The following is a 72,089-nucleotide window of genomic DNA, read 5'->3' as shown; positions in this document are numbered from 1 at the left end:
CCAAGTTACAGTTGATTTAACTTTTTTTTTTAGTAAGCATGATTTCCATCTGATAGAAATATTTATCAGTTATTTCCTCTTCATAGCTATTCTTCATGATACCCTTTCAACATAGCTGAAAATTCAAATGAAAAATTTTGTTAAACTTATTCCCTGCATTTTGTTTTGATAGCCCACCAACCAATCACTTGCCATCAAGTTGACTCTGACTCATGTCAATCCCATGTGTGTCAGAGTAAAACTGTGTTTCACAGGGTTTTTAATGGCTGATTCCTCAGAAGTAGATCCCCAGGCCTTTATCAGAGATCACATGGTAGAATTTCACAAGACCAACGACTTCTTCATTGCAAATACTTTGTTTCAACAACATAAACAGTTATTATACAAATGGATGTTATCGGATGGAATACACAGGAAACAAATCGACTACATCTATGGAAAGAGACAATGGAGAACCTCAGTATCATCAGTAGAACAGGGCAAGGGACCGATTGTGGAACAGACCATCAATTGCTCATATGCAAGGTTGAATTGAAACTGAAGAAAATTAGAACAAGTACACAAGAGCCAAAATATGACCTGGATTTATATTTAAAGACTGTCTTAAGAACAGATTTGATGCATTGAACACTAATGACCAAAGACCAGACAAGTTGCGGAATGACATCAAGGACATCACACATGAAGAAAGCAAAAGGTCTTTAAAAGAGAGGAAAGAAAGAAAAGACCAAGATGGTTGTCAGAAGAGACTCTGAAACTTGTCCTTAAATGGTGAGTAGCTAAAGCAAACAGAAGAAATGATAAAGTGAAAGCTGAACAGAAGATTTCAAAGGGCAGCTCAAGAAGACAAAGTATTACAATGAAATATGCAAAGACCTAGAGTTAGAAAACCAAAAGGGAAGAACACATATGGCATTTCTCAAGCTGAAAGAACTGAAGAAAAATTCAAGCTTCCAGTTCTTGGCGGCACTGGGCTTGGTTTGGTTTGTTTTGGTTGCAGTATTGAAGAATTCTATGGGGAAAATGTTGAATGACACAGGAAGCATCAAAAGAAGATGGAAGGAATACACAGAGTTGCTCTACCAAAAAGAATTGGTCAACGTTCAAACATTTCAGGAGGTAGCATATGATCAAGAACTGATGGCACTAAAGGAAGAAGTCCAAGCTTCACTGAAGGAATTGGAGACAAACAAGTCTCCAGGAACTGACAGAATACCAATTGAAGATGTTTCAACAAACGAACGCAGCACTGAAGGTGCTTACTTGTCTATGTCAAGAAATTTGGAAGACAGCTACCTGGCCAACCCACTGGAAGAGATCCATATTTGTGCCCCATTCCAAAGAAAAGTGATCCAACAAAATGTGGAAATTGTCAAACAATATAATTAATATCACACACAAGTAAAATTTTGCAGAAGATCATTCAAAAGCAGTTGTAGCAGTACATCAACAGAGAATTGCCAGAAGTTCAAGACAGATTCAGAAGAGGATGTGGAATGAAGGATATCATTGCTGATGTCAGACAGGCCTTGACTGAAAGTAAAGAATACCAGAAAAATGTTTACCTGTGTTTTATTGACTATGCAAAGGCATTTGACTATGTGGATCACAAAAAATTATGGATAACATTGTGAAGAATGGGAATTTCAGAACACTTAATTGTGCTTATGAGGAACCTGTACATAGACCAAGAGGCAGTAATTCAAACAGAACAAGGGAATACTGTGTGGTTTAAAGTCAGAAAACGTGTGTGTCAGGGTGGTATCATTTTACCGTACTGATTCAATCTGTATGCTGAGCAAATAATTGGAGAAGCTGGACTATATGAAGAAGAAGGCAGCATTAACATTGGAGGAAGACTCATTAACAACCTGCAATATGCAGATGATGCAATCTTGCTTCCTGAAAGTGAAGAGGACTTGAAGCACTTACTGATGAAGATCAAAGACAGTGTTCAGTATTTTTTGCACCTCAACATTAAGAAAACAAAAATCCTCACAACTGGACCAATGAGCAACATCATGATAAAAGACTGAAGTTGTCAAAGATTTCATTTTACTTAGATCCACAATCAATGACCATGGAAGCAGCAGTCAGGAAATCAAAGGATTTATTGTGTTGGGCCAATCTGCTGCAAAAGACCACTTTTAAGTGTTAAAAAGCAAAGATGTCACTTTGGAGACTATGGTATGGCTGACTGAAGCCATGGTATTTTCAATCACTTCATATGCACGGGAAACTTGGACAATGAATAAACAAGACTGAAGAGGAATTGACAACTTTGAATTATGGTGTTCGCAAAGATTATTGAATATACTATGAACTACCAGAAGAACGAACAAATCTGTCTTGGAGGAAGAACAGCCAGAAAGCTCCTTGGAAGCAAGGATGACCAGATTTCATCTCACTTTGGATATGCTATCATGAGGGATCAGTCCCTGGAGAAGAACATCATGCTTGGTAAAGTAGAGGGTCAGTGAAATTGAGGAAGACCTTCAATGAGATGGATTGACACAGTGGCTGTAACAATGAGCTCAAGAATAATAATGATTGTGAGGATAGCACAGAACCGGTCAGTGTTTTGTTCTGTTGTACATAGGGTCACTATGAGTTGGAACCATCTCAACAACACCTAGCAACAACAACATATATATGTATAGATAGAGAGAGAGAGATCAAGGAAATGGCCCGTGTGGTTGTAGAGGCTGGCAAGTTCCAAGTCTGTGGGTCAGGCGTCAGGCTGGCGGTTTCTCCTGACTCACGTAGCTGCAGGGGCTGACAACCCCAAGATTGGCGAGTCGGACAACAGACTGCTAGCTCATGGGCTGCAGAGGCTGATCAATCCTAAGATCAGCAGGCAATATTGCAGGCTTATGTCCCAGAGACCAGAGGTGAGATTATGATGCGCCAGATGCAGGATCTAGAGCAAGTAAGTGAGCTTTGCCACAACATCCATATATATATTGGATGCAAGCTACTCCACTGAGGAAACTCACCTTGCAACTAACTGGCTGATCATATCAGATCATATTACGGAGGATGATTACATCTTCACATAACTGCCAAACCGCTGAGAATGATGGCCCAGCAAGTTGACACACAACCATAACCATCACAGTGCGGGAATTGGGAAGGAGGGGTATTAAACATGTCAGTTCAAATTGCTACCTTTAAATATCATTGTCCATTTTGCCCTTGGTTTTGGTCAATCTTATTTACTGAGATATGCACCAAGGATTTGATTATGTTTGGAGGAGTGAATATATCCTTTTGGATTCTGTGGCTAAGAGAGGTGCCGAGCATTATTTATTGTGGTGACTCTTAGTCCTGGCTTGTCTTAGAACCACCTGGGTGGGCTTTTACAAAATGCTGATGTCCGGGGAGCATTCCTCAGCGATTATAGTTTGATTGACCTGTGATAAGACCTAGTCATCAGTTTTCACAAAAGCCACTTGGGTGTTTTGGTACACGAAGTGCTGAGGACCATAGATCTTAGAGTAATGAAGGCATGTGGTGCTCTTGAAATGGGGAAAAAAGGGAAAAAGGAAACAGTAGCAGGAGGAAGGACGACATCATAGTGGAGAGGAATAAAGCATTGACTTTAGTGCCTGTGTTGGATTCCTAGCTCCACAACTGAAGGTCTATGTAAACTTAAGTTACTCTTTGAGCACCTATTTCATTCTCAGTAAAATAGCAAAAATGATATCTACCTCATGGTGTTAGGTGCAAGCTAAAATTAGGTGTCTGTGAAAGCAAGTGTTTGTTCTTATTTTTAAAGACAGGAAAAACAGGAATTGTTAGAAAAAGGAGGAATGACATGAAAGAAAAGAGAAATTCATAAGATTAAGAACAATGCTCCCCCCCCCCATCGGCTGCCTGTCCTTGGCCATGAATCTAAATCAAGAATCATCAATTATTTAATGATGAAGAATTGCAAGAGTGGAAGGGAGTCAAGAGGAGGCAAAATGTGGGTCCCAGATCTTTGAACGCTTTTTTAGTTCTAGCAGCACTGACAGGCCTAGCGGTCATCTCACAGATTCCACCCTCATTGTATGTTATCCATATTTCCTGCCCATCCTCCAAAAAGACCACCTCCACTGTAAACTCAAGATTGATGGGCAGATGGAGTAAGTCCTGAAGAATCTTACAATCTCTTTTATGAGGTTCACACAAAGATCTCATTTGTAACCAGAGGCAAAAGTGATCTTCATCATGAGGCAACCATTAACTTCTCTACTTTCCGTTCTTAGGTTGAGTCCATGAAAAGGATTAATTAGCATGTTTTCAGCCCTATTAGTTTTTGTGGGAAAACCAGGATCCTGCTTCTTCTTTCCCTTTCCCTTCGTAGTGTGTTGAATTGTGTTCCTCCAAAAGATGTGTCCAAGTCCTAATCCCTGTACCTGTGAAAATGAGTTTATTTGAAAATAGGGTCTTTGCAGATGTAATTAAGTTAAGGATCTTGAGAGGATATCATCTTGGATTTAGGGTGGGCACTAGACCCAATAATAAATGTCCTTAGGGAAGGAGTGGCAGACACACAGGGAAGAAGGCCATGTGAAGACAGAGGCAGAGATTGGGATTATGCAGCCATAAACCAAGCAATGACTAGAGCCACCAGAATCTGGAAGAAGCAGGGAAGAATTCTTTGCTAGAGGCTTTGGAGGAAGTGTGGCCTTGCTAACACTTTGATTTCAGACTTCTGGCCTCCAGAAATATGAGAAAATAAATTTCAGTTGTTTTAAGCTGCCACATTTGTGGTAATTTGCTCTGGCAACTTTAGGAAACAAATACGTTGTTGTTATTAGATGCCGTTGAGTCAGTTCCGACTCATAACAACCCTATGTACAACAGAATGAAACAGTGCCCGGTCCTGTGACGTCCTTACAATCATTGTTATGCTTGAGCTCGTTCTTGTGGCCGCTGTGTCAATCCTTCTCATTGAGGGTCTTCCTCATTTTCACTGACCCTCTACTTTATCAAACATGATGTCCTTCTCCAGGGGCTGACCTCTCTTGATAACATGTCCAAAGTATGTGAGGTGAAGTCTCATCATCCTTGCTTTCAAGAAGTATTCTGGCTGTACTTCTTCAAAGACAGGTTTGTTCTTTCTTTTGGCAGTCCATGGTATATTCGATATTCTTCACCAACACCATAATTCAAAGACATTGATTCTTTCTGGTCTTCCTTATTCATTGTCTAGCTTTCACATGCATATGAGCTGATTGAAAACACCATGGCTTGGGTCAGGTGAAACCTTAGTCCTCAAAGTGACATCTTTGTTTTTTTAACACTTCAGAAGAGATTTTTTGCACCTTATTTGCCCAGTGAAAAGAGTCTTTTGATTTCTTGACTGCTGCTTCCATAAGTATTGATTGTAGATCCAAGGAAAATGAAATCCTTGACCACTTCAGTCTTTTCCCCATTTATCATGATATTGCTTATTGTTCCAGTTGTGAGGCTTTTGTTTTCTCAATGTTGAGGTGTAATCCATACTGAATGCTGTAGTTTTTGATCTTCATTGGTAAGTGCTTCAAGACCTCTTCACTTTCAGCAAGCAATGTTGTGTCATCTGCATATTGTAGGTTGTTAATAAGTCTTCCTCCAAGCCTGATGCCCTGTTCTTCTGCATATAGTCCAGCTTCTCAGATTATTTGCTCAGCATACAGATTGGATAGGTATGGTGAAAGAATACAACCCTGACACACACCTTTTCTGATTTTAAACCACACAGTATCTCCTTGTTCTGCTCAAACTACTACCTTTTGGTCTATGTACAGTTTCCTCATGAGCACAATTAAGTGTTCTGGAATTCCCATTCTTTGCAATGTTATCCCTAATTTCATATGATTCACAAAGTTCAATGCCTTTGTATAGTCAGTAAAACAAACATGAACATTTTTCTGGTATTCTTTACTTTCACCCAAGATCCATCTAACATCAGCAATGATGTCCTTTATCCCCGGTCCTCTTCTGAATCTGGCTTGCACTTCTCTCAGTTCCCTGTCAATGTACTGTTGCAATCACTTTTGAATGCTCTTCAGCAAAATTTTACTTGCATGTGATATTGATGATATTGTTTGATAATCTCTGCCTTCTGTTTTTTTGTTGTTGTTGGGCCACATTTATTTCGAATAGGCATAAGTATGGATCTCTTCCTGCCAGTTCACCAGGTAGCTGTCTTCCAATTTTCTTGGCATGGATGAGTGAGCACTTCCAGTGCTGCATCTGTTTGTTGAAACATCTTCAATTGGTATTCTGTCAATTTCTGGAGCCTTGTTTTTTGCCAGTGTCCTCAGTGCAGCTTGGACTTCTTCCTTCAGTACCATTGGTTCTTGATCATATACTACCTTCTGAAATGATCGAAAGTCGACCAATTCTTTTTGGTACAGTGACTCTGTGTATTCCCTCCATCCTCTTTTGATGCTTCTTGGGTCATTCAGTATTTTGCCCATAAAAAAAAAACATAGAATCCTTCAAAATTGCAACTGGCTTGAATATTTTCTTCAGCTCTTTCAGCTTGAAAAATGCTGAGTATGTTCTTCCTTTTTGGTTTTCTAACTCCAGGTCTTTGCATATGTTTTTATAATACTTTACTTTGTCATCTCAAGCTGCTCTTTGAACTCTTCTATTCAGCTCTTTTACGTCATCATTTCTTCCTTTTACTTTAGCTACTCAACATTCAAGAGCAACTTTCAGTCTCTTCTGACATCCATTTTGGTCTTTTCTTTCTTTCTTTCTTCTCTTTTTAATAACCTTTTGCTTTCTTCATGTATGATGTCCTTGATGTCATTCTACAACTCATCTGGTCTTTGGTCATTAGTATTCAATGCGTCAAATCTATTCTTAAGATGGTCTCTGAATTTAGGTGGGATATACTCAAGGTCATACTTTGACTCTGGTGGATTTGTTCTAATTTTCTTCAGTTTCAACTTGAACTTGCATATGACCAATTGATGGTCTGTTCTGCAGTTGGCCCTGGCCTTGTTCTGACTGATGATATTGAGCTTTTCCATCGTCTCCACAGATGTAGTCAGTTTGATTCCTGCATGTTCTGTCCAGTGAGGTCCACATGTACAGTTCTCATTTACAATGTTGAAAAAAGGTATTTGCACTGAAGAAGTTGTTGGTCTTGCAAAATTCTATCATTCAATCGCCTACATCGTTTCTATCACCAAGGCCTTATTTTCCAACTACTGATCCTTTTTTTTTTCCAGCTTTCGCATTCCAGTCACCAGTAATTATCAATGCATTCTGACAACATGTTTGATCAACTTCAGACTACAGAAGTTGTTAAAAATCTTCAATTTCTTCATCTTTGGCTTCAGTGGTTGGTGCATAAATTTGAATAATATAGTCATATTAACTGGTCTTCCTTCTAGGCGTACGAATATTATCCTATTACTGACAGCATTGTACTTCAGGATAGATTTTGAAATGTTCTTTTTGACGATGAATGCAATGTCATTCCTCCTTAATTTGTCATTCCTGGCATGGTAGACCATGTGATTATCTGATTCAAAATGGCCAATATCAGTCCCTTTCAGCTCACTAATGCCTAGGATATCAATTTTTATTTATTCCATTTCATTTTTGATGATTTCCAATTTTTCTATATTCGTACTTTGTACATTCCACATTCCGATTATTAATGAATGTTTGCAGCTGTTTCTTCTCATTTTGAGTCATGCCCCACCAGCAAATGAAGATCTGGAAAGCTTGACTCCATCCACCTCATTAAGGTTGACTCTGCTTTGAGGAGGCAGCTCTTCCCCAGTTGTCTGTTGAGTGCCTTCCAATCTGAAGGACCCATCTTCTGGTACTATATCAGACAATGTTCCGCTGCTTTTCGTAAGGTTTTCTCTGGCTAATTTTTTTCAGAAGTTGACTGCCAGGTCCCTCTTCCTAGTCTGTCTTAGTCTGGAAGCTCAGCTGAAACCTGTCCATCAGGGGTGACCCTCCTGGTATTTAAATACCTGTGGCATAGCTTCTATCATCATGGCAACACCCAAACCCCCACAGTGTGACAAAGGGACAGATGCACAGGGGAGGGAACAAATATACCCTCGAATAATTTTTGTTTATGGACTCTCACAACCTAGCCTAAATGAATGGAGTCAGTAAGGTGCTCGACTTTTTGACAGTTTGGAAATCTTAGCGGCCAGAATGCTCCTTAGAGGCAAGGATGGCAAGACTGCGTCTTACATACTTTGGACATGTTGTCAGGAGGAATCAGTCCCTGGAGAAGGACATCATGCTTGGCAGAGTACAGCATCAGCGGAAAAGAGGAAGACCCTCAACAAGGTGGATTGACACATTGGCTGCAACAACGAGCTCGAGCATAACAATGATTTTAAGGATGGCGCAGGACCGGGCAGTGTTTCGTTCTGTTGTGCATAGGGTCGCTATGAGTCGGAACTGACTCGACAGCACCTAACAACAACAACAACAACAGCTATTAGGTAGTGCGTTGAGCCAGTTTTATAAGGCCAAAGGTTCCAGTGCCCTGGGTTCTTTGCTACTAACAAGCTGTGTGACACCAGACAACTCTGTCTTCTTATCTGTAAAGAGGGAGTGGGATAGCATTAGGTAATCTCAGAGGTCCCTTTCAGCTCGATGGTGAGAACTGAGGTTTGTACACAGTCCTACTCGGTAGGTTAGGCAACAGTATTTATTGGGCATGCTCTCTGAATTGAAGAGCATGAGTAACTGAGATCTTTTTCTATGCATTTCCAGTGTAGACATGTACTTTCCGAGGCTAGTTTAAAAAGAGATGAAAGCATCATGTGTCTGGAAGGGACCCTGGGAAATGACTTTGTTCAAGAGCAACACCATCTGCAGGTATGCTGATGCCTTTGTCAGTAGATAGCTTCACAATTATATCCAAAAGCACCACCAAAGGATCACGTGGGACTACTGAGGCCTAGTAACTACCATTATTTTGTAGTGGTGGTAAGAGTAAACGGTATTTCAAGACACTACCAGAAACTGCAATGTAATTATGAAAATATCTGGGTGTTCTTTGGTGACCACGTCACAGGTACTACAAATACTCTGTGGTTCATTGCCTGCGTTTGTAATGGAATGAAACTCCACATTTCAGCTGAAGAATGGCAAATGAAGGGTGCCTGGCTTAGAGGGAAAGGAAGGAGGAATGCCATCTTGAATGGTGCCCGTGAGTGTGAAGTCGGACTTGCAGGGAGGCAAGGGAGGGCTGGGCAGGGATTTTGTAAGGACCCAGCTTGCTCAGAAGGTGAACCCTCACCTGGCTTTCTGAGGTGCTGCTGCTTGCAGGAGCTGCTCTGGGAGAAAGCAGGCACAGCAAATTGGACAGGGTGTCAGGTTGACTATGAAATATGACAGATTAACAGTGGAGGCTGATGGTGTGACCTGCTTACAGACACTTCATTTAGAAGTTATCATATTGTTGGATGCTTCCTATAATTTGTGATGGTACTGATTGTGATAAATTGCGAGTTGCTGGCAAACTTCGTCAGCCTGCTCCCAGGGCTGAACAGAGAAAATGTGTAATTCTATGGGAACATTCGTGCCACGAATGAGAGAGGAGATCTGGCCGTAACAACAGAATGCTCAGTCAGTGAACAAAGTAATTAAATCAAGCTAATTAAATCACAATAAAAATAATTTTAATTTAATTAATTTCTCTGCACTGATTGAACATTATGTCGCAACCATGAGGCTTTCTGAACACTAATAGAATTTAGGAGTCAGGGCAGCAAAGTTGTGGTCACTGGTGTGGTACCTGGGTTATTGCTGAGGGAATTAAATTTAATACATTTAATAAGATGCTGAAATGTTGGCGGAATCAAGAATATTGTTCTGGAATCGAGATAATGGGGGTTCTTCTTTTCTTGGTAAGGTTTCTGGGCTAACCGGGCCAATAAATGTTGAATCTTTCCCTTGAAAATTTGGTAATGATTTAAAAGGCTAGATAACGAGTCAGAATCAACTCGATGGCAACGGGTTTGGTTTCGGTTTTTAGACAAAGCAGAGGGCTCAAGATCACTTCTCTGTGTTGGAGTTGGTGGGAAACCTTAGCCAGTAGCACCAAAGTCCTAGGGACATTTGCCTATTGTCAGCTTTCCCCCTAGCCCCTGTAGTTGTTGGTACGGGCTATTGAGTCCATTTTGGCTTATAGCAACCCCCAAAGGGTTTTCTTGGACATAATTTTCAAGGAAGCAGATTGCCAGGTCTTTCTCAAAAAAAATTTTTTTTTTTCTCTACAGAGCCGCTGGGTGGGTTGGAACTGCAGTCAGGCACTTAACTGTTTGTGCTACAAGGGCTCCTTACCTCCAGCTAACCCAACTAACCGAAAAGGTCAGCAATTTGAACCCACCAGCTGCTCCTTGGAAACTCTATGGGGCAGTTCTACTCTGTCCTACAGGGTCGCTATGAGTTGGAATCAGCTTGATGGCCACGGATATACTAGCTTGTACTTGAATGATGGTTATTAGATTAAATTATTGAAGTCTCTTAAGGATTTTCTTCCCTCAGGGCTTGAAAATTAGGGCAGATGCTTTCCTTCCAGGCTTGTTTGGACATCGTTCAGTTCCTAAGCAGGAGGATGCACACTAGACAACCTCTCAAGGTCACCTCTCTGGAATAATTTTGTCACATAAGCAACATGCTGGAATTCTGTGTGTCTGTTAGCCAGTGCCCAAATAATTGCCAACTATGATTTTAGGGGTGGCCTGTCCTTCGGATCCCAATATTATTTATCACGTAGGCTATGTTAATTAGTATTTTGTGTGCGTGCCAACATTTGAACCAGACTTCATTAAGACTAGTCAGGGCACTGCATTGTTTGTTGAGTACAATTGTTTTCTGGGATGCAAGTGGTTCCGCTCCGCAGCAGCCAGGATGGCAACCTGACTGAAAAGCCAACATTTGCAAAAGCCTCTGTTGCCGCAAAGGTGGGAACAGTCTTCTTCCCCAGACAGCTAATCAGCAGAGTCATTTTTCCCACCTAGTGTGGGCTTCGGGTGCGCAACGAAACATGGGAATAAAGGAAACTGGGGTGATGTTTGGAAACCCTGGTGGCTAAATGCTGTGGCTGCCAACCAAAAGGTTGGCAGTTTGAATCCACCAGGTGCTCCTAGGAAACTCTATGGGGCAGTTTGATTCTGTCCTATAGGGTCGCTATGAGTCGGAATTGACTCGACGGCAGCAGGTTTGGTTTTTTTTTTTGTTTGGGGTGGTGTTTGTGGTACCTCAGGAACTAAGGGTGTCCTTGTACCTTTGATAAGTCAATGGGCAATTCTTCTGTTGTCTGTTGTTACATAATGGTGCCCAAACCAAAAAATCAAACCCACTATTGTCAAGTCGATTCTGACTCATGGCAACCCCATGTGTTACAGAGAACTGTGCTCCATTGGGCTTTCTTGACTGTAATCTTTAGGAAAGCTGGCCTTTCTTTTGAGGCTTTGCTGGGTGGGTCCAAACTGCCAACCTTTAGGCTCGTAGTTGACGGCAAACCGTTTGTGCTGCCAGAGAAAATCCACAGCAGTCACATACCACCCAGCCTAGCAGGTCAGTTGGCCTCTGCCCACACAGTATCAGTAGACCTCCTACTCCCATAGTGCTGTGCCTGGCAGGACAGTGGGTGAGACAGGTGAGTAGGACATGTGGGTGGGGCTCGTGGGCGGGACGGGTGAGTGGGGTGCGTGGGCAGCACGCATGGGTGGGACACGTGGGCAGGAGAGCTTCTTGTCACCAAAGCTGCCTCCAGGGATGTTATAACAGGGCACTTTACCTGTTTTGGAAAAGAGGACTCCCAGTTCAACCTGCATTCCAGTCCCTTCATTCCCTAACTCTTTCTATGAAGCCCCAGCCCTGCCTGCACCCCTCCATCACTCCCAATGCAAATGTCCATCCTTCCCAGTGGGAAGGGACCTGCAGATGCCCCCAGAGAAGTCTCCTTCCATCCGAGGACATTTTTCCCATTCTAGTACCTGATTTGAGGATGAGTTACCCACCAATGTGAAGCTTCTTGTACTTAATAATGAGAATGAAAATTTCTGGACCTAAAATTAGGTTTAAACCCTTTCTTCACTCTGGTAGGGTCATAAGATCTAATTCTATTCCTATGAATTTTTTTATATTTGGCTTCAAATAATTTTTGGGGTCAAATATGTCCCCAGCAATGTGCCAAGCACTTTACCTGCATCATTGCCTTTAAATTCTCACAGAAACTCTCTGAGATCGACACTACCGTTATTTCCTTCTTATAAATGTGGAAATGGTGACTTGGAGAAGCTAAAGAACTTACCACAGGTCACAGCTAGTAAGTGGCAGAGAAGCTACTGGCATCAAGCCTGTCTCCTTCCAAAATTCTTACTCTTAACCACCATTGTTGTTGTTAGCTGCCATCAAGGACTCATGGTGACCCCATGCAAAACACAGTGGAACTCCACCTGGCTGCCATATCTCCATTATGGGTTAAGGATCATACAGTTGTGATCCATAGGGTTTTCACTGGCTGATTTTTGGGAGCAGATTGCCAGGCCTTTCTTCTTATCTTAGTCTGGAAGCTCCACTGAAACCTGTTCAGCATCATAGCAACACACAAGCCTGAGATGGTACGAATGAGGTGCATTGGCCAAGACTTGAACCCAGGTCTCCCATGAAGAAGGCGAGAATTCTACCAGTTGACCACCACTGTCCCTTTTAGCTACTATGCTGCCTCTGGAACTATTCAGCAATAGAGATATACATGTGGTCTCCAACTTAGGATGTATGAGAATTACAATGAACTGCACTTAAGACTGTCTTTTTTTTTTTTTTTGTACATTTTGTACGTTTTATCATTAGTAATATGTACTACATACGTTGCAGCTCATAATTTGCTGTTATCATTCTTATGCAAACCCCAAAGACACTGATAATAAAAGACAATAATAATGAAAACTTAAAAAAAAATTCTACTTACTCACTTGACTGCTAACTGAAAGATTAGTGGTTTGAACCCACCGCCTGTGTCATGGGAGAAAGATATGGCAGACTACTTCCATAAAGATTACAGCCTTGGAAACCCTATGAGGCAGTTCTACCCTGCCCTACAGGGTCACTATGAGTTGGAATTGACTTGACGGCAATGGGTTTGGTTTTGGGTAAGAATGTTAGGGCTTTTTTTTTTTTTTTTTTCTTGTATAAAGTAAATTAACTATATGTTGTGCATCTGTGTTGGTCAAAGATTCCATCACTGGAGGAGATCTCTTTAAAGGTTCCACTCGGGGACCAAGGAAATTCAGAATACTGGCCTGTAAAGCCGCTGTGCATGTGAGATCCCCAGGTTCTCTGTGGGTGGCTCAGAGCCTTAGAGGTAACCCTTTCCATCCACAGGCATTGGACCCCCACAGTCCATCAGCTCATAGGGAGCCACCTTGATCTCTACTGTTCTCCCTCCCTTTGATCCCTTTCTCTCTGCTCATTTTTTTCTCTCTTTCTCTCCGAATTTGACTTTGTCAACTTTTATCCCTTCGCTTTCCTGTCATCTTGAACCTGCAGTTGGCTCCGTGCTATGATTGTTTAGGTAGCCTTTGCCTGCTTCCTAATCCTCTGCTGAAAAATAATAATAAAATATAAGATATTTACCAGGTCTGAAAAGGCTTGAATTAAGGAAGTAATGTTTGGGGGCATTTAGATTGAATCCATGTAATTGTAGGTTGCAACATGTAATAACATTAGCTCATGCAGGGATATCATTTTGTGCTATTTGACTCTCAGGTTTTTGTTAATCTGATGGGTTTGTTGGAATTAGAGGATTGCTGTGAAGAAGAAGAAGAAAAAAAATGCCGCAGCAACCTGCTGGTGAGAGAACAGCCTTGTCAAACTAGCAGGTAGCGTCACGTTTAGCCTTTATCCAGTGTACAATAAGGGCAATCACCAGGGCCCATAGAAACAGTATCGAACTGTCGATGCAGGACATTTTTGTTGAAAATAGTCCTTTTGATTTCATCTTCCCAGCCTAATGTAATAAAAACTGACATTATGGAACACAGTCTTCTCAGTTTGGTAGGAACCGTCCTGAATACCCAGCAACCTGTGCGGTCACAAAGGTTAGCCAATTGCCGTAAGTGACTTGGAAGACAGTTGTAGACCTGAAGGTTGTGAACACCTCATCATGGAGAAGGAAGCAAAACTCTCACTGAAGCAGGTCAGCGTGGAAATCAAGCGTGCCTGCTGTTTTTATCAGGAGAATATTTCACTTTTAAAAGAGCCTAACTTTCAGCCACAAGCCCTTTTTCTCTAATTAGCAAAACCTTGAATGGTTTTCTCAAACAAAGGAAGAAAGTGAACGAATCTTTAACTTACTGTTGTTGATCTGATGGTTGTTTCTATGGAGACAAATAGAGGCAGGAACCAGGCCTTAGCACCAGGGTCAGGGGCCTGGTTCATGTCAGTTTCTCCCACTTTCTATATTCCTGAATTCCATGCTCTTTGGCTCTGTGAGTTTATGACCCCAGTGTTACCAGCTGAAAAGAAAAGAGCTTCACATAACTTGAAAATTTAGGAGATTTCCCCGAACAAAAACCTCACAGAAGTAAGACCAACTGGCATTTGGGAGGATTCAAAATTCCTAAACCTTCCAATTTCTTTAACTACTTGAAGAATTCCAAGTTTGCTGTACATGGTAAACATGACTCTAATATTATTTGTGTGGTTGCTAGGGCTCCATGTTCCGTGCACTGGCTGAAGTGCCCTGAAAGGAACTGCTTCTTCTCATAAATTACATCCTGCCATGAGTCTGTAGGTAACATTTTTCCCGTGTTAGAATAACAGGTGAGTAATTAAAGACCAAATGTGAAACAGAGTAAATAAATATAACTTCTCAAACGGAAAAAAAAGCAAGACCTGACATTTCTTTTAAACTCGAAAAGGGTATTTTTCATTGTTCTGTTACTGCTGAATTCATTGTATTTTATACTATTCAGTTGTTCATGCGTTCTCTCAGTAAACTGCCTTTGAGCACCTACTGCGTGCCAGGATTCCTGTACTGGATTCTGGGAATTCACAGACAAAAGACACAGTCCCCGTCCTCAGGCAACTTATAGTCCAGGCATTTCTAAGACAGGCAAAAAACCTGTTGCCATTGATTCTGACTCACGGTGACAGCATGTGTGTCAGAATAGAACTGTGCTCCATAGGGTTTTCAATGGCTGCTTTTTTTGGAAGTAGTTCATGAGGGCTTCTTCTGAGGCACCTCTGGGTGGACTCAAACGACTAACCTTTTGGTTAGCAGTAAGCACGATAAGTTTGCACCACCCAGGGACTACCCAAGACAAGGTGGTTGGCTACAGTATAGCATGGTAAGTACCGTGATGGAGAACACGTCCAGGCAATAGTAGGAGCCAGAAGGGGAGACTCATACCCAGTTGTGTGTGCGTGCACGTCCCACACTCAAGTGTGTTTGGAATTGCGTAGTTACAGAGTAGGCTTCCTGGTAGAGATAATACCTAAAATAAATCTTGGAGGATAAGTGGAAATTAGTCATAGAAAGGGTACTTTCTAGATAAGAGAATTAACAAGAGCAAATGGCATTCCAGGAACTGCAAGTTACTTTTCTATTGAGAGTGAAGTTTACATGCGGTTGTGATGAGGAATGAGCCTGGAGACACTGGCAGCGTTCTCATGTTTCCTGCTGAGGAGTTTATCTGATGAAGGAAAGAAGGAAGGAAGGAAGGAAGACGTTGAAGGGTAGGAAAGGATCTAAGATTTATTGTCTATTTTTCCTGACCATTTTCATAAATATTTCTTTTAATATCCAACCTCTGAAACTCAGTTTCCTCACTTATAAAGAGGAGATATTTGTATGCCCTGCTTCATAGGGATGGTGTGAGGGTCAAATGAGATGCCGACGGAAGGTGTGCAGCGTAGTTGCTGGCACATAATTAATGCTCACTAAATGGTGACTGGGGCCCCCGGGTGATGCAAATGGTTAATGCCTTCATTACTAATCAAAACGTTGGAGGCCAGAGTCCACCAGGGGCCCCTTGGTAGAAAGGCCTGGTGATCTTCTAAAAAATCAGCCACAGACAACCCTATGGGGCACAGCTTACTCTGACACACACGGGGTCACCATGAGTCAAAACTGACTTGATGGCAATTGGTCTCTGGTGATCTAAACAGTGGCCATTATGGTTGCAATGAGCATGGAGGGGGGGATTGCAGGGCAAGATCAGAGCAGCAAAGAGAAAGTGTCCGTGAGCATGATAGTGGCCTGAAATGGGGCCATGGCCCTGGGATGGAGAGAGAGAAACTGGTCTAGAAGGTATTTGGGGAGGCTGAATTGGCAGGGCAGGTGGCCAAGAGAGGTGGGGTGAGGGAGCAGAGAGTCAAGAGTGACTTCCAGGTTTCTGCATGGGTGAATGGCAGCCCCTTTGCTGAGATAAAGACCACAGAGGAAGAGTAATGCCTATAAAGTATAGTACCATCTGCAACAAAGCCAGAATTGGTGTCTGATCTACTGAGCTTGGGTTGAAAGCAGGACCAGAGAAAGCAGGGTTTCACACCCACCGTAGCCTGCAGGTTGATGGGATGCAGAAATAGTCTCAGAGGGAGTGGGACTTTGTAGCCCTCCTCCAAGAAGACCCTTCCTCAATCCGCGTGGCCCCCTGCTTCTCTCCTGCTCTGTGACTCTCCTGACCCTGATGGAATCTAGCCTCTACACCATCCTGATCAGTCCAGGCTTCTCTCCATGTCCCATGAATTGTGGTGCCAACGGCTGTTGCTTGACCCTGCACACCAGACCCAGTGTCTTGTGTATAAACTTGCTACTGGAAAAAAAGAGTTATGAATCCTGCTTCTTTGTATTCTAGCCAGAGCAATAAACTTTATTCCCAATACTAATGATGCAATTTAAATTTATTATCTCTCTGTTTTACAGTATCCATAGCAGTAAAATCTATTCCCAAAAGTATCATTTCAATTTTCAATTACTTAAGAAATTATTTTTGTTTTTGTTTTAAAGCCTCAGCAATAAAATTTAATACTAACAATAATACTACAGCTTTGTGTGCCCTTACAACTTGCTGTAAATGGTCACCGTGAGAAGAATGCCAGTAAGCATGTAAATTTTTGTCCAGGAGAAAGCAGTCTTTTTGGCCTGTTGCACGGTAAGGCCCAGGGTCTCAACAGAGAGTTTGGAGGGCGGTAAGAAGTGAACAGTTGCTCAGCACACTTCTTTCCAATTAGTCAACACGTCTTTGTTGATTCGATCTCCTAAATGTTTCTTGAATAGGTTTTATCTCTCTGTACGCCCCGCCACTGAAGTTATATGCCATTGCTTTAGTCTAGGGAGCTATTACTTTGTGGCTGGATTACTAGAACTGCCTTCTACTTGTCCACTCTCCTACCCTTCGATCGATTTCCACACAGCAGCTGGAATGAACTTTTCAAAACACAGTTCTTGCCAGTTTTCAGGAAAATATGGGGAATAGAAAACAAGTTCTATGATACTAAAAAAAAAAAAAGGAAGGGAACAGCCCAAATGCAGACTGTGGACATTGTACGGGACAGATGACCTGGTTTCTCTAATCAACCAAGGCCATCCAAGAGATAGATGGAGAGAGAGAGAGGAGGAAGATGATGATGGAATCAAAGAGTTGTAAGAAGTGTAAACATGATAACCAGATACCATCTGTGGACTTTGTGTGGCTCCTGATTCCAACAATCCAAATGTATAAAGATGTTTCTGAGAAAATAAGGGAAATCCAAGGGTGGACTGGGTATTAAAAATAATAATAATTACTACTGATTTTGTTGGCATATCATTGTATTATTAAAGCAAAGCCTTTATCATTTAGAGATTCTTTCTTGAATCTTTACAGAGGAAATGACATCATGTCTTGGATTTGTTTTAAAATACTCTAGCCTTCTTCTCTAAAGTGGAGTAGAGGGTAGGGACAGAAAATTGAGAGAATAGGTCAGACAAAGCATTGTGTTTTCAACAGTAACTGATTTATTCAACAAAGTTTTTTTTTTTTTTTTTAATCAACTACTTCAGTTCAACAGATTTTTTTACTGAACTTCATGGAAAAATGAGTAAGATAAGCTTCTGTTTCCTCCCTCCCAGTAGGTTATCATCTGGTAGGGAGGACAGACCTACATCTGTGAAAATATAAATAATAATAACAATACAAGAGCTGAAGAAACAATATATAAACTAGTCAAAAGTTATCACAAAAAAATTTTAAGATACAGAACACTATGTATGAAATACTGTCTTTTGATTTTGTAAGGAAACAAGTTAAGACTCTCTAGTCATATTTGCTTGTATCACTGTAAGGTAAGTCAGGGAAGACGCATCAAAAATGCTGAAAAACAGGTATCTATTTGAGGAGAGCTGGGGGCAGAAAAGATTATTCATTCCACAGCTTTTCATACTTTCTGATTTTTTTTTTAATTAATTTTTATTAAGCTTCAAGTGAACATTTACCATTCCAATCAGTCTGTCACATGAAGGTTTACATACATCTTACTCCCTTCTCCCACTTGCTCTCCCCCTATTGAGTCAGCCCTTTCAGTCTCTCGTTTCGTGCCAATTTTGCCATCTTCCCTCTCTCTCTATCTTCCCATCCCCCCTCCAGTCAAGAGTTGCCAACACACTCTCCAGTGTCCACCTGATTTAATTAGCTCACTCTTCATCAGCATCTCTCTCCCCCCCACTGACCAGTCCTTTTCATGCCTGATGAGTTGTCTTCGGGGATGGTTCCTGTCCTGTGGCATCAGAAGTTCTGGGGAGCATTGTCTCTGGTATTCCTCTAGTCGCAGTCATACCATTAGGTATGGTGTTTTTATGAGAATTTGGGGTCTGTATCCCACTGGTCTCCTGCTCCCTCAGGAGTTGTCTTTTGTGCTCCCTGACATGGCAGACATCGATTGTGGCCAGGCACCAACTAGTTCTTCTGGTCTCAGGATGATGTAGGTCTCTGGTTCATGTGGCCTTTTCTGTCTCTTGGGTTCTTAGTTGTCGTGTGACCTTGGTGTTCTTCCTTTGCCTTTGCTCCAGGTGGGTTGAGACCAATTAATGTATCTTAGATGGCCGCTTGTTGGCATTTAGGACCCCAGGCGCCACAATTCAAAGTGGGATGCAGAATGTTTTCATAATAGAATTATTTTGCCCATTGACTTAGAAGTCCCCTCAAACCAAGTTCCCCAGACCCCAGCCCCTGCTCCGCCGACCTTTGAAGCTTTCATTTTATCCCGGAAACCTCTTTGCTTTTAGTCCAGTCCAATTAGGCTGACCTTCCTTGTATTGAGTGTTGTCTTTCCCTTCACCCAAAGCAGTTCTTATCTACTGATTGATCAATAAAAAGCCCTCTCTCTCCCTCCCTCCCTCCCCCCTTTGTAACCACAAAAGTATATGTTCTTCTCCGTTTTTTCTATTTCTCAAGATCTTATAATAGTGGTCTTATACAATATTTGTCCTTTTGCCTCTGACTCATTTCGCTCAGCATAATGCCTTCCAGATTCCTCCATGTTATGAAATGTTTCAGAGACTTCCTGATTTTTGAAACCATGTGAATAAGAATGTATTGCATGTTCACATAATTAAAATTAAAAATAAAATAAGCTCCCAAGTCCTCATCCATGTGGGATCATGGCTTTCCTCTACTTAAAACCCTTTACCAGATGCTATTACCCTTGGCATATAACCCCAAATCCTTTCCATGACCTTCAGGATGATCTGCCATCCTCTCATCTCAGGCCTGTCAACTCTGGAGGAGGTGTGACCTCTCCATACTGGAGTCTTTGTCTCTCAGATTAACCAGGCTCACTCTCAATGCTGGAACCCAACAAGCTCTTTGCTGTGCTTGGTTTGTTCTCTCTCCTCCACTTTTCCTGACTAACCTGTGCTCATTCTTCAGGTGTTGTTTGAGATGTTGCTTTCTCAGGGTGATCTCCTCTCAGCCCCTCGAATCCCCTAGGCTCACCCAGCTGCCTGCTTAAGTCCCTTTGCTATATGTTCTCAAAGAACCCCGCACTTCCCTTTTGGCAAGGTACTGTGTCAAATTTGTGAATAACTGTCTGGTTTCATCTTTTTCACTTGTCTGCAAACTCCATAGGAAGCATTGGTGGTTCACTGGTAGAAGTCTCACCTTCCACGTGGGAGATCTGGGTTTGATTTCAGGCCAATGTACCACACGCACAACCATCACCCATTTGTCACTGGTGCCTTGGGTGACAGATTTCAGCAGTGCTTCCAGACTAAGATGGACTAGGAAGAAAGGCTTGGGGATCTACTTCCAAAAATCAGTCTACGAAAACCCTATGGATCACAACAGTCTGATCTGCAACCAATCATGAGGATGGTCCAGGACCTGGTGGTGTCTCATTCACTTGTGTATGGGGTCCTCATGAGTAGGGGGCTAACTCCATGGCAGCTAGCAAAAACAACAAAACTCCATGAGAACACAACTGAGTCTTATTTCTTCCTCTGCTCCATTATCTATCTCCAAGCCTCATCCGTAGTGAGAGTTTAATATAGAAGGGTTAAGTGAAGGAACCACAGGTATAAAAAATAGATCATCTGCTTGCATGTATGCGATGCATAGAATGCAGAAGTAGAGTTTCCATGAGGAATGATGGCAAAGAGAAAGACAGCCTTGAATTATCAGACAGGAAGTGGCATAAAACAGCGTGACAGGACATGAATAGGCGGACACCATCTGAAGCAGCAGTATCCTTTGAATCGGCATAATGGAGGGCAAGAATCTGTACCAGAGAGAGGACAGTTGTGGGGAAAATGAATGAAAAGAAAAGACTTGTGAGCCTATCTGGGAAGAAAAGGGAAACCTCCAGAGCAGGGGTTCTTGGCCAGGTGCCCGTGCAGTTTTTCAGGAGGTCTGTGGACTTCTAGAAGCTGAATGAGATATTTGTGGAGATATATTTTTTTCTGAGTAAAAGCTTATCATTTTTGAGGATTCTAAGATCTAGAGATTTAAGAAGGATTATAGATCTTGTAAGCCTAAGGTTAGCTGGACAAACCATGGAAAAGAGAAACACGTGGTACTATCTAGCTGGAAATGTGAGACTGGGGAGAATCAGAAGGTGAATGTGGGAAGTATTTCACAGAAAATAGCAGCAGTGAAAGGGAAAGGGATGGAGAGTGGAGCTATGGAAGGTCATGGAAGGACCTTGGTGGAGGAGCCCTATCACCGCCTCACCCATTGTGATGGTGAAGGTTGTGTGTCAATGTGGCTGGGCTGTGATTCTTAATGGTTTGGCAGTTATATAATGATATAGTTTAGCAGTTATGTAATGATGTGGTTATCTTCCATTTTGTGATATAATGTAATCACCTCCATGATGTAATCTGATGTGATCAGCCAGTAAGTTGTAAGGGGTGTTTCCTCAGAGGTGTGGCCTGCATCCAATATATATGGGCTTTCTGGCAAAACTTGCTGGCTTTTCCTTGCTCTGGATCTTGCACTCAGCTGGTCATCACCTGACCTCCGGTTCTTGGGACTTGAGCCAGCAGCCTGTGGTATTGCCTGCCGATCTTGGGATTCATCAGCCTCTGCAGCCCATGAGCCAGCAGCCTACCGTCTGGCTTGCCGATTTTGGGTTCATCAGCTCCTGCATGACTATAGTCCTGCAGCTACGTGAGTCAGGACAAGCCTTCAGCCTGATGCCTCACCCACAGACTTGAGACTTGCCAGCCTTTACAACTGTGTGAGCCATTTCCTTGAGAAAAACCGCTCTCTCTCCCCTTCTCTCTCTGTGTATCTATATGCTTCACTGGTTTTGCTTCTTTAGAGAACCCAGCCTAAGACATGCATCATGCCTGGATTTTGAGATAGTAATTTGCTTCATTGAACTGCATTTTCACTGTAAAGGACGAAGGAAGGAAGAGTGAGCAGTAAAAAACTGCCTTCTTATCTACTGCATAATGGTGTCGTGAATAGATAGAAAGACCACAAATATTTGGAAATCTTCATGCAATTTCCATTAATTTTGATGTAAAGATCACTATTGTCACTAATAAGTGGTAGTGGGGGTGAGGGGAACTCTTAGCACGGCTTTTTATTTTTTTTAGCTCCTCAGTGACCTTGGAAGAGAGATTTTCAGTGTCTCCCCAAACTACAGAATCTTTTCCCATTAGTTTATGTATTGTCAGTTTGGAATCACCTTATTTATTTATTTATCTAATGTTTAAGCATAGAATTCTGCTCAAGGACCCTCACTCCGGAAGTGGTTTCATGAGATAGGGAAAGTCCTTGTGCCTGTCTGATTTCCTACTGTGTTGTGCTCCTTGCTGACTGGATACCCTGAGTGAATTACTTCACCTCTGTGCCTTGGGCTTCTCATCTACAAACTGGGAGTGATATTGGCCCTGAGCTCATTCTACTGTGGTGAGGATTAGCTGGTTTAATCCAAGTAAAGCACTGGAGGAAGACCTGATTGTGATCCCTGCTCAGTAGTCGGCTCCTTTGGGTGCCTCACTACACCGGGACATCTAGTGGAAGGGTTTCCCCTCCCAGATGGTAGGAGGCGTTTCAACCCCATCCTCCAGTGGCCAGCACTGCCCCTCTGATCTCCTGATCGATAGTTTCTTTAGAGCTATGGCAGGGTGGCGGATTTAAGGGGATGCCTCCTCATCTATGGGAAAGGGAAATTTTAGTCCAGTGAGTCTCTTTTCTTTAGGGGACTGGGAAACCCCCTCTCCTTGTCAAGGCCACTGAAATCAAAGTCAGAAGAGCTGTTTCTATTTCTGCGCTGCCAAGTGATAATTTTGTGATTCTGCCAAGTTACTTTCCATCACTAAGCCTCTGTTTTCTCGCTTCTAAACTAAATATGCAGGCTGCTGAGAAGGTTGAAGGAGAAACTATAAGTTAAAACTTGGCATAGAGCAGGCACTTGATAGAAGCTAGTTAAATATGTTGATGCCTGTAGCTGCACTTTGTCTTGCTAAGACATCTTGTGGGTGGAGGGGGATCGACCTGCTACTCTGACTTAGCATTTTCATCTGTTTCAGTGTGGAAGCCTCTTACATTCTCTATCTGGTGACCCACCAACGGCAAGGGGGAAATGAGTGTAGAGATAGCTACTTTTTTTTTTTTTTTTTTGGCCTCAATGCTAATGAACAGAGAAATTGATTTTTGAACACAATCACCTTGGTAAGTCCCCTTACCGAGTTGCTATGGAATGACTCCAACTCACGGTGACCCCACATGAGTCAGAGTAGAACTGTGTCCCGTAAGGTTTTCAATGGCTGATTTTTCAGAAGCGGATCAACAGGCCTTTCTTCTGAGGCACCCCTGGGTGGACTAGAGCCTCCAACCTTCCGCTTAGCCGTCGAGCACTTAACAGTCTGCACCACCCACAGGCTTTTAGGTGACATGTTGTTAGGGGCTTTAGGACATCATCTCTGTTGTCTAGATTCAGCTTTTACTGATCAGATGCCCCTTGTCACTGGAGCACAAGCTGGCAGTGTCACCTTACGAATGGAGGAAAATCTGTCCTGAGCCATTTGGGTTGCTTGAGGTATCTTTACAAAATAGGCTTTTCAGCATTTCTTCATTTAAAACAAAGGCAAGCAAACAGGAACAGTAACAATAATAACAAAAATGAAGAAAGAGGGAGAAAGAGCTACGTGGTTCCAAAGATAAGCGAAAAGCTCCCTGTTGGTAGGAAATTCTACCCCTGTGGCCACTTCCTTCACCGGTCAGAACAGTGGCAGCTACTAGTACTGGGCTGTGACTATCTCTTCTCTCTTCTTGTTTCCAGGTTCCTGCATCCTTCCAATGATGTCAGCAATTATGCGTTCCTTTGAGTAGCACTGTGGTGGCTCCCTGTCATTCAAATGTCCCTCTAGCCAGGGTTAATGACTGTGAGCAAGGACTTGCTAGTTGGCACCTACCCTTTCTTTTGGAGACAGGCCAACAGAAGCTTTCACGCTCTCTGTGCAGTCGCCTGCAACCTCTTACTCTCTAAAGCCTCCGCATTCTGACCTTCGCTGCTCTCGTGTTTAATGACAGTTAGAACCATTCAAGAGGCATGCAACTGAGGCATGAGGCCTCAGCTAATTGGGCGAGGTGATTAAATGAAGGTAGACATTTTTCTGTCTCCTGTGCACAGCAATGTCTATTTCACTAGTATAAATTATGAAGAAGAGAAAAAATTAAGCATGAATCCTAATGGAGGCTCAAGAGGGAAAATTCCATGCAAGATTTCAGAAAAAAATATTCCTGGTTGCAATTTTGGAAATTCTTGATGGATGGATTTGCTTCAGGTGGGGGATGTCAAAGGCTCAAGTGTGTGTGTCAGGCAAAGGGTGGAGTACAGCTGCAGTGCAGAGAGGCCAGATGGCTTGCAAGGAAAGAAGGAGCTAGAAACTCAGGGAATTCTAAAGATGAGAAACCCTCAAAGAGCTTTGCAAGAGTGGGCAGATGCATCCTAGGAGCAGCCGCATCTAAGAAGCTACTGTAGGACACACTTGTCTAAAACGCGGGTCTGTGGTACAACAGAGGCTCAGCATTTGGGGCACGTGCTCAGAACAGATAAACAAGCAAAAAGTGTTTGTATGTGTGTGTGTGTGTGTGTGTGTATGCTGTTGCTGTTAGCAGCTATCGAGTTGGCCCTGACTCTTGATGACCCCAAGTCCAAGGGAACAAAACGCTGCCCGGTCCTGCACCATCCCTATAGTTGGTTTTGGATTGGGTCGTTGTGATTGCCTGATTTTTTGGAACTAGATCACCAGACCTTTCTTCTTAGTTGATCTTAGTCTGGAAGCTTCGCTGAAACTTGTTCAGCATCCCAGCAACATACACACCCCCACTGTGCATGTGATGCAGTGGTTGGAAATTGAACCCGGGTCTCCCTCATGGATGGTGAGAATTCAGTGACTGAATGACCGATGCCCCCAATATCCCCATGTTTGTGTGTGTGTGAGATGTGTGATGTTTGTGTGCGGGTATATATGTATGTATATGTACATACATATGTACACACATTTGTTAAATCTATGCTGATTAGAATAAAATCAAACCATGGAAGGGGGGTGGAGACTACAAGTTTTTTCAACCTCCACCTGTTGTAAACATTCTCATTCTGCTATCAGGAACCACCCCCCAGCTGCTTGTCTGGGAGTCTGAAAAGAGAATGGTTTATAATAGCCATGGGCAATGTCCAGCCTGGCCTGGGCTGAGGCACCCCCTACCCTCCATGGCAGCTGAATCACCAAGGAAAGTCAGGACTACCACCATTACTCAAGCCTAAGGCTTTATCTTCAAAACAGTACGGAGTTTCCTTAAATAGCCAGGTGACCAGTGTCAAAAGATGCTCTGAAATTCCTGTGGCATTCATCTGAAAGAGTCCACAGCACTCTCAGGATCTTCACTGGCCCTTGAGGTGCCTCTGGGTGAGTGTGTGTATGGAGGATGCTGGGAAGGGTGGGAGCAGCTTGGAAGGAAGTATCATCTTCCTATTTTTTAGAAGAACTGAGACACTGAGAGTTTATGACTTGCCCATGGTCTCCCATAAGAAAAGAGCCATGTAATGGGCTCCTAGTTGAGTGTTCTCTCAGGGAGGGTGTGATGGATTGAATTGTGTACCCTCATATGCATGTGAAAGATGGACAATGACTAAGGAAGACCGAAGAAGAATTGACATCAGTGAATTATGGTGTTGGTGAAGAGTGAACAAATCTGTCTTGAAGAAGAACAGCCAGAACGCTCCTTGGAAGAAAGGATGGCAAGACTATGTCTCACATACTTTGGACATGTTATCAGGAGGGACCAGTCCCTGGAGAAGAACATCATGCTTGGTAAAGTGGAGGGTCAGCAAAGAAGAGGAAGACCCTCAATGTGATGGATTGAAACAGTGGCTGCAATGATTGTGAGGACGGTGAAGGACTGGGTAGTATTTCATTCTGTTGTACACAGGGTCCTGAGTCAGAACCGACTAGATGGCCCCTAACAACAACAACAACACCGCAAATATGTATTGGAATCCTGGCCCCTATACCTCTAAAGGAGGAACCCAGGTGCCTCAGTGGTTGAGCGTTTGGCTGCTAACCAGAAGTTTGGTGGTTCGAACTCAGCAGCTGTTCTGCGGGAGAAGGATGTGGTGGTAAGCTTCCATAAAGATTACAGCTTTGGAAACCCTATGGGGCAGTTCTACTCTGTCCTATAGGGTCACTATGAGTCAAAATTGACTTGACGACAATGGGTTTGGTTCGGATACTTCTAAATGTGATCCATAGGGTTGCTGTGAGTGGGAATTGACTTGATGGCAATGGGTTAATGAGGTTAAATGTTATCTTGTTTGGAAATGGTGTTTTCTTTGTTATGCTAATTATATCATATCTGAGTAGAGTGGTTTCTAAATCTAATCACATCTGAGTTATAAAAAGAACAGAATGGACATGGAGACACACGTGGCAGAAGACAAATGCAATGTGAGGATCATCTTCAAGCCAAGGAATGCCAAGGGACCAAGGAACGTCCAACCTACAAGGAAGGAATCAATACCACTGAGACCCTGATTTGAAGTCTTAGCCTCCAGAACTCTGAAAAAATAAATTTCTGTTCTTTAAAGCCACTCATTTGCAGTGTTTGTGATATAGCAGCCCTAGGTAACTAAGACAGAAGGCAGTAGAAGTGAGGAGAAAGGGGCCAGACCTAGTCTGCTAACAGTACCAAAGCCGCTGGTTGTGAGAGGTTTGAGAGAAGGGGGAGAGATGGGGCATGGCATCCATGCTGGGAGGGCTGGCGAGCTGGCCTCTACCTACATACCTCCTTCCTGTCTATCCCAGTATTGTCTTCAAGCTTAAACCCCCTCTGCCTGGTTCCATGAACTTGTGTGACTTTGACTCCAGGACCTGATGTAGCTCTGGAGTATCTGACATAAGGTACACCTGGAGACATGAGTGCTGCGCTGAGGGTGACGAGCCTGCAGTGATGCTGGCGAGGCAGCCTCCCTTCTCCTCAGTGGGTCTGTGGGCCTGCCTGCTGGCCTGAGGTACCTTAGGAATTCCATTTCCTGTCCCCGGCCTCCGGCAGATTTGTGTGCTTCAGAGTGACATTTCATTTCCCACTACTTGGATTTGTTCCTGGGTTTTGGAGGGAATCTGGAGATATGGCCCCCAAAGTCTCTGTTTTAATAGAAAAAAACCAATGTAAAGCAGTCTTTTTTTTTTTTCAGTAGCTTTTTCCTTCACCTGTAATGCAGGTTTGTCAGCTGTTTCTCGTGGTGTTGGCACAGGTAAATGTGCTTGTGTGGCCAGAGGCTCTGCCGGCTGGGTGTTTTTCTTCTTTTCAGTGTCTATCTGCCCCAGGGAGTGCTACAAAACACACCGAGGATGAAAGAAAAAAAAAAAGTACAGATGATCCTCCAAGATGTCACAGCCTATGGTGGTTTGGGCACACAGGCAGCCTAGCTGCCAATGTCATGCAGTATGATGGGCATGGATGGGATGGAGGTGGGGGAGAGAGCAGGATAGGGGAACAAGGATCCCAGCAACTCTGATCAAAATCCAATTCTAAAGGTGGCTTATAGCCAAACCAGGGTGTTTAGCTCTGAGATGGCACTCTTCTTCTAGTTGACTTGCCTCCTCCCCCCTTAGCTTCATGTGCAATGCTACTGGTTGGCAGCGACTGTGAAAAAGGAACATGGGCAGAGGGCACGGAAGCCATGTGGGTGGAGTGGAGCCAGGCAGAGGCCTGACGAGAGATATGAGAAGCCAGAAATCAGAAATGAGAACGCAGAATAGCAGCCGATGAGGAAGTGAATCAGCGGGGTGTGGTAGAAAGGCGTTGTGATTTGGAGTCAGAAGACCTTGCACCTCGCCTCTGCCCTTTCTGAGCTGGGGAGTCGTGGGGAGTGATTTCCCCCCTTGAGCCTCATTGCATCATCTGTAAAATGGGGCCAGTGGTAATCTCTACTATACTCAACCTCACAAGGATATTGTGAGAATTAAATGAAAACATTAAAACCCTGAAACCCAAAAAACCCATGCCAACACATGACTTGGCCAACTGTTGGACTACCCAACAAATTTGGTTGAATAAATAAATAAATCAGTTGCCGTTGAGTTGATTCTGACTCATGGATGGCAACCCCATGTGTATCAGAATAGAACGGTGCTCCATAGTGTTTGTTTTCGTTTTTCTAAAACAAACAAAACATTTGTCAATTCAACATGTTTTACACGTAAAATTCAGTGACATTGATTATATTCTTCATGTTGTGCAACCATTACCACTATCCTTTCCCGAATGATTCCACCATTATTAACAGAAACTCAATGCCTACTAAGCAACAACTTTCTCTTCTTCCCTCCCTCCCAACCCTGGTAGCCAACCCCTAATAAGCTTTGCTTTCTATATACTTGTCTGTTTCGTGTAAGTGAGATCATAACAGTATTTGTGCTTTTGAGTTGACTTATTTCCTTCAGCATAATGTTTTCCATAATGTCCATCCAAGTTGTGGCATGTATCATTTCTCTTTATGGCTGAGTAACAGTCCAGTGTATGTGTGTACCACATTTTGTTTATCCAGTCATCTGTTGGTGGCCATTTAGGTTGTTTTTTCCTTTTGGCTATTGTGGATAGGGCTACAGTGAAGCTCCACAGGGTTTTTAATGGCTGATTTTTAGGAAGAAGATTGCCAGACTTTTCTTTTGAGGTACCCCTGGGTCAAACCTCCAACCTATTGGTCAGCAGCAAGTGTGTTAACAGTTTGTACTCTCCGTGGACTCCAAATAAATAAATAAATGAACATAAAACAGAAAATATAGGAAAGAAAGATGTTGGATCAAAGTAAGCAAGAAGCAGCTAGGCAGAGAACTAAGAAAGAATGAAACAGTGAGGACGTTGGCAGAGGCATCAGATTCATTCAGAAATGGCAAAAAGAATGACAGAGCATAACGGATGTGAAGCGATACTCATGCTGTGAGGGCTTAAAGTGCCAGCTTTCGTGCAGATGCAAGGGTGGCAGGGAAGGGAGAGGGTCAGCAGGTGGGAGAAGGCCAAACACAAGTTTGTTCTAGTGCCACCAAAGGGGTAGGTCGGAAGTTGTATAATGAGAGAGATGGAGTAGGTGTGGACGGGCTGGAGTTGACCTTGAAGAAATGCTATATTTCAAGAAAGGGATAGGTTACCTAACTTGAAATTTGCAATAGATGAGATCTTTATTCAAAATATCCATCTAAGAAAGGAACTTGCCATTTTTTTCCAGGACAGAAACCATTCATTTATTTGCTCTGAATCTAATTATTTGGTTCAAATTGAAAGTTAAAATAAATGTCAGGGAGGCCAGAGAGAGAGTCCCACCTCTACTGAAGAGAAGGCAGGTCAAGCTGCTGTAACTCAGTGTCATGAGAGGCAAAGGAAAGAGTTTCTGGAAGGAGCCGACGACATTGCTTAGGCTTTCAGGAGGGGAGCCAGTGAAAATGGAATGATGGCAGTTGATTTAAGGGGTAAAAGTTGAGAGGCAAAGGACACTAAGGTAAGATGTCACTGCTGATGGGTTCAAGGGGAGTGGGAGGGCAGGCAGAAGTGGGAGGGACGATGTACTGCCCCTGAACCTCTGAAGAATGAGGCAAAGCAGCATAAAACCATTTGTTTGGGCTTTATAGATTTTCTAATAAAAACGTCAAGGTTTTTTCACACCATTTTGAAAATGTCATCAAATGCAAAAATAGTTTTCCTTGTGCCAGTGACAAAGACTGCACTTCCAACAGTAAATTCCAGCCCAAGATGCAATAACAGACCTTGTTCCTCCAAGCCACACCCTGGGTCAGGTTTGGTCCAGGGCCCTTCAAGATGACCTTTAACCTTCACAGTAACTATGCCCTCCCTAAAGAACCCAGAACTTTCCTGGCCAAGAAGTATTTGGAGGATGATTAAGGGTTGGTGTGAGCCCTGTAGGAACATCCCTAAGAGCAGGGAACCCCCTTCTGAACCATGCCTGGGGTGTAGGGCACATATCTCCTGGCTGCTGACTCATCCCGTTTCTGACTTCTCCATTAACAATTCTTCCAACAGACTTTTTAGTCTCTAGTCTCTCCCCCTTGCAATCTGCCTTACAAATTTCCTCAAGGCTATTATCATTATTATTACTATTTTAGTCCATCTGTAATTACTTGACCAGCTGGCTCAAAAATATCCAACACTGCCCTCCCTCCCCCCGCCGCCTTTTTTCGTATTTCATTTTCATAACGTTTTTACTTAACCCAAGACATCCAAAATATTACCCTTTCAAAATGTACCCCAATCAGAATGATGAATAAGATATTTTATATATATTATATATTTTTCTTTGCCCTGAGCTTCAGAATTCCGTGTGTGTTTCAAGGTTATAGCACATCTCAGTTTGGAAGTTAAATTTTGTCAGATACGCTTCGATCTATCGATCTATATTTAGCTTTCAAAATAAGATGTACAGTTGTAAGAGAAGATTCAGATAATCAAGTTGCCCAAACATAACTTAAAATTTTCTGCTAATGGAATCAAACATCAGTTTCTAGAGTTGAATTTATCATGGTTGAAATTGAATCATGTAAAAAATCTTATTTTTTCTTGCTGAGTGGTATTTCATTGTGGGCATGGACCACCCATTCCCCTTTCCCTTTTAAAGTAAATACAAACGCCTTTGACTGGCACTCTGCCCCTAATTCTTTTGCAGCCTCATCTTCCGCAAGTCCTTGACATATTTACACCTCACCCTCCCCTCACCCTTCACACTTCCTGCTCTCTGTGGAAATGCCTTTGTCACTCTCTGCATTGGGACATTTTTCCTTCCCACCATCTTTGCTTATTGAAATCTTGCCACTCTGTCAAGATTTATCTCAAAAACCACTTCTGCCATGAAGTCTTTCCTGATTCACAATCTGTCAGCTGTGATTTCTCCTTTCCTTTGAACCTTCAAAGCCCTGTGGTGCCTCCGATCAATCCACTTGAACATGTATTCTAGTTTCTGTATTCTACTCTAATCTAAAACAGATAATCTTCTTGAAGTGGAAAACTGTGGCTCACACATTTTATAGCCTCCTACACCACCACCTGCAATAAAGTCTCCTTGAGTTGCCTCCGTGTGGGCCACCGTGATGGTTGGAAGAGTGAAACCATTCAGCTTAGAGTGAAAATGCTTTTTGGGTTTATCTCTATTTAGTTTTCCTCACTAAAAGGACCACACATGCAAAAAAAAAAAAAAAGGCGATGAAGAAGGAAGAAAGAAGGGAGGGAGCTGGGTCACGTACCTTGGTCTGGTCTGGACGGTCGAATCTGCTGTTTCACTTCTGACTTGTACACACAGTCTCCTTCCAGGGCCCAAAAGCAGAACCCAAGGTTTGAGTTGCAAATACGTGTCTTCCCTTCCTCGCTGGCCCTCCTGCAGCTCAGAGGGAAAATCTTAAAGGGCCAAGAAGAAACAGGTCTCTGACTGGACTCTGCTGCACTTGAGTAGCCTTTAGCGGGACTTGCTCCAGTGAAGGCCTGCTCTGGAGGAGCCGAGAGGGGGGTCCTGACCAAGCATTTCCTCTTGGCTCTTCTAAGTGTGAGCAGTCTTTTTTATAATGTCAGCATATTTATATGAAAATACAAAACTGTATCGATGTAAGATGTTGGATATGAGCATTTATAATATCTCTGTAAAAATAAGAACATACACATTCAAAGAGCTTATTCCACTATAAAATTATTGGGGCCTGATCAGCTGCCAACCCCATCTTGTGTGATGGGGGAAGGAGGTTTGGGGGTTCCTGGCATTTTCTTGGGAATGTGGAGCGCTGGGGACTCTTGATTCCATGCCGGACACATCATGCTGGGTGGGCGGAGAGCAAGCAGCATGGGCTAGGTGGGTAGGGAGTAAACAGTGACTAAGGGGGATGCCTTAAGCAGCCAGGGGTTACCCTTTTCATTGGCTAGTAGGCAGAGAGAGATGGGGTAAGTTGCATAAGGAAAGGAAGACTCCAGCCAAAGAAAAAGGGGCCCCGGCTCAGATTCTTATAGTAGTTTCCCCTGTCTCAGGCCTGGGCTCCCTGTTTTTTACTTCTAAGACTTCGCACTGATTGCTTTAGGCTCTGGCTGCTCAGGGAGTTCAGCTCTACCTCCAGATCCCAGCCTCTGAGGGATAGTGAGAGGGAGGAGAGGGTCAGGAATCACAGTGGAAGTCTGCCCCCACTCCCCGACCCCTCAATTTTTTTGAAAGGATCAAGGTGAACACAGAATTATCTTCTCGAGACGTTAAAAAAAAAGTGTGGATCTGGAGAGGAGCTAGAGAGATTGCAGTAAGGGTTGTCCCTGGTTTATCTGAAAGACAGAGGGGTCAACTAGGCCACTTGCTGATTTTTGCTTCTTGGGAGCCATCGAAGGTTTGGTGGTTGGGTAAGAATGCTGTAGTATGCAGGAAGAAAACTTCAAGAAGTTTGACAAAACGGCTCCCAGCCAGAATTCTCAGGGCACAGGAAGGTACTACGAGGATAACTGGCAATAGCTCCTTCTGTTCGTCACAGAATTTGGTGGCTTAGCCCTAGATCTACCAGCAGTTTATGGTAGGATCCTGAATCAATCAGTCTTGTACCTGAGTTTTCCGTCTCTAGGAGTGATTGTTACCTGCCATTTCTGGCAACCTGACCAAACATTATGACTGTTTTAGCTTCAAGCTGTTAAAAGAAATGCAGCCTCGTTCATTCATTCAGTCAACAAATATTTAAGTCCCTGCCATGTTCCAGGAGGATACAACAGTGAGTCAAACAGCCAAAACCCCTGACCTCACACACATACTGTAAACTGCCACACAAGTAAATACATACAATTTCAGGTAGTGATAAATGATCCAAAGAAAGTAACGATGGGTGAGGGGACAGAGGTTGACAGGGAGCTGTTTTAGACAGAGCAGTCTATTTAAAGAAGGCTGGTCTGAGAAGAGGCCTTCTGAGCAGAGACCTGGACAAAGTGAAGAGAAATAGGGGAAGTTCCCTAGTGCTGGAGAGAGAGAATTGAGTCAAACGGGTGGGCGGTGGTCGCAGAGACCTTGCCCTATATTTACCAGCAGCCTGACTCTGGTAAATTTCCATGACTTAAGGCTACAGTCCCCACCTGGGAGTCCCTAGGAGGTGCAAACAGCTAACATGCTTGGCTGCTAACAGAAAGGTTGGAGGTCAAGTCCACCCAGGGGCACCTTAGAAGAGAGGCCTGGAGAAAAAAAATGGCTACTTCCGAAAAATCAGCCATCCAAAAGCTATGGAGCACAGTTCTGCTCTACACACCTGGGGCCACCATGAGTCGGAAAGGACTCCACCGTAAGTGGTTTTTAATCCCTATCTGACAAGGTGTTTGTGTGGATTGAGCGCAATAGGGTATGTAAAGTGCTTGGCACACAGTAGAGCCTAGACTCACGGTGGGTGTTATTAATGGTACTGGGTGCTCCTTTATGCAGCCTGCGCAGACTGGGTGCTCCTCTCGCTCTCCCCCAGGGCCACTTCAATCCCCTGCCTCCTCAAAGGAATGCAGGAACCCAGGTGAGGCAGCAAATGCAAAAGCGCTTTGAAGCAGCTCTAGGGGTAAAAGGTGGCAGAGAGCTCGAGCACGTGGGAAGGCCAGCCTCAGCCAAGGGCGCGCTCAGCAGGCAAGGAAGCCAGTACCAAGGCCGACCCTTTAAAAACCTGCGGCCGAAGCTGGGCAGAGACTGATTTGCCAGCACCAGAGAGAGCTGGGAAGAGAGCCAGTCCCCAGGGTGGAGGCGCGGCAGAAGGGCAGGCTCGGAGTAACCGCCAGGAAGCAACAAAGCAGCAACACAAACAGGAAGCAGGACTGCTGGTGACAGGATGGGGCCCTGCGAGAGCTGGGAAGAGCCCAGGGCGTGCGGGGGTGGGAGGACCGGGGGGAGCCGGGGCGCGGAGCGCGCACGCGGGAGCGCGCGCCGCTGGCCAGAAAGGGGGTCTCTTCCGGGCGTCGAGCCCGAGTGAAATTTAAAAGGCCGTATAAGTATCGTGCAATGCTCCCCTGTATTTTTCTTCAAAAATAACTGAAGCTATTGTGTAACCTCTTCCCTTCTCCCCTGCTCTGTTGGGAAAGGGTTTTTCTACTTCGCTCCTACCCACCTATACATTCACCTTGTAGTTAGTGCAATACCCTTTCGTCCTCTGCCGGCCATTGCCTTTTGCTCCTTCCAGAGGGCCGGGGAATCGGTTGGTGTCTGCCTATTATTTAGAAAACTGCCGGATAGGGGCATTCAGCAGATGATTGACTCCAATGACAACAAGACCTGCATCTAAAATAATGTGAGTAGATTGCAGATTGATTCAGGACGGCGCGCCGAGCAGCCCAAACTCCGTTCTTTCTTCCGAGTTCCATCTCCGTCCGATCGCCTGTCAGTTGCAAAATTGATAGAACAGCCCGAAGCCATTGAACGGAGTTATGTCGGCAATTACTTTTCTAATTCTTGCATAGAGGTGCCGATATGTCAAGAGGACCCAGGCAGGGGGACAGCAGGGCGGCTTTATTTAGCATTATGACAAGCAAATGCTTGAATATCGAGGAGCTCGGGAGCTCTAGAGTAGCAGGGGGAAAAAAAAAAGAAAACCCAACCCTGCATGGATGCCTGCCTGGCACTCCAGTAGCCCTGCTCTGGAGGCGCAGAGAGGAGACTGCTAACAAAAAGGTTATTCAGCGGTTCCCCAGCAAACCCAAAGGTAACAAGTAGGGACGGAGCAGATGTCATGAGAATGAGCGCTCCTTTGGAAACCTGCCAAGATATTTGAAAATAGTGCTTTCTTATGAACCCACGCAGGATGCCCAAAGCCCTTTAAAAGAAAACTTCCCCGATGCCACCTGCATGTGACATGGCACTAGGATGAATGCCAGTGCGTCCACCGGAGCTCTTAAGAAACAGCCTCGACTGATTGGGCCGGCGCAAACACATCGCAAACTAATTTCTATATTCCTGGAGCTGCACTCCAGCCCGAGCCGAGTCGGGACCAATTCACAGTTGACTAGTGCTGCCTCGTCCTTTGCAGATCTTGGCATTTAACTGTAATTAAGATTTATCGTTCACTAGCTGGCAGGTCAGGGCAAGCATGACAATGTGGGTAACTTTTCTGTTTACTACGAAAGTGTCTGGTAGGAAGCTTCAAACCTTCCAAGCAGAACTCGACAGAAGTAAATAGCACCTCTTCCCTTCAGGAGCAGCCCATTACCGATTTTAATCAGCCGCGAGGGTTCGCTTTAAGGGAAGGCAGGGCCAAAGCGGAAAGAGCTGGTGAACTGGGCTGTTGGTTTTGTACCAGAAGGGTAGGGGCCAGAAGCCAAATCAATTATTGCTGATCTTTTGGATTTGGGTAGAGAGTTGTCTGGGGAGCCGAGGGGGGGTGGGGGTGGACGGAGGCGGGAAAGGAAGAGGCAGAGACCTTGATGCTGACAAAGGCTCTAGCCAGACTGAGACCTGCGGGTTTGCGTGGCCCTCTTTGTGACCAAGTGGAGATTCATTCCTCTTTGCTCCTCACTCTCAAGGATGCCCTTGGACCACTCCGATGGCCGGAGGAGGAGGGAGGCAGGGCACAGCAGTCAGCGGCCCCTCCCTGCTTTTACAGTCTGTCCTCTCAGGCCTGTGCAGGTGACCCGCGATGCAGTGGGTGGGAGTGAACAAGCGGGCTGCAGGCAAACAGAGGAAGAAGGGAGTTTCATTCTCACCGGTTTATGAGAAGGCGGAGGCGCTAAAGCATAATGTGTTTCAATTTTCTAGCATCTCTAATTTATCGTATGTTACTGTTTGTCATCTTAGGATACTTTTGTTGGTGCCTGTATAAAACAGAAAAATATCACAGGCACGGACCAGAGATTTGGACCCTGAGCCCATTCCTTTTCTCTTGTTTCCCTACAGTCCAGGAAAAAGAATCCTTTCCCCGTCAGTAGCGCGACTGGTGACAGCATATAATTTATATGAAACATTCAAAGTATCTTTATGTCTCACCTTAAACTGTAAAGGGTTCAAAATGTAGCTTACAAAAATCTGTACAATGCTTTAGGAAAAAAAAAAAAAAAACCTGAGTATAAAATGAGTGAAGAAATTGGGTGATTCTTGGTCTTCTCCTGTTTTACGTTGACTTTTAATATTGGAGTGAGCAGCTCCTGGGAGTTGAAGATGGTTTTGTTGTGTTCTGTAGTCAGCTAGTGCTCCGAAACCCACTGCCACTGAGTGGATTCCAACTCACAGTGACCCTATAGGACAGAGTAGGACTGCCCCATATGGTTTCCAAGGCTGTAAATCTCTATGGCCGCAGACTGCTACAGCTTTCCCCCTGAGCGACTGGTGCGTTCCAACCGCTGACCTTTTGGTTAGCAGCTGAGGGCTTTAACCACTGTACCACCAGGCGTCCTTCTAGTGCTCCCAGGTTGCCTTAATTAAAAAACACTTGCTTTCCTCTTTACCAGAAGGGGATCTCAAGGTCCTATTGCTCTGATATTAAGAGAAGGCTATAAAAGCAAGTGGCTTTTATAGAAAAGAAGGGGAAGAATGGGTGTGAAGTTAATATTAATGGTGGATAGAGAAAAAACCTGGAAAAGGATAAAAGACCCCCCTCCCCCCATTTTACCAACTGTAGGTGTTCTGCAGTCCTAAACACAAAATTTCTAATCTTGTGGAATCCAGTACCTTTAAAGTGTCACTGTGTCACTGAAGAAGACAATACAATCAAGGGAAGGTGGCCCCTAATATTTAGATTCCATCGCTAGCAGTATTTTTAGCCACATAAAAAAATAAACAAAGCGAGTCACTGGTTTCATTACAGTTACATTATTAGTCCAGTGTTCAGACCCTGCCAGCTCAAGTCAGAATCACTGTATTCCAAAGACACCTGAGACAGGCACAGAAAGATTCAAGCAAGTCTCTCAGAAAACTTGACTCCTAAATGCAAGCCTAGTGTGTCTAGCCAGGGAACCTTGATCCTTGGTGATCCTTTGTGAGATCATCTCCATGAAAGGCAGCCACTACATGGCTTTCCAGCATCGCTGCTACAAGCAAAAGACATTTATAAAACACAGGCTCTTGCCAACATGGACAGAGACAGGCAGGGAGGAGGACAGGCAGGACGCTGCAGCCATTTAGTGGACAGGATGTCCTTGAGCCGCTGCTGTTAGCTACAATCAGATCAATGGGAAGGAGGATAGAGGGGGCTGCGGTGCATGGTGGGAAAGCCATGCCCAGAACAGGTGGGCAGCTGACAGACACTCCCTCTGCTCTCAGCTGGTCGGGCTTGGTGGGGTTCAGGAGCTGTTGGAGTGATTGTAGGAGACAGCTTGATGGGCTGGGCTGGGGCAGGATTCCAGGCATAGTGACTCCTGCCTGGCAATGCAGGAAGGCTTGAAGGAGGGCTTGCAGTGCTTAGCAGAAGGGGCAGTGGGGAAACTCCTGAGAAGGAAGAGGAGGAATGGGCTGTGTATTATCAAGGCTGCATGGGTGCGCAGAATGTAGGAGATTCACAGCCACCCGAAGACAATCACTATTTTCCCAATCTTTGGAGAAATTACTTTCTTAAGAATCCTCATTATTTAAACTTCTTTTTTTCTTTTTTAAAGAACGATATTGTGTCTACACGGGTCACCACACTCTTGATGGGAATGTTAAAAACGGAGAGATAATTCATCTAAGACTGCCTGGAATAGAGATTAAAACAAACAAGCAAACAAAAACTAAACCAAACCCTTTGCCGCTGAGTCGATTTAATTCCAACTCATAGTGACCCTATAGGACAGAGTAGAACTGCCCCATAGTGTTTCCAAGGAGCACCTGGTAGATTCGAACTGCCAACATTTTTGGTTAACAGCCGTAGCTCTTAACCACTATGCCACCAGTATTTTGGAAACCCTGGTGGAATACAGATAGAACTGATTAAAACAAAGAAAATAACCCCCTTGTTAGAAAATAAAAAAGTATTTTTTTTTAATTAGAGAAGAAACAATCGTGGAGTAACATGTTTTCTTAGAGACAGTGAAAATTGGGAATTTTAGGAGGAGGAGGGTAAACAACAGTTTTCTATCTTCAAGAAAGAAACAGAGATATTAGAGATTTCAGGTGCTTTTAAAGGGTATATTGCTGAAGTACCGTCTGGAAATGCTGTAGTAATGTTTACGCCTCCCTGTAGTCGGTGAGATGGCTATTTCTCTAACTCTTCCCAGCAATATTATGACATTCTAGGCTGAGAATTGGTATTTTGTTTTGCATTGACCTTCAGTGATTGTAGGGGTCAGCACTCTATATAGGTCTATTTCTGTGTCTATGTCCTTGTTGTTAGGTGCCTTCAGGTGGCTCCAATTCATGTCAGCCTTACGTGTAACAGAATAAAACACTGTCTGGTCCCGAATCATCTTCACGACCCAATGTAGGGCTCATGTCCCAGCATTGTATTGGACAATGTTTTGTTGTAGTCCATACAGTTTTCATCGACTCATTTTCAGAAGCAGGTCACCAGGCCTTTCTTCCTAGTCTGTTACTCAGGAAGCTCCGCTGAACCTGTCCCCATGGGTGACGCTGCTGGTATTTAAAATATCAGTGGCATAGCTTCCAGCATCATAGCAACATAAAAGCCACCAAAAACAACAAACTGACAGACGGGTGTTGGATCTATATGTATACGTAGATCCACGTCGTCTTAACCGCTTGTGTCTCTTCTGTGAACTGCTTTTTCAAAGCCTTTGCCGGTTTCTCTATTGGGCTCTTTGTCCTGTATTTGTAGAAGTTCTTTGTACATGAGTTATTTGTCATTAGTGCAGGAGAGCGTATACTCTACAGCATTTAGTAGAATTGTCTCCTTAATTTGCCCTGTTAATAATCTAAAAAGGTCATTTCAATGGTTTAGTATATAGTCTTTGATTATTAACGAGGTTGAACTATTTTTTATGCCACCACTTGTTGGAAATATTTATTTCTTTTGCAAATATTCTGTTGCCCATTTTTTTCGTGGTGGTGGGGGACTGAGAGTGTTTTTCTTACTGCTTCTAAGACCTCTTTATGGGATATGAACCCAGTGTTTATTATTTGTTGCAAATATTTTGTCATGCAACTTTCAGCAGCTTTACATGTCCATGAGCTATTAATGAGTTTTTTCTGCTGGGTTTAAAGGGGAACTTCTGGCCCTGTAGACAGAATGGGAGGAAGGTATGTGTTTCAACTCTGGCTTGTGTTCTCCTTAAATTTCTAAAATCCATCATAATTCACCATCCTGAGGGTTAATTTCCTTTTGAAGAACACCCAGTCTGACGTATGTGAGAAATGGTATTTCTTCTTGTAATATGGCTTTGACCTGGTACCATACACATGGCAACCCTGGCCTTCGTGTGCGGGGTGCATTTGTTTGACTTCCACTACCAATGCACATGATGAATTAATATGCCTTTACTGTACTTTGTTCATATCACTTCTCATTGTTCCCCAACTTTCTTCATGGTCTACAGGAGGTGGTGGCTGGGGTGGGGGTGGGCTGGGAGTGCGGGATCAGCAAGTTCTCCTTCGTCCTGAGAGCAGAATCACCAAGCTGTAGGAAGGGAAGGGACTAGAACCTGGCCTCAAGTCATGCCAGCACCGTTGCTCCATTTGTCTCTGCTTTGTGCTGACTACTGCCTTCGTTTTTTGTTCTTCCTTGGTAGATTGGCCTTCTTCACTGGCAGAAAACATCTTGCACTTTCAGTCTCTGGAGAGAAGCAGACTCAGTTCTCTTTTAACTACTTCTGCAGAAGACTCTCACTGGAGGGCCCAGTTTGGTCAAGGGTAGGGTTGCCAAATAAAATTCAGACAGTTGTTTTAGATAAACAAGGTATCATTTTTTAACTTTAAGTATATCCCAAATATTGCATGGGCTATGTTGTTAGTTGCTGGCAATTCGATGCTGACTCCTGACGGCCCCATACTTGCAGAGTAGAACTGCACCATAGGGTTTTCAAGGCTGTGACCTTTCCGAACCAGATTGCTAGGCCTGTCTTGGGAAGTGCCTCTGGGTGGGTTCCAACTGCCGACCTTTTGGATAGTAGACATGTGCTTAAATGTTTGCACCACCCAGAGACTCCTGTGTGGGCTATACTTACACAAAAAAACTCTTCACTGTTTATCTGAAATTCAAATTTAACTAGACGTCCTGTATTTTTATTTGCCAAGTTTAGCAACCCTAATCAGAAGTTTGCTGTTAGGGCAATTAGGTAGAGTCAGAGTTGGGGTTATGTCCACCCTCATATCAGTCAACTTCAGCCAGTGGGCTAGGTTACATCCTTACTGCTGCCCCATTCATTGCAGATGGCATAGGGGTGTTGGTTAATTGTGCTGAGCAGATAATCTTATGGGTGTCCTTATACTTGCTCTTTACAGACTAGATGTCACTTCTGCCTGGAATGGAGTCTCTGGATGGCACAAGGTACTCGGGTGATGACCGAAGAATTGGAGGTGTGAGTCCATCCAGAGGCACTTCAGAAGAAAGGGCTCACAATCCGTTTCTGAAAAATCAGCCATTGGAGCACAGTTCTCCTCTGACACACACAGCTTGTGTTGGAATAGGCTAGATGATAGCTGGTTTGATCTGGTCTGCCTGAAATGGACTTTCTACCAGTTCTTTCCACCCCAGCCCCTCCACATGTTCCCCTTCAGAAAGCCCTTCCCCAACAGCCATGTTGTCCCCCACCTGCCCTCACCCCCTACTTTCTAACACAGATTTGGCTTCATAAAGGAATGGTAATAGGGGGTTTTGTTTGTTTACTTCCCGTGTTGGATATCGGCTACACCAGGAGCAGGGCCTGGTCTCTGATGCTTCCGGCACTGAACACAAGGCTCATCACACATTAGGTGCCAAGTCATGACTGGTTTGATGAATTCTGCTGAAGGCCTCCTGTGTATGTTCTATCATTTTTCACCCATGCCATCCTCGGGTCACCACTGTTCTGGGGATCCAGCACTTTTCTCTGGTGGCAGCATCTCAGCACCTGAGACATGCTCACCAAGGACAGTATGCATGTGTGCCCTTTCTCCTTCTCTAGTTTCAGCCTGTGCAAATTTCTGAGGTTACCATTGGTGCCTGCCATTTCTGCCCATCAGGCTGCACAGCCAGGCCTCACCCTAGGTAGGGGCTCAGCTCTGGGTAGGTGGAGCCACAGGATCCCCCTGCGGAACTATGGGGTGGGATCCAGCTGGGGCCAAGTGTGCCAAGGCCACGTCCCAGTCAAGGTGATACACCCCTATCGGTGGGGACGGGACATCTTCCACAAAGGGGGTTCACATCCCAGCAAGGGGGGCCACCAACCAGCAAGAGGAGGCTATCTTCCAGTAAGGGGGGGCCACCTACCAATGGGGGGCTACACGTTCCACCAAGTGCAGATTTAGCAGGTGGGGAAATTGGCACAGTACTACTTTTTTTTTTTTTTTTTTTTTTACAGGAGGTGGGAATGGGCTCACCCTGTAGTCCTGCGCCAGTGGACACTGGATCCCAGGACATTAAAAAAAAAAAAAAATTTTTTTTTTTTTTTTGGACATTAGGTATGGCTTATTAACAGATGGCTGTGGAAGGGAGAAGGTATCCAGGCCATCTCTTCCTGTGTCTCCCCTCCCCCTGGTATTTCCTTCTTCCTCCTTGCCCTTCTTGTGATCTCCCTTTCTACTTCCTGCCCAGGGGAGCCTGTGTGTGTACTCTCTTTCCTTCATCCCCGTGGTGCTGCCCAGCTCCCTTCCTCCTCCTGTCTATGCCAGCCCCACCCCTGCCCCCTCGTCACCCGTCTTCATGCTGCTCCTCGTGCTCAACGAGGGCCACGCTTTGTTTTTCCTTCATTACACGTTAGGCCAGCTTCCTCCTCACATCCAGGGAGGCATTATTACTCTGCAAACAAAACGTGTCCTGCTCACCCTGGAAGGTGGGTTGACAGAGAGATTTCCTGCAGACCGCTGTGCTCATGCATGGCTCGAGGATTCCTGAAGGCTTCGGTCACAGAGGGTGGCACTTCCTGCCGAGAACCTTGTCCTCTCCCTGACCTCTCTCTCAAGTGCCCCTTGTCAGCCATCTTGGAATTCTCTCCCATGTACATTAGAGCCCCTCGATCCACCAACGTCGGCACAGCCCAGGCAGGCAGAGATCCATGCTGTCGGGAGGTGGCAGGACAGACACTGCAAAGGGGGGCATGTTCCTGCCTCTGTCCTTCCCAGTGGCATTTGGTGACCTACATCCTGACCCTGACCTGTCCCATGGAAGGCCAAGACTTGCTGTGCCCCTGAGCATCACGGGCAGTCAATTATGTCAGCAAATAAATAACTGTGGAGATAGCAGGGGTTTCCTTCCTGGCCCCTTTCTGGAACCCCCATTTGAATGACATGACTCTGAACCCCAGCTGTAGCTGAGAATGTTTCAGGGGCTGCATTTCAGACAGAGCCTGCCAAGGTCTCCCTATTCCCCAGCCCCGATCTGCATTTTGCCCCTGGCCTGGGAATCCCTGTGTCTCTCTCCTCTTGCTTCCCTGGGCCCTTTGATCATTCTCTTTCTAGGTTTTAAAAATTTGCTGGGAAGCAAATTCAGACCCTGATTTTTGACTGGGGAGAAGCCTTTTGCATGAAGAAATAAAAGAACATACATTAATAGCTTGGAAAACAATGGTAATATTTAATTAACCTTTTGAAATGGCTGATCTGCAAATCCACACGTGTCAGCTCATCTTCAGAACAGAGGGACCGTGTGTGCCAAGGCCAAAATCAACATGCTGGTTCCGCACATTTCTTCCATGGGGATTCCGCAGAGGGGAAGAAAAGTAAGAATCTGTCCCCCTGCCCCCTACCCCCGCCCCTCTAAAATCAGTTGTTTTACTTTAAAAATTCATGGGATCCAGCTGCCCTCATTGGGGGTGGACGTAGCCTGTTGTGAGGCACATCTGAGGACCGCAGGTTGAAGCTTGGCTCCTTTCCCTGTCATTGTAGCAGACAGGCCGCAGCCTCCCGGGAGACGGAGGGTCAGTTCTGATGACAGCAGAAATCAGCTTGATGTACTCGGGCCTCTCCCACCACCGTGCATGTCCACAGGACAAAGGGAATTAGACTCATCTGCAAGTGTTCAATCGCTGGCTTTTTTAGTGATTTTTTTTTTTTCTTTTAAAGCCGGTGTGCTCTCTTAGTCTGAGAAGTCCTGTCATCCAGTGAGCACCCGGGTTGGCTCATTAAAATATCACCTGGTTAAAGTAAATCAATGTTGATGGAATTGTTTAAGGTATTCCCTCTCCTGGAGCTGGCGTGTCATGCTGATCAACTTGTTACTCCCATCAGAGGCTAAATGGAAACCCCTCCTTTCTGCTAGCCACCCTGTACCTGCTTTAATGAGCGTGTCGTGCCATGTAATCAGAGCCCCGTGCTGATGGGTGGTGACTAATATATTGCTTTTCTCTTATCAACAGCGGTAGCACAAAGAGTTAGGGAGGGTAGTATTTATTTGGCTTTTTGGAACTCCCAGGAATTAAAGAGTGCTGGCATCAAGAAAATGAATATGGAAAAATTGACTTGTACTTTTAAACTATACCTATGCATTCATCAAGCAATAAAATACACGTTGAAATGCTTGATGAAATGCTGTAACTTGTAAAAAATCTTATGTTGTTGTTGTCATTTTTGTGTTTGGAAGGATCAAAAACAGCTTAGGGCTTCGAAGAAACATGCGGTAAAACTGCAAAGCTTTTGGTAAGAAAGATTCAAAGCACCCTGCGACCTGATCAAGGTGGGGTGCCTAGCCGGTGAACTAAAGTGATCACTTGGTTGCTCAGGTCACTCCTTTCTGAGTAAACGGCCATCATCACAATTGTGTACCACAATGGCCAGACCATCCTCAGCTCTGTCATTCTGGCAAGACCAAGAAATGTGGGGACCAAGATGTTGGGACAGATGGTGTGAGGTCTTCTCTGAGACGCCCAGAACCTTTCCAGGAGAAACAGCAGCTCATCAGTGAGGACCACTCCCCCGCAGGAGCTGCCTTGACCATGGGTGACACAACTCATCCAACAAGGAAAAGACAACAAATGACCACAATGACCCACTCGTGTTATAAACATCAAATCTACCAGTGGCGATCGCCAGGTTGAGAACCATGGTCTTTTCAGACCCTAATAGCACAGTAGGTGATGGGAAGTAAAGTTTCTTGTAGGTAGAAAGAAAATGCATGGTTTGTTCATAAGCCTACACTTAGAGACCACTTACTACGCACCGGGCTTGATCTAAACACTATATATGCTTCATCTCATTTAATCCTCACAACAGCCCTATGAGGTAGGGACTGGCGTTAGCTTCACTTTATAGATGAAGTAACAGAGGCACAGAGAGGTTAACTAGCCTGGGGACACGCAGGGCCAGGACTCTAATTCAGGCCATCTGTCTCTGGATATGTTGCCCTTAGCCACTAGCAGTAACAGATTGGGTAATAATGGAGGAGTTGAAGAGGAAGGTGTCCGTTTTTACATCCAATGATTTGTATTTTTAAAATGGTGCTCGGCTGCTCACTGAAAGGCTGGCAGTTCATGTCCACTCAGAGGTACCACAGAAGAAAGACCTGGCAATCTACTTCTGAAAAATCAGCCATTGAAAACCCTATGGAGCACAGTTCTACTCTGATACACATGGGGTGGCCATGACTCAGAGTCCACTTGACAGCAGCTGCTTTGTTTTTATCCCATCTTAATTGCGTTTACCAATTGGGCTTAGCAGCTCATCCTGACTTTCACAATGTACAGTAGCCTTCAGAGATGACAATCCCAGAAACTAACCTTAACTCCCCAATCCATCTAGGACCTAAGAGTTTTTCTTCCATGGGACCATGGAAGATCTTCTTTGATTTTTGGAAGCATACACCCATTCTGAATAAAGTCATGGACAAAAATCAGCCAGATGGAGCAGTGGGAGTGTTTTAGTCATCTAGTGTTGCTATAATAGCAATACCACAAGTGGATGGCTTTAACAAAGAGAAGTTTATTCTCTCACAGTCCAATAGGCTAGAAGTCCAAATTCAGGGCACCGGCTCCAGGGGAAGTCTTTCTCTCTCTGTCGGCTTTGGAGGAAGGTCCTTGTCATCAATCTTCCCCTGGTCCAGGAGCTTCTCCGCACAGGAATCTCAGGTCTGAAGGACAAGCTCTGCTCCGGGCACTGCTTCCTTGGTGGTATGAGGTCCCCATGTCTCTCTGCTCTCTTGTTTCTTTTATATGTCAAAAGAGATTGACTTAAGACACCACCTAATCATGTAGATCTTGTCAATATAACTGCCGCTAATCTATTGTATTACATCATAGTGATAGGATTTACAACATATAGGAAAATCACATAAAATGGCAGACAGTCACACAATACTGAGGATCATGGTCCAGCTAAGCTGCCAGATATTTGGGGGGGACACAATTCAGTCCATGACAGGGAGCAACGGGAGAGGTGAGCTCTGTGGAAGTGTAGCACTGCCCTCCCCTCCCCTCTCCTCCTGCCCTCCCCAAAGGAAAGCTGAGTCTTGGCTTTGGAGTGAATTAGAAAAAGAAACTAAATGGCCAAAAACAAAGGAGATATTGACTGGTAGAAAAATATAAGCAACTTCCATACTGGGCTTGCACCCACGTGCCCATGTGGTCCAATCTCCCTCTGACCACTAGACCCAAGGTTCATGTGTGTGTGAAGTAATATCAGGACTACTGAGGGCACTGAATTGCAGAGCGGGAAGGACTCCACACACGACCTGTTCGAAGTACCTGCTTCCTGGTCTGGGCATTTTTAAACCATCCAGAATTAATAGAATATGGCAAGCTGGGCCTTTTCTCCATATGGAAATAGCTCATGGGTGTGACATTATGAGTTCTTGCAATTTAAAGTGTCTTATGTATGGCCACAACACAAAGGGGCTTAATCCAACTCTTAAGGGGAGGGGGTTCTCTTGGGCCAGGGAGTAGCCTCTTCACCAAAGACTCCCTTTGACATTGAAAGCAAGAGGCCACCAAAAGACAATGTGAATAACAATGTCCTTGATGACTACTGATGGTGGAAACAGCCACCAAAGCCCAGGGACTTCTTTGATGTCCTATGTATTCATGCCTGCCTAATTCCCTGAGCTGCTAAACGATCACATTCAGTGATTAGCTCTCTCGGAAAATCTAAGTTGACTCCCAGGAGACTAAGGAAGAAAACTGAACGTGCATACATAAGAGCAGAGGCCGTATAAACGTGGGCGTGTGTGTGCATTTGTGCATGCAAGCGGTGAGAAGCTGAGGGTCTGCACAGTTTCCCGAGATTCCCCAGAATACGGAAGGCTCGCAGTACATATGGGAGAACTGACAAGTATACCAGAAGGTGAGGAAATGGCTGGAAGCAACACTAATGCCACTCCATCTGGAAAGAGGGGTACTGTTTAGTACGTCTGGAAAGCATTATTTCTGCAAATAGCTCAACCTCTATCAACTTTCAGGCAGGGATCCCGATCTGCTGCCAAAAACGAGCTCTCCCTGACGGCTGTGTGGTGGGGAGAGAGTGAGCAGATGAACTAATAGCAGAAAGCAGGCGATCTGCAGAGATGGCAGCCGGGAAGGTACCACACAGCAAGCACCTGCCGCTCTCCAAAAAGACAGCCGGGGTTTCGCATCACATTAGGCCAGGGCTGTGCTTGGGGAGGGCTGAGCCAGGTGGGATTTGGGGCTCGGCAGCCGTCTCCAACAATCTCTCACAATTTTTGGGCTCAGAAAAGCCCCAAATACAGTTAGCTAAATGACTCTCCCGCATTGATTTTTATACCCGTGGGTATTTTGAAGGAAATTAAATCCATGTGTTTCTGATTCAGTTGCCATTAGCACATGAAAATGCTGTTTTGTGAGAGTTATGGTATGCCGTGGGTGCCTTCGCACAGCGCTGCGAGATGCCATAAAACCGTCTAGCCAGACTCGGAGGTGCAGGAAGCCGGGTGCGTTTTGCTAGGAGCCATTTCCCTGCCTATCCAGAAGGCAGCATGTTTTTGTCATCTGCATCCTTTATGAGTGTAGCACCGCAGACCTCTTGTGCCTGTTAACCATCCAGCACTCCCAGTTTGAATGAAGCCATGTTAGTGGGGATGACAAGAAGCTGTCTTTAACCAATAGAGCTGGATGTGACTCATATGAAGGAGCCCTGGTCGTGCAGTGGTTGAAATGCTCCACTGCTAACTGAAAGGTTGGTGGTTTGAACCCACCAGCCGCTCCTAGGGAGAAAGACATGGCGGTCTGCTTCCGTAAAGATTGCAGCCTTGGAAACCCTATGGGGCGGTTCTACTCTGTCCTATAGGGTGGCTATGAGTTTGAATCAACTCAATGGCACACAACAACAACAACAGGTGGTGCAAACAGTTTGTGTTTGGCTCTTAACTGAAAGGTAGGAAGTTCGAATCTATCCAGCAGTGCTGGTGGTCTTTTGAAAGGTCACAGCCATTGAGAACCCTGTGGAGCACATTTCTACTCAGATACACATAGGGTCTCCATGAGTCAGAATTGACTTGGTAATGGGTTTGGATGCATATTAAAGCTGCCAGGAAGATTTATACTGGTTTCCATGTCTAGGTGCAAATGTTGTTAATAGGCCAACTGACATGCATCCCAAAAAGACTGAAGCAGGTTTTGATCAGCTACAATTAGAAGCAGGAAGCATCTGCTGGCAGGAGGAAGAGCTGGAGAAAACTAGTCTGGGAGCAAGGGGTGGGTGTGCTAGTCTGTGCCCTGGTACCCATCACCCCGGACATCCTCTATAATTTAGACCACCTGGACAAACACCACCAGTCTGGTTTCCTTTCTAGGCCTGACATTCTGTGACTTAAAAACCAGCCCCTATTTGTCCTTCTGGAAACCCTAGTGGTGTAGTGGTTAAGAGCTACGGCTGCTAACCAAAAGGTCAGTAGTTCGAATCCATCAGGTGCTCCTTGGAGACCCTATGGGGCAGTTCTACTCTGTCCTAAAGGCTTGCTATGAGTTGGAATTGACTCAACGGCAACGGGTTTGGTTTTTTATTTGTACTTCTAACCCAAAAGTTATCAGGAAACCCTGGTAGCATAGTGGTTTAGAGCCACGGCTGCTAACCAAAAGGTCAGTGGTTCGAATCCACCAGGCGCTCTTTGGAAACTGTATGGGGTAGTTCTACTCTGCCCTATAGGGTCACTATGAGTCAGAATCTACTCGACGGCAACGGGCAACGGGGCAACCGAAAGGCTGGCAGTTCAAAACCACCAGTGGCTCCTTGGAAGAAAGATGTGACAGTCTACTTCCATTGAGATTTACAGCCTTAGAAACCCTATGGGGTCGCTTTGAGTTGAAATTGACCCTACGGCAGTGGGAATTTGTCCTTAGTTATCACATTCATTGCAAGTATTGGATCCCTTGTGAGCTCACGGTTTGTGCTTGGTGCTGAGGACACAAAGAGGAAAAGCATGCTTTTGCCTCTGGAGAATGCAGGAGAAAGGAGAGGGTGGATTTATCGAGTATCGACTAGGAGGCGTGGTGCAGGCACATTAAATGCCTCTCACTTCATCATCGTAGGACTCTTCTCACATAAACATTATCACCCCCATTTTATAGATTGAATTGCACTAAGAACCTGGGTAATTTGCTCAAGGACACAGAGCTTGTAAATGGAGGAGTTGGGATGTGAAATCTCTTTGGTCCCAAAGCTCATGTTATTTTCCCATCTCCATACTGTTTCTTACAATTTAATGTGAGGAGTGCTAGATGTATACGTATATACTTACATATATGTATTAGTATATAATACTTTATATATGGAAGCGCAGAGGAGGGAGTGCCTAATTCTGCTTTGGGGACATTGAATGATTTCACTGTGTTGGGTTTTGAAAGATGAACAGGAGTTGTCCAAGCAGAGAAGGAAGATGGGTTGGGGAATGGATATAGACCTGGCAGAGGGCACAGTATGTGCAACGATAGAGTGAAAATTAGAGCAGGGTGTTTTAGAAACTGAAAATATATCACGTCATTTCTGCAACACTGATAAACGTATAGCCTGTTGAAAATTTTCAGGTTGAATTTCTCCTTTGGACACATTCATATTTTTTTTAGTTTAAAAAATATTATTTTTTTTATTGTGATAAATACTTGTGTAAGAAAACATTTGCCGTTTCAACATTTCCACATGTACCATTCAGTGGCATCGGTCATGTTCCTCATGTTGACATTTGTTTCTTGACTGTGCATTTTCTGAGAGTTTTGATCTCCAGTCCAATCTCATTATTCCTTCTGCAGGTCCAGATAGGACGTCATCTTCGGGAGCCCAGTGTGCAAAGAGCAGTTGACAGCTCTGCCTGTGGTTTGGTTGAGATTGCAAGCAACTTTGACCAGCTCTTAGCGGAGAAGGGGTTCCCTAAGTTTTCTTCCACATTATCATCAAAGACATTTTGTTCCTTACTTGCAATGGAGAAGGAAAGTTAGTTGAAAGCACAGCTGGTGACAATTTTGCTGTGAACTCGGAGGTTGTGGAGCAAAGGCAAAGTTTCAAGCTGCAGCATAGTGGAGGCCAACTGAGCTTTAATACCTTACATGGTGTGTCCACAGCTGGCTTTCCGTGCAATTGCTGGTAGTTGCGGGCACCCTGGGAAGGTGCAGCTGACCCGTTTCTCTAGAAGGTTCTCTGGATTTCATAATGGAGCTCGCTCTAGCACTCCTCGCATTAACTTTTTAATTTAATTTTAATTCAACTTAGTTTTAAATCTAGCACTTCGCACATTTAATTGTGATAAACAGTGAAGAGGAGGGAATATAACAGGAACTTGGGGCCAGAGGTAAGAGACTCCACATCCAACTCCTCCATTAACAAGCTCTGTGTCTTTGAGCAAACTATCCAATCCTTAGTGCAATTCAGCCTGATAATGCCTGCTCTGAGGCATTGGTGGTTAGGTGGAGACCTGGCTTCAACTCCTGGCCAATGCACCTCATCTGCGTCCACTGCCTGTTTGTCAGCGGAGGCTTGTGTGTCGGTATGATGTTGAACAGCTGTCAGAGGAGCTTCCAGACTAAGCTGGACTAGCACATGATAAAACTACGCTCTCCTCTGCCTTGGCCTGGCCTAACTTAACTGTAACCCCTGTTCTTAAAGTCAGCTTGCTTTCTAAAGAAGAGTTCTCCACAGAAGAGTTCTCTCAGCACCTCATCAGGATTTAAGGAGGTCTCTCGACTCCTGGCAAGAGGTGTGCTGTGCTCCTCAGTGGACCAATTTGCTTACCTTGGTCTAGAACCTAATCTGAGGCGTGAGTACGTTTGGTGACCCATGTCTTTGCTCCTGAATGAATCCTTCTGGTGCTGGCGTTACAGAAGCGTCAGCCAGTTGTGAGGGTCTAGCACTCCACTTGGAGTGAGGGGGATCTACTTCTAGTTCAGAATCTTTCCCTAAAAAAGGCCATCTTCTGTCAAATGAAGATCATTGTTAAGGACCAACCCATCTCTAACATTTTCAGATTTCTTTTGTTCTAGCTGTGTTGGAAGTTAAGAACAACTGTCTACTCTCACTCAAAGATGACCTCACTTTCCCAGTATCATCTTAAAGACTGTTTACGGTCCCACATCTCCATCTTCATTTATGCCTCTGCTCCATTAAAAAAAATCCCAATTTATTTGGCCTTTGCTCAGAAGGCCAGTTTTCCCCAACCTTTCGTCATCCATGTCAAAATGATACTCTTTGGTACCCTCTCCAGGGTCTTCATATCACGCTCCATTTGCACCTTCCAGATAGAACCCCAATACTGGGATGTGGAGTATTGGAGTTAACTGGAGTGGCGTTGGATGGCTGGGTATGGGACAGTCAGATTCTGCGTTTCCAAACGCTTCCTTCAGTGAGAGTTAAACCATGTCGGGAAGCTTACAGCCCACTCTCTTCTCCAGTTGAAGCTTTTTAGAATATAGGCAACATTAAATGTGCTAAAAACATGGTGGCCAACAATTAATGACCTGGACCCATTTCCCTCTTGGAGTGTGCAGTGAGAGGCTAGTCAGGTGGCTTGGAGACATTGTTGGCAGGAACCATTGCTTCCTCTATTTGGGAATGAAGGACCATAAATGGTGGCTGCCTTCCAAACTGCCAATAAATAAGTAAATATAGAGAGTGTTGACATTGGTCTCACTGCCAAATGCCAGGCTGCTACTATCTTCATCGTGGGAAGAGAGAAGGGTTATTGAATAGGCTGTTGAGAAGTAGGCTCAGTTCTACTTGGAATCTCTCCTCTTTTCTGGAAATCTTTCAATTTGCTTTCTGGCCCTTATTGGAGGGTGAGACAATTCTGTCAAACACAAGATTGTGTTAGCTTACTCATAATAATTATCAGCAATAGGCTGAAATGGAGCCATTTATAAAGATGAACTGTCGTCAGCAGATACTTCAGCTATAGTTTAGAATAACTGCTTAGCCCCTGAGAGGGTGTGGATTTAGCCTGCCACTTCCTGCAACTTTACCGTGACCAGGCAGAGATGGTAAGACAGTTTATGGTGCTGGCCAGGCACGTACCACCTGAGGAGTACTCAGTTCTGGGGCTCAAGTTCTGCTCAGTCCATGATTACAGCTTCATGAGGTGTTTAATCCCTGCCTTCTGAGTTAGAGGATTTTGTGCACTGATTATGAAGTCAGACAAAATGGTGGCCATGTTTGTAAGTAAAAAAGGCATTGAGAAGAAATATTTTGTTGACTTTTGCATGCCTAGTGGTCAACACAGCGTCTGTCACATTGGAGACACTCAATAAATACTTGTGGAATGAATGAATGAATTTGGTGACCCTTTGCTTCCTGTCTCCTGTAATCTACAATCTCCAGTTGCTTCTGAATTTTGAATTACTTCAGAGTCACACTTCTAGTATTATTATTATTATTTTTACTTAAGATTTGGCTCTTTCAGGGGCTCTCTTGCCACCTGCTCCTGTCCAGTTGCTTACTTCTTCAGAACCTAACCCCCAGGTTGTGAAGGGCTCCCTAGAAGGCTATTCTAGCTGGTGCTGCGCTCACACTTGCCCTGTTCTGAACCATGAGCCTAAAAATCCTATGCAGTTGCCTCCCTGCTCCCACCCTGTTTTAAAAAAATTATTTCACTGCTTGGCCATTCCTTTTCTCCTTCCCTTTGAAAAATGTCAAGACCCGATAATAGAAACAACTCACTCAAAATCTGAGAAATGGAGGAAAGAGAAGGCAACAGGCCAGTGGAGGATGCCACTAGCATGCTAGCTTCTCTTTTCTTAAGACCCAGTGAGATTTTCTCTCTTGAGGGCTTGCCTCCTGGGTACAGGGACTAGCCTTAAAGTACCACACACACTTCACTTTTCCACTCTAAAGGGCAAAGAAATTAACCCTTTGAATCAAAGTCTTCTAGGATTTGTTTGGTTACTACTTTTTGTCAAAGTGTGATTTATTATCTACCTGTTAAGGTATGGGAGTCGTGCCTGGTGCAAATGGTTAAGAACTCAGCTTCTAACCAAAGGTTGGTGGTTTGAATCCACCCAGAGGTGCCTGGGAAGAAAGGCCTGGCAATCTACCTCTGAATGGTTACAGCCATTGAAAGCCCTATGGAGCACAGTTCTACTCTGAAACACTAGGTATCTCCATACGTTGGGATCAACTTGATGGTAACTGGTTTTATTAAGACGTGGGTGTGAGTACACATATATATATGCACACACATTGGATATAATTCAGTTCTTGACTAGTTCAGAAATCGCCACTTTCCCTATGCATTCTCATGGCATCTGAATGACTTATGAGTCCCTATTGTTGTTGTTAGGTGCCGTCGAGTCGATTCTGACTCATAGCAACCCTATGCGCAACAGAATGAAACACTGCCCGGTCCTGAGCCATCCTTACAATCATTGTTATGCTTGAGCTCATTGTTGCTGCCACTGTGTCAATCCACCTCGTTGAGGGTCTTCCTCTTTTCCACTGACCCTGTACTCTGCCAAGCATGATGTCCTTCTCCAGGGACTGATCCCTCCTGACAACATGTCCAAAGTATGTAAGACACGGTCTCGCCATCCTTGCCTCTAAGGAGCATTCTAAGACAGATTTGTTCATTCTTTTGGCAGTCCACGGGATATTCAATATCCTTTGCCAACACCACAATTCAAAGGCGTCATTTCTTCTTTGGCCTTCCTTATTCATTGTCCAGCTTTCATATGCATATAATACGATTGAAAATACCATGGCTTGGGTCAGGCGCACCTTAGTCTTCAGGGTGACATCTTTGCTCTTCAGCATTTTAAAGGGGTCTTTCGCAGCATATTTACGATGCAGGGCGTCTTTTGATTTGTTGACTGCTGCTTCCATGGGTGTTGATGGTGGATCCAAGTAAAATGAAATCCTTGACAACTTCAATCTTTTCTCCGTTTATCATGATGCTGCTCATTGGTCCAGTTGTGAGGATTTTTGTTTTCTTTATGTTGAGGTGCAATCCATACTGAAGGTTGTGGCCTTTGATCTTCATTAGTAAGTGCTTCAACTCATCTTCACTTTCAGCAAGCAAGGTTGTGTCATCTGTATAACACAGGTTGTTAATGAGTCTTCCTCCAATCCTGATGCCCTGTTCTTCTTCATATAGTCCAGTTTCTTGTATTATTTGCTCAGCATACAGATTAAATAGGTATGGTGAAAGAATACAACCCTGACGTACACCTTTCCTGACTTTAAACCGATCAGTTTCCCCTTGTTCTGTCCGAACAACTGCCTCTTGATCTATGAGAAGGTTCCTCATGAGCACAATTAAGTGTTTTGGAACTCCCATTCTTCGCGATGTTATCCATAGTTTGTTATGATCCACACAGTCGAATGCCTTTGCATAATCAATAACACACAGGTAAACATCCTTCTGGTATTCTCTGCTTTCAGCCAGGATCCAGCTGACATCCACAATGATATCCCTGGTTCCACATCCTCTTCTGAAACCAGCCTGAATTTCTGGGAGTTCCCTGTTGATGTACTGCTACAGCCGCTTTTGAATGATCTTCAGCACAATTTTGCTTGGATGTGCTAGTAATGATACTGTTCTATAATTTCCACATTCAGTTGGATCATTTTCTTGGGAATAGGCATAAATAAGGATCTCTTCCAGTCAGTTGGCCAGGAAGCTGTCTTCCATATTTCTTGGCATAGACAAGTGAGCACCTCCAGCGCTGCATCTGTTTTTGAAACATCTCAATTGATATTCCATCAATTCCTGGAGCCTTGTTTTTCACCAGTGCCTTCAGGGCAGCTTGGACTTCTCCCTTCTGTACCATTGGTTCCTGGTCATATGCTACCTCTTGAAATGGTTGAATATCGACTAATTCTTTTTGGTATAATGACTCTGTATTCCTTCCACCTTCTGTTGATGCTTCCTGCGTCATTTAATATTTTCCCATAAAATCCTTCACTATTGCAACTCAAGGCTTGTATTTTTCCTTCAGTTCTTTCAGCTTGAGAAATGCCAAGGGTGTTCTTCCCTTTTGGTTTTCCATCTCCAGCCTCTTTGCACATGTCATTATAATACTTTACTTTGTCTTCTCGAGAGGCCCTTAGAAATCTTCTGTTCAGTTCTTTTACTTCATCAATTCTTCTTTTTGCTTTAGCTGCTTGATGCTTAAAAGCAAGTTTCAGAGTCTCCTCTGACATCCATCTTGGTCTTTTGTTTCTTTCCTGTCTTTTCAGTGACCTCTTGCTTTCTTCACATATCTGCTGGTACCTGAATACCAGTGGCATAGATTCCAGCATCACAGCAACATGCAAGCCCCCACAGTTCAACAAACTGACAGACACGTGGGGGGAGTCCCTCTTAGTGGTTTCAAAATGAGACTTTCAGGTAATTAGGGAGAGTTGGTTTTCCAAGAAAAGAGTACCTCTTCAGAACTCTGGTTCCCAAGAATTGTGGCTTATTGGTATGGCAGGTTCAATGGGTGGCCTTCCATTTGGTGGCTGGTATAGGTTTTTTTTTTTTTTATATAGGTTAGTGAAGGAGCCCTGGTGGCAGGATGATTATGCACTTGGCTGCTAAACCTGCGATATGCAGATGCCACAACCTTGCTTGCGGAAAATGAAGAGGACATGAAGCACTTACTGATAATGACTAATGCCACAGCCTTCAGTATGCATTACACCGCAACATAAAGAAAACAAAAATCCTCACAACTGGACCAATAAACAATATCATGATAAAGGGAGAAAAGATTGAAGTTGTCAAGAACTTCATTTTACTTGGATCCACAATCAATGCCCATGGAAGCAGCAGTCAAGATATCAAGAGACGCGTTGCATTGGGCAAATGTGCTGCAGAAGATCTCTTTAAGGTTTTAAAAAGAAAGTCACTTTAAGGACTAATGTGCGCCTGACCCAAGCCATGGTATTTTCAATAGCCTCCTATGCATGTGAAAGTTGGACAACGAATAAGAAAGACCAAACAAGAACTGATGCCTTTGAATTATGGTGTTGGTGAAGAATATTGAATACTCCACAGACTGCCAGAAGAACAAACAAATCTGTCTTGGAAGAAGTACAGTCAGCATGCTTATTAGAAGTGATGATCGTGAGACTTTGTCTCACATAATTTGGACATATTATCAGAAGGGACCAGTACCTGGAGGAGGACATCATGCTTGGTAAGGTGGAGGGTCAGTGAAAAAGAGGAAGACCCTAAAAGCTTGTAAGCAGCCATCTAAGATACTCCAGTGGTCTCACCCCTTTGGGAGCAAGGAAGAATGAAGAGAACTAAAGATACATAAGAAAGATTAGTCAAAATGACTAATGGACCACATCTACCACAGCCTCCACCAGACTGAGCCCACTACAACTAGATGGTGCCTGGCTACCACCACTGAGCACTCTGGCAGGGATCGCAGTAGAGGGTCTTGGAGAGAGCTGGAGAAAAATGTAGAACAAAATTCTAGCTCACAAAATAAAACCAGGCTTACAGGCCTGACAGAGACTGTAGAAACCCTGAGAGTATGGACCCTTTTATCTCAGTAGTGAAGTCACTCCTGAGGTTCAACTTTCAGCCAAAGATTAGACAGGCCCACAAAACAAAACAAGACCAAAGGAGCGTACCAGCCCAGGGGCACGACTAGGAGGCAGGAGCCCAAAGGAAAGTTGGCAATAGGGAACCCAAGGTTGAGAAGGTAGAGTGTTGACGTATTGTGGGGTTGTTAACCCATGTCCTAAAACAATATGTATACTAGCAGTTTAAAGAGAAACTAGTTTGTTCTGTAAACCTTCGTCTAAAGTACAATAGATAAATAAACAACAACAAAAGAAATAAATGGGGGGAAAAAAAAGGAGAAAGACCCTTGACAAGATGCTTTAACACAGTAGCTGCAACAAGGGGCTCAAGCATGGTGCAGGACTGGGCAGTGTTTCATTCTGTTGTACACAGGGTCACTTGGAGTAGGAACTGACTCAACAGCACCTAACAACAACCTAACCCAAAGGTTGGAGGTTTGAACCCACCAGCTGCTCCACAGGAAAAAAAAACTGGCAGTCTGCTCCTTTGAAGGTTACAGCCTAGAAAACCCTACGGGGCAGTTCTACTCTGTCCTAGAGGGTCGCTGTGAGTTGGAATCGACTCGATGACACACAACAACAACAACATAGGTTAGTGGGCAGCTATGCCATACAGATCCGGAGTACAGCCATGTCTATAAAGAGACATAAGCACGTATGATTGCAGGTTTTTCCTGGGGCTCTTAATGTACTTTCATTATTTATATTTTTAATTGTGTGAAAGTGCCCGGAGGCTTGGTGGCAAAGGATGACAGTTGTAGAAACTGAATAAATAAATACATTAAAATTAAAAAAAAAAAAACCGAGTTAGCGATGTCTGACGTCCTCTATTCATGTTATTGCTACTCTTGTTGCTTTTTGGTTTTTGTTTTGCTTCTTGACTGTTGTTGTTTTCCACCAAAGCTGTCATTTATCGTGAGAACAAGAGCAGCCATGTGTTGATTTTTCTGGATTCTTTTTGGATACTATCCCAGTGCTAATGAAGGCCCTTCCAAAGTGCTAACGAGCTGGTGCCAAAACCAGTTACACTGAAAACAATAGGGGAGTGACACACAGACGGCGTGTATACCCGCACATGTATTACGTACGCAGGGATATTTGAATTAATATATGTGAGTATGCAGCTCCCTACGTGTATGCAGATACACACACGCACATTCGTGCAAACATACAATGTGTGTGCTGGAGCCAGGAGGCTGCGTTTGTATAAAAGGGCTTTTCACATCCGCTTGCAGAACACTTTCTTTGACCAAAGGGTGAACAGAATTTCTAGATTTTGCAGTGTTCTCAGTTGTCTGTTTGGAGGCTGATGGACGTGTGTATTCACCAACTTAAAAAATGTGAAAGGTGTGTATTAATATTGACCGTTACAGAGTTTATTGATTTGTTTTATTAAGAGAGAAGGATTCTACTCAAAAAGCACCTGAAAGGTGCTCAGCTTAGGCTCAGCTGCCATGCTTACAGTGATAAGGTCTTTAACGTTGGTCTTTGGAGGTAGTTTATTACCTGAGTAAAGGGGAAATTTCCTAGCTCGGGCTCTCCCACTATCCTCAATAGATTCACCCTGCCTTCCTCAGGCTGTAATTATTCTTTTCTCAATTTATTTACACAGCTTGGAGACGGGGACAGAGTTCTCTGGCGACCACGCAACTGAGTGCAATCACCCTAAAGAGAAGCATTTAGGAGCTATAAAACCTAAATGCCCCTGTCATGCCCCATTACATGGCACAGTTATTCAAATTCAGTAAATTAAATTAAATAATCTCAAATAACTTGATTTCAGAGCTTTAAAAATTCATTTCTATGGTGCCCAGTAGTCAATTTCCTTTATTATTATTGTTCATCAAGTAGAATTTATGTTTTTTATGAATCAAAATCCTTGCCTACCTCACAGTCTGAAGCTGCTCGCGGTTTGCCAGGCTAAGTCGGTAGCTTTGTGCGCCATCTACCGGCTGATTCTGGCACAGCCGCCAGAGGACCTCACCTCGGCGACAGGCTCCGGAGTCCCGCGAGCGGTGCTGAAAGGCAGCGTGGCCACATCGCACGCCGGCGACATGTCACTTTAAAAATCCTAGGCAGGACGTGCTCTCAGCTAGTGTGTTAAATGCACCCTTGGGCTTTGTCATTGTGGGCCAGCTTGCAGTCGCGAGGACAACCCTAAGAGACGTGCTGTTGAGGTTGGAGGAGTGTTTTCTGTTGCGGCCACCAAGCCAACACATTTCGTTGTGTTCTGCTGCTCCTATTCTTTATTAAGGTCCAGATGATTCAGTCCTACTGCCGATTACCATATATATCTGGGAAGCAATTCCTTCATTACCAGAAGCCTTTCTTTGCTCCTGCACGTTACTGTTTGCAGGGGGCCTTTGCTGCTTAGAGACAGTGGCTGGGGGTTCCAAAAGGTCCCCGAGATAAGCACAATGATGAATTTGCCTTGTGTTACGTTTCATAAAGTATTTTATTTCTAGGGTTATGTCTGAAATGGGGTCCAATTCTGGTCTGCTGGAGGAAATCTCGACCACAGATCGTCTTAGAGGCGAGCTTAATTTACATCCAATTTAATTATGATTTAGCAAATAAACAACCATCAAACCCTGGGTGTGTGTGTTTAAGGGGGGAAATCCCTTCAAAGCAGCATTAAAATATTCTTTATCTCAAACTTTCTGACACCTTGGTTTAATCTCTCTTGCTGCAGCAAACTTAGGTAAGTGTACCACTTCCATGCTTTCACACATTATTTTTTTACTAACGTAAGAATTCAAGCGCCCCACTAAGGCATCTAGGAAGTTCTTCTTCTCTAGGCTCCTAAGCAGACAACTGGGAGTGGATATTTTTGTGCATAAGAGTGCCTTCCAATTTTTCAGCCCCCCAGTCAAACATTTCAACAGAGCAACAGATGGTGTTTTAGGCGTTTTGCTGTGCTGAGGATGGTATATTTTGTGCTTTCTCAGGAAGGCTGTGATGATAAATTCACTCTGTCGTGAATAAGTTCAAATGGGACCATTTAGCCATCTTTATAAAATTTTATTTTGTTGTGGGTAGAATATATACATAATAAAACATTCGCCATTTCAACTGTTTTTACACATGCAATTTAATGACATTAATTACATTTATCATGTTGTGTAACCATCCCCACTACTTGTTTCCAAATTTTTTCATTGCCCTTTACAGAAACTCAGTACCCCTCAGGCAATAGCTCCCCATTCAACCCTCCCATCTGCTCCTGGTAATCATCATAAATTTTGGTCTCTATGAATTTGCCTATTCCAGATATTTCATCTAAGTGGGATCGTACCGTATTTGTCCTTTTGTGTCTGGGTTATTGCACTCAGCATGTACGCAAAGTTCATCCATGTCATAGCAGGTGCCAGAACTTCATTTCTCTATGGCTGAATAATATAACCATCTTTTAAAAATGGTTGAGACACTGTTTTTAATGGACTTTGCTCATCCTTTCAAAAGGAACTCTACTTCCCTCCCCTTCAACGTCAACCTGTCTCCTACCTTATACCACCAGCCCATAATTTTTCACATTTTTCTTGGATGTTTGTGCAGAAAAGAATGTCAGGAACAAAGTGTTATGGATTGAATTGTGTCCCCCAACATGAAATGTGAAAGTCCTAACCCCTGTACCTGTAAACAGGACCCTGTTTTGGAAATAGGGTTTCCTTTGTTTGTGTTAGTGAGATTATAAATATAGTAAGGTAGGGTGGGTTCTAAACCTAATCACTTCTGAGTGGTGTCTTCTAAAAAGAAGAGAATAGATACAGAGAAACACACATGAGGGAGTGGTGGTGAGGGGAGGCAGACACCAAGGAAATTCTGAAGCTACTGATAAGAAATGACCCTTCCGTAGAGCTGGTACCCTGATTTGGACTTCCAGCCTCCAAAACTGTGAGAAAAGAAATTCCTGTTCTTTAAAGCCACCCATTTGTGGTATTTTTTGTTAGGATAGCACTAGGTAACTAAGACACAAATGGACTAAAAGGCTGTGCTATCTGACAGCAAAACCTCTAAAGGTGAAAAACAAATCCAGCCATCTATATAAACATTGGTGTTCTCAAAAGACTCCCATTATTGCAAAGAACCTGGGGCTCACCTTCGCAGGCAACCTATGCAGTGCACCAGATGGGGCACCGGGGAGTCAGCAACCTGGCCTGGCCGAACTTAACCACAGAATCCTTGTTAGTGAATCCCTTTCATGTATACTGGTATATATAAGTACCACTCACATTTTCCTCCTATCAGGTTTATAGGTATGCTTTTATAACATTTTTAATTCCTGCCGGTGTCCCAGCAGGGACTTTGTAATCTCGTAAACCGGAAGGAAGTTTGTCGGTGCCATGTTGTTATTGCGGGAGGGGTTGCCGCCGGGAGGAGTGACTGAGAATGACTTTGTCTCTTTTTCCTTCTGTATAGTGAGATAAGGCTTGTAAGTGTATTTACTGTGTTTCCTTTGTGTTGTTGGGAAGGCACAGTATTCAACATTTGCTGATATTTTCAGGCAAAAAAACACAGTAAACACACATCCTTGATGTATTTCATGTACACAGGTACAAATAAGTACCACTGATATTTTTTGGCCATTTGGAATTCTGAACAGCGAGATAAGCCTTGTAAGAATATTTACAGTTTTCCTTGTGTTACTGGGTAGGTGCGGTTTTGGGATTAGTAATATTCATGTCAAAACTTATTTTGGGGAGAAATACAGTGTATGCACATGCTGTAGTGTCCTTGACCTGCTGCATGTATGTTTCCTGCAAGCCTCAAGGCCCTGTTTTCTGGTTTCTGAGCTGTAAGTACTTGTTTTGCAGTAAGAGGTCATTTGTTGCAGTGGTAATGATCCCAAGAAAGCACTTCCTTTTGGGGCTTTAGTTTTACAGGAAGCCAGAATTATACAACGTCTCCCCTTGTGTATTCTCACATTGGTTTGGAGGTATGGTATTTTTATTATCCTGTTGTGATGGTTTACATTGTCTGTCTACTTTGCCAGACCATGATTCACAGTGGTTTGGCAGTTATGTAATGGTATAGCTTGGCATTTATATAATGACTTAGTTTGACAGTTATGCAATGGTATAGTTTGGCATTCGTATAATGACTTAGTTTGGCAGTTATGCAATGATGTAATCAGCCTCCATAATGTGATCAGCCAATCAGTTGTAAGGGCAGTTATGTAACTCTGGAGGTAAGATAGGTGGAGTGATGTAGGGTGCCTTTATCTGTTACCCGAAGTGTTCAAAAGTTTCACTCAACAAAAAAAATTGGTAAGAGAAAACAAATTTTTCCCTGCCTCATTCCACCTATCTTACCTCCAGAGTTAAGAGATATATATGTGCACCACATAATATTAATAAAAAATCATATTACACAATAAAAGATTGCCAACACTCAGTGATTCAGCATGCATTCCATTAGTGAAAAAAATATTACATTATGAAAAAAATTACAAACATAAAATAATTTGTTCATGAAAGGGTTTTAATCTGTAACTATAACACTGAACTCTGTGTAGCACTATCGACACGTGTAAACTGTGGTTAACAAATAATGGAAATAACTGCCTTCTACTTAACTATTCAAGGTCATATTTTGGCTTTTGTGGACTTGCTCTGATTTTCTTCAGTTTCAGCTTGAACTTGCGTATGACCAGTTGATGGTCTGTTCCACAGTTGGCCCCTGGCCTTGTCCTGACTGATGATATTGAGCTTTTCCATCATCTCTTTCCACAGATGTAGTCAATTTGATTTCTTTGTGTTCCATCTGGTGAGGTCCATGTGTATAAAAAAAAAAAAAAGTATAGTCACCGTTTAAGAAGGTATTTGCAATGAAGAAGTCATTTGTCTTGCAAAATTCTATCATTCGATCTCCAGCATTGTTTCTATTACCAAGGCCATATTTTCCAACTACCGATCCTTCTTCTTTGTTTCCAGCTTTCGCATTCCAATCACCAGTAATCATTGATGCATCTTGATTGCATGTTCGATCAATTTCAGACTGCAGCAACTGTTAAAAATCTTCTATTTCTTCATCTTTGGCTCTTAATGATTGGTGCGTAAATTTGAAAAATAATCGTATTAACTGGTCTTCCTTGTATGCGCATGGATATTATCCTATCACTGACAGTGTTGTACTTCGGGATAGATCTTGAAATGTTCTTTTTTGATGATGAATGCAACACCATTCCTCTTCAAGTTGTCATTCCCAGCATAGTAGACTATATGATTGTCTGATTCAAAATAGCCAATACCAGTCCATTTCAGCTTACTAATGCCTAGGATGTCGATGTTTATGCATTCCATTTCATTTTTGATGATTTCCAATTTTTCTAGATTCACCCATGAAGAAAGCAAGAGGTCACTGAAAAGACAGGAAAGAAAGAAAAGACCAAGACGGATGTCACAGGAGACTCTGAAACTTGCTCTCAAACGTCGAGCAGCTAAAGCAAAAGGGAGAATTGATGAAGTAAAATAACTGAAAGAAGATTTCTAAGAGCAGCTCGAGAAGACAAAGTAAAGTATTATAATGACAGTGCAAAGAGCTGGAGATGGAAAACCAAAAGGGAGGAACACGTTCAGCATTTCTCAAGCTGAAAGAACTGAAGAAAAAAATTCAAGCCTCGAGTTACAATAGTGAAGGATTCTATGGGGAACATATTAAACGATGCAGGAAGCATCAAAAGAAGATGGAAGGAATACACAGAGTCATTATACCAAAAAGAATTAGTCAATGTTCAACCACTTCAGGAGGTGGCATATGATCAGGAACTGATGTTACTGAAAGAAGAAGTCCAAGCTGCTCTGAAGGCATTGGTGAAAAACAAGGCTCCAGGAATTGATGGAATATCAATTGAGATATTTCAAAAACAGATGCAGCGCTGGAGGTGCTCACTTGTCTATGCCAAGAAATATGAGGACAGCTTCCTGGCCAACTGACTGGAAGAGATCCTTATTTATGCCTATTCCCAAGAAAGGTGATCCAACCGAATGTGGAAATTATAGAACAATATCATTAATATCACACGCAAGCAAAATTGTGCTGAAGATCATTCAAAAGCGGCTGCAGCAGTATATCAACAGGGAACTGCCAGAAATTCAGGCTGGTTTCAGAAGAGGATGTGGAACCAGGGATATCATTGTGGATGTCAGCTGGATCCTGGCTGAAAGCAGAGAATACCAGAAGGATGTTTACCTGTGTGTTATTGATTATGCAAAGGCATTCGACTGTGTGGATCATAACAAACTATGGATAACATCGCGAAGAATGGGAGTTCCAAAACACTTAATTGTGCTCATGAGGAACCTTCACATAGATAAAGAGGCAGTTGTTCGGACAGAATAAGGGGATACTGATGGGTTTAAAGTCGGGAAAGGTATGTGTCAGGTTTGTATTCTTTCACCATACCTATTTAATCTGTATGGTGAGCAAATAATATGAGAAGCTGGACTATATGAAGAAGAATGGGGCATCAAGATTGGAGGAAGACTCATTAACAACCTGTGTTATGCAGATGACACAACCTTGCTTGCTGAAAGTGAAGAGGACTTGAAGCACTTACTAATGAAGATCAAAGGCCACAACCTTCAGTATGGATTGCACCTCAACATAAAGAAAACAAAAATCCTCACAACTGGACCAATGAGCAACATCATGATAAACAGAGAAAAGATTGAAGTTGTCAAGGATTTCATTTTACTTGGATCCACCATCAACACCCATGGAAGCAGCAATCAAGAAATCAAAAGACGCACTGCATTGGGTAAATATGCTGCGAAAGACCTCTTTAAAATGTTGAAGAGCAAAGACGTCACCCTGAAGACTAAGGTGCGCCTGACCCAAGCCATGGTATTTTCAATTGCATCATATGCATGTGAAGGCTGGACGGTGAATAAGGAAGACCAAAGAAGAATCGACGCCTCTGAATTGTGGTGTTGGTGAAGATTATTGAATATACTATGGACTGCCAAAAGAATGAACAAATCTGTCTTGGAGGAAGTGCAGCCAGAATGCTCCTTGGAAGCAAGGATGGCGAGACTGCGTCTTACATACTTTGGACATGTTGTCAGGAGGGATCAGTCCCTGGAGAAGGACATCATACTTGGCAGAGTACAGGGTCAGTGGAAAAGAGGAAGACCCTCAACGAGGTGGATTGACACAGTAGCTGCAACAATGAGCTCAAGGATAACAAGGATTGTAAGGATGGCTCAGGACTGGGCAGTGTTCCGTTCTGTTGTGCATAGGGTCACTATGAGTCGGAACCGACTTGATGGCACCTAACAACAACAACAACAACAACATTTAGCTATTCAATCTGTGTGCTGAGCAAACTGTCTTCTATTTTACCTATTCATTCTGCATGCTGAGCAAATAATCTGAGAAGCTGGCCTACATGAAGAAGAATGGGGCATCAGGATTGGAGGAAGACTCATTAACATCCTGCGTTATGCAGATGACACAACCTTGCTTGCTGTAAGTGAAGAGGACTTGAAGCAACCACTGATGAAAATCAAAGACCACAGCTTTCAGTATGGATTATACCTCAACATAAATGAAACAGAAATCCTCGCAACTGGACCAAAAGCAACATGATGATAAACAGAGAAAAGATTGAGGTTGTCAAGAATTTCATTTTACTTGGATCCACCATCAACACCCATGGAAGCAGCAATCAAGAAATCTAACTGTGATGCATTGCATTGGGCAAATAGGTTGAAAAAGAGCTCTTTAAAGTGCTGAAAAGCAAAGATGTCACCTCGAGGACTAATGTGTGCCTGACCCAAGCCATGATGTCTTCATATGCATTCAAAATCTGGACGATGAATAAGACCGAAAAAGAACTGATGTCTTTGAATTGTGGTGTTGGTGAAGAATATTGAATATGCCATGGACTGACAAAAGAACAAACAAATCTGTCTTGGAAGTGGTACAACCAGAATGCTCCTTAGAAGCAAGGATGGCGAGACTATGTCTCACCTACTTTGGACATATTATCAGGAGGGATTAGTCCCTGGAGAAGGACATCATGCTTGGTAAAGTAGGGGGTCAGCGAGAAAGAGGAAAGGCTTCAACCAGATGGATGGACGCAGTGGTTGCAACAATGGGCTCAAGCATAGCAACAGTTTTGAGGATGGCACAGGACTGGGCAGTGTTTTCCTTCTGTTGTACGTAGGGTCACTATGAGTGGGAACCGACTCGATGGCACCTAACAGCATTTAGCTTCATATGGTCCCTAGGAGGTGCAAACAGTTAAGCAATGGAGTACTAACCAAAGGGCTCAAGCCACCCAGCAGCACCGGGGAAGAAAGCCCTGGTGGTCTGGTTCTATAAAAGTTACAGCCGAGAAAGTTCTGTGGGGCAGTACTACTCTGTAACACACAGGCTCACCAGGAGTCAGAACAGACTCCACGGCAGCGGGTTTGGTTTTCGCTTTTATTGTTTAGCTTCACAGATCTTGATACAAAAAGCACTTTCCTGCGGACAGACTCAACTCTTCATTAACACAGTGCTTTACGTGTCTCTCTTGTAAACAAACCTTTAACATGATTTTGAACAGAGTTCAACTCTGTGGACCTGCAAACCGAATCCCGGAGGTCCTGACACGTCTGTCCATGTCACCCAGAGGGAAGGCTCAGGTAAGAGTTTTTTGCTTGTGTTCTTGAAAGGTGAGGCCTCATCAATTAATGCTATTTAAGGACTTCTCTGATTACTTTTTTTCAACAATACATCTGTTTTTCCCAGGGAGCTCTTGGTCAAATTTGTACTTCTTTGCGGGATACAGCTAGCATTGGGTTTACTCCAGATGTTGTTTGCAGCAACCTGACAGAAGCTAAACTCATTTGATATCAGAACACAAGGACCACAGCCACTCCTCTGTTGTGTGTTGTGGATTTGGTTTAGCTGATGAAGAGGAATCAACTTCAGCCTTTAGCTGGGTTTGGTTTCTCACTCCGTGTTAGTACATAAACATTTCAAAACCAAGTCAAATCATGAGAATTCAATTTTACTGAAAAAGTTTGTGGAGCATTTTATTTTTATTTTCTTCAGTGTACTTCACTATGTAGCACTGGCTTACTAAGAAGTCCTAAAAATATTTTTGTGGAGAGGTGGATAAAACTCAAAATGAATCTCCAAGTAAACAGGAAGGCGGTAGAGAAGTGGAGGAAAAAAAAAAAAACTTTAATACAGACTTTTTGCTAAAATTCAGTAGAGTTTAAAAATGTATCAGGTGATGTCCCCAGTGTCCCTTTAAGGATCTGTGAGTTACTAATGCATACAGCCTCAAAACCTTCAGTAATAAACAAAGTGTGTTGAGTTTTTGTAAGATTACTATCATCTGGTGCCTGTTGCAACAGGGCAAAGAACACATGAGGGAAATGATCAGGACAGATCATATACATTATATTGTCATACCCCAAGAATGAGACAAAAATACAATACACTATGTTTCTGATAAAAGCCAAGGAATGAGTATTAACGTGGATCCTGTGTTTTACAATAAAGTATTCACTGTCTTGTGTCAGGTTGTGTTACACACACACCATGCGATACAAAAGAATTCAGTAGACATTTGCTCTTGGAATTTGGGAATTAAATACTCTAAAAGCTAATCAAATGCTAAACATTGGAGCAGGATTGATAAAATAAATAAGTTGCCTAACTCAAAATTATATTTGTATGTTGCTTTTGCTTTGGGTTCATGTCTCAAGACCCTACATAAACTGAGTTCATAGTGTTGACCCATTTAAAAATACCTACCATTTGCTGTTGAGGTTCAAGGAGTCAAGTTCAAGGAGTGTCAACACCAAAGTGATTTACCATTTTGTGTTTCTGAGTATCTATCTCTAGCACTGGTGTGTTCTGTCTCTCACCATTCCCATTTGCACCAGAGAACTGATGGGCTGAGTATTTACAGTATCAAGTGTCTAGGTGGAACAGGACCAATATCTGGGTAATTTTTTTTTTTAACTTGTCACCAGGATATTTAAGGTGACATATCATATATACTCATGTGAATTTATGTGACTTAAAATATCATTTTCCTCAAAGTAATCTCATTCTAATTTTTGCATTTAAAAATATGATTTTGTTTATTGGTGAACTGACCACTCTGTGGTAAGGTGTGTTAAGCAACCAAGAGATTATTTAATAGAAAAGATCCTAATGTTTTTCCTATCTGGTTGGTCCTGGAGATGAATGTGGTCTAAAAATATGACACATTTCACTGCAAAGAAGCAGCTCAACAATCTTTATGTGTATTGATGGGCTAACAGCTGCAAACACAAGGTGACATCTTTAGAGATACTGGCACTGGTGTATTGATTAGACAAATCTATTTGGCACAGCAACAGTGACATATAGACAGGGGAAAGGAATCTTAGGAGAAACCTGTGAATGCAAATATTAGAAAATACTGCCCACAGTTCATAAATAATAATAATTATTATAATAAAAGCTCTGCCAATGGTATAAGGAGTCCAGTAATATGAATTGATTGTTAACATTTCACTTTAAAGATAGATTAATTAATGCCGAATCATACAGTCATTCTTATGAACGTACTATACATATGACATCAAAATTAATACCAAATGAATTCATTACAAGTGGGATAATTACAATGAATACCCAATAAATTAATAATGACAGGTCATTTAGCATTCTAGGCATTCAAGTATTGAGAATGGCAAATCCCTTGGCCACAATGGGGTGTCAAGTCCCAGCAAGGGCAATTCTATAGGTTTTTCCACCTTTCATTGTGAGTTACCCTGGTGGCTGGGTTCCAGATTTTTCTGCTGGCCCGGATGTGTTGAGGGCATCCCTGAGGTCACAGGGCTTTTCCACCTGGCGCGAGCTTAACCAGTCTCCTCAAGCAAATCCTTACCAAAGAAACACTAATGAACCGGAGCAAACTGCTAGGTCTCCCTTAACAAAGAACGTGCAAAGCTTCCTGAACTGTGTTTCTGTTTGCAGGATGAGCCAAGTCCTTTATTTGATCTTTCTTGTCCTTCCTGTGTGTTATCTAAGTTTATTATGTTCTGGAGCTTGCTATGCCCTTTGAGAGGGAAGAATGAGGGGAAATCTCTCTTTGTACATAGGCTCTCGTTGAGACCAGAGAAGTTGAAGGGCTTCCCAAGGGGCACACATCTGTAAATTCCTGGCTCAGGGTCCTTGTTTCTCGCCTGCAATAGGAATCCTTGACCAAGCAGTGGCCCGGAGCAAAAAGGAATACGTGAAGGTGTTACCATTGATCCTGTGCAAGAAACCACATGGCCTGAGATGCTTTAAGGAAGGAGGTGATTTTTTGCCCAATGAGGAGGAGCCTAGAGCTTTAGAGTTCTTGTTTTCTGTTGTTGTTGTTAGCTGCTGTCTAGTCGGCCCGATTCGTGATGAACCCATGTATGATAGAATGACAAGCTGTCTGGTCCTGCATCATCCCTTTGATGGGTTGCTGATTATACTGTTGTGATCCATAGGTTTTTCATTGGCTGATTTTCAGAAGTAGGCAACCAGGCCTTTCTTCCTAGTCCATTTTAGTCTGGAAACTTCGCTGAAACCTGTTCAGCATCGTAACAACACACAAGCCTCCACTGATGGATAGGTGGTGGCTGCATGTGAGGTGCACTGGCTGGGAAAGAACTGGGGTCTCACATGGAAGACTAGAATTCTACCCCTGAACCACGACTGCCTCATTCCGGGTTTTCTAAGTCTGCTTAAATCTTTAAAACCATTCCTTTACAAAAAGAGAAGACCTGAGGCCACTTAGATCTGACTGTTAATTCATTTGATAATTCACAAATTTACAAGAAGAACAACAACAAAAAAATAAAGTCTAAATACCAAATAGCTCCTCCCTCTCCCAACCATTGCAGAGAAGCCAAGAGAGGTCAGATTTCTTTACAAGGGGAAAGATTATGGTCACATGAAGAAAAGACCCAGGGGATGGGGAAACCTCCACAGAGAGGCTGGTCAGAGAGGGAGAGACATTTTGAGAACTGTGAGGAGAGGAAAAGAGACCTAAGGAGGATTTCTCAGTAATTTTGCTGTGGGCTACATGATATAAATCCCCTACCGCCACCTCCTCAAGCAACTTCAATAAAGACACCATCTTCCCGTGCTTAATGGAGGCAGTATTGCTTTGAATATGACACTATGGAGAGATTGATCTCAAGGTAACCCAGCTTCGTGTGGTCTATCTCTTACTAAACTTATTTTATTTTTACCAAACTTTTGTATTTCAAATATTTTACTAGAATCTATGAATTGAAAAGTGACTAAGACCCCATTTCTTCCCTCACAACTGGGGCCAGGGGAGAGGTGGCACCCTGTACTTCCATCATTAACTGCTTAATTAATTTCTGTTCCTCCCAGTAGACTGTAGGCTCCATGAAGGCAAGAACCAACCCTACTTTGTTCCTGGAGCATGTTAGGTGCTAGTATGATTTGCTAAATTAATGAATGCTGAATAACATTAGTGTGCACCTGAAAAGGGCACCTGGGTAAATCCTTACCTAACCCAGTTCAGATAAGGATGGTTTTCTAACTCATATCCACATAGATGGGCCTGGTCTGGGAGAAGCCTAGGCTTCTGTATAGCTTCTGTATGCCCATTATTGACCCTGACCCTTGCTCTGGCTCCCAGCTAGCTTCCCACTCACTCCTGCCCATCTCTCCAGCCAACGCTGCCCTCACCCTGCTTGTGGACCCTCCTCTTGTCCCTCCACCTTCCCCTGCCATAGCCCTTCCTTTCCCTTGTCTGTTTCTGCTGCAGCTCCTCCTTAGGGAGTGTCAACTCAGAGGGGGATACAGTTGGAACAAAGGGGCTATTATGGATTGAATTGTGTCCCCCTAAAAGATATGTTGAAGTCCTAACCCCTGCACCTGTGAATGGAAGTGGAATAAGGTCTTTGAAGATGTTTGTCAGTAAGCATGAGATTATACTGGAGTAAGTGGGGCATAATCTAACCTGAGTGATGTCCTTATGGAGAGGAGAAGAGACACAGAGAGACAGACAGAGGAAAGATGCCATGTGAAGATGTACCTACATGTAGCCAAGGAATGCTAGGGCTACCAGAAGCTGGGAGAGACAAGGAAGGACCTTCCCCTAGAGCTTTCAGAGAGAGCATGGCCCTGCTGACACCCTGAATTCAGCCTTCTAGCCTCCAGGACTGTGAGGCAATAAATTTTGTTCTTATAAGTCTCCAGTTTATGGTATTTTGTTATGGCCACCCTAGCAACTGGGTTTTTTTGGAGCAAACTAAGACAGGTGCTAATCCTTCTCCTTGAGTTGCCCAGTAGTGCCATGAGGATGTTTCAGTGACCAGGAGTTCACATCACAGGTCCTGGAGGCCTTACTCTGGCCCATGGGGTCTGTTATGGATTGAATTGTATCCCCCCAAAATATGTGTCAACTTGATTAGGCCATGATTCCCAGTATCGTGTGGTTGTCCTCTGTTTCGTGATTGATGTAATTTCCCTATGTGTTGTAAATCTAATCTCTGTCTGTGGTTAGTGAGGCAAGATTGGGTTATGTTAAAGAGGATTAAGGTGGGATGTAACACCCTTTACTCAGGCCACATCCCTGATCCAATGTAAAAGGAGTTACCCTGGGGTGTGGCCTGCATCACCTTTATTTTATAACAGATAAAAGGAGACAGAAGTGAGCAGAGAGTGGGGGGACCTCATACCACCTAGAAAGCAGCACCAGGAGCAGAGTACATCCTTTGGACCTGTGGTTACTGCACTGAGAAGCTCCTAGACCAGGAGAAGATTGATGACAAGGACCTTTCCGCCAGAGCCAACACAGAGAGCAAGACTTCCCCTGGAGCTGATGCCCTGAATTTGTATTTCTGGCCTCCTAAACTACGAGAGAATAAACTTCCGTTTGTTGAAGCTATCCATTTGTGGTGTTTCTGTTATAGCAGCACTGGATAACCAAGACAGGGTCTGACTAGGAGACAATAAGCACAGCAGCTAACATTCATTAAGCCTTAACAGATACCAAACATACTCAGTACTTTACATGGACCTCTCCATACAGCCCTCTGAGGGACACCACATCTCTATTTTACAGAGAATTGACACAGGGTAAGTAACTTGCTCAAGATTACACAGTAAGTTTGAGGTAGTGGAGAAATTTTAGCCTGGGATTATTTGTCATAAAGTTTGGCTCCAATGCTCAGGATCACAGGCAGCTTGTGAGGGTCCTACTTGGTCACGATGGGGCAGGGTCTCCCTGTAAGTGTCTGATGTTCTCAGCACCAAGTGTGGAGTTATAGTGAGGCCATTGTTGCCACCTCAGGAAACTGGGTTACTGTGAGTGATGGAGGTGAGGGAAGGAGGTGAGGGGAGGTGGTGAGGGAAGATGGTGGGGGAGGAGGTGAGGGAAGGTGGTGAGGGGAGGTAGTGAGAGGAGGAGTTGAGGGGAAGTGGTGAGGGGTGGGAGTGAGGGGAGGAGGCGAGTGGAGGAGGTAATGGAAAGAGGTGAGGGGAGTTGGTGAGCAGAGGGGAAAGGTGGGGAATAAGAGGTGAGGGAAGGATGTGAACAAAGGTGATGAGGGAAGCTGGTGATGGGAGGAGGTGAAGGAAGAAAGTGAGGGGAGGAGGTGAAGAAAGAAAGTGAGGGGAGGAGGTTAGAGAAGCAGGTGAAGGAAGGTGATAAGAGAAGGTGAGGGAAGGAGGTGAGGGAAGATAACGAGAGGAGCAGATGAGAAGAAGAGGTGAGGAGAGTAGGTGAGGGGCATGTGGTGAGGGAAGATGATGAGGGAAGGAACTGAGAGGAGGAGGTGAGTGGAGTAGGTGAGGAAAGGTGGTGAGGGAAGGAGGTGATGACAGCAGGTGAGGGGAAGGTGGTGAGGGAAGGTGATGATGGGAGGAAATGAGAGGAGTGGGTGGGGGGAGTAGGTGAGGGGAAGGTGGTGAGGGGAGGAGGTGAAGGGAGGTGGCAGGGTGAGCAGCCTATGGGATGTGAATGCAAGTGAAATGTGACACTTCTGGCCTGAGGTTTTTAAGAACCAGGGATGGTGGAACCACGAGCTGTAAGGGGCTGCCAGTCAGGAGCCCTGGTGTTGGACTGTTATCTGTGTGAGAAATAAAGTTTGATTGTGTTAAGTAACAAAAATATCAAGGCTCATCTGTTCCCTTAG

General features: G+C 43.8%; 2 long non-coding RNA genes across 2 annotated transcripts; one reads left to right on the top strand and one right to left on the bottom strand.

The window, feature by feature from the left end:
- Window positions 1-13,302: 13,302 nt before the first annotated feature.
- LOC126058752 (uncharacterized) lies at window positions 13,303-31,450 on the bottom strand. Its single transcript, XR_007513279.1, has 3 exons — window positions 31,223-31,450; window positions 15,335-15,484; window positions 13,303-14,492 (listed from the first exon to the last, which is right to left on the bottom strand). It is a non-coding gene; the product is annotated as an uncharacterized LOC126058752 (long non-coding RNA).
- Window positions 31,451-33,669: 2,219 nt separating this feature from the next.
- On the top strand, window positions 33,670-40,680 carry LOC126058751 (uncharacterized). The gene is made up of 3 exons (XR_007513278.1): window positions 33,670-33,782; window positions 39,606-39,726; window positions 40,318-40,680. It is a non-coding gene; the product is annotated as an uncharacterized LOC126058751 (long non-coding RNA).
- The last annotated feature ends 31,409 nt before the right edge of the window (window positions 40,681-72,089 follow it).

Source organism: Elephas maximus, chromosome 15 (genome assembly GCF_024166365.1).
Source record: "Elephas maximus indicus isolate mEleMax1 chromosome 15, mEleMax1 primary haplotype, whole genome shotgun sequence".
Lineage (NCBI taxonomy): Eukaryota > Metazoa > Chordata > Mammalia > Proboscidea > Elephantidae > Elephas > Elephas maximus.
This window is presented reverse-complemented; position numbering and strand designations above follow the sequence as displayed.